The following is a 70818-nucleotide window of genomic DNA, read 5'->3' as shown; positions in this document are numbered from 1 at the left end:
TTGGATGCGATTGGGAACTAGCAGGCAGATTTACGGGTGGTTAGCAGGATTCGTGTGGGTTGCCCTAAAAGTAACTCATTTATAGCATAAAATTTGGGGTACATTTCTAGTCACTCACTTATTACAAAGACAAGCAAACAAAATCAATATTTCAGACAAGACCTTTTCCTAAATTAAGAACTGTTTAGACGTGCCATGTCCAATATGGTAGCCATGAGCCACATGTGGCTATTGAGCACTTGAAAGGTTGCTGGTCCAAACTGAGATGTGCTATGAGTATAAAATATGCACTAGATTTTGATGACTCAATATTTACAAAAGAAAGTAAAATATCTCATTAATATTTTTATATTGAGTACATGCTGACATAATGTTTGGATATATTAGTTAAATCACTCTATACTTATCAAATATTACTTGTTAATAATATTATTATCATTGTTTTTTTTTCCTGAGGAAGATTCACCCTGAGCTAACATCTACTGCCAATCTTCCTCTTTTTGTATGTGAGCCTCTGCCACAGCATGGCCACTGACAGATGAGTGGTGTAGGTCCAAGCCTAGGAACTGAACCTGGGCCGCACGAAGACACCGGAGCTGGCCCAATAATATTATTAACAAATAATATTTGTTCAATTAAAAGGCCATTTTAACCAGTATTCAACAAGGGACCATGTTTCTGAGGAATATCATTCGTAAAGGGTTCTTAGACACCTAAGGTGATACTGAAGTTTCTTCAGCAAAATTGTACCCATTCATTGATTTTCATTTGGGAAAACCTGCTGACCACATTCTGCATGCTGGACGCTGTTGCTGGTGCTCGTCGGTTCCCTGCCACAATGAGGCTTATCTTTTCATGAGCAGAGGCAGCCAGTAAGCAACAAAAATAAGAAACAAGTAAATTTTAGTGCATGCTCTAAGCCAACGAGTGTTTTGAAAAGAATAAAGAGAGAGGGAGGGCTTAAGGGATGGGTAGACAAATGGACTACCAGTGTAAATTTGGTGTTTTCATTAAGAAAGTGATATAGCAGCAAAGACATGAAGGAGGTGAGGGTGATAACTACGCTAGGAGGAGAGAATTCCAGATGGACTGGAGGCTAGTGGGAGTGGAGAGGTTGAGCAAGGGGAGAGGAGCAGAGGATCTCAGTAGGGTAGTGGCGCTGAGCACAGAGGGATTTTTATTTTCATCTCAGTGAGATGGGGACTCATTGGTGAGTTGAGTCATTGGTGAGTTGAGGTGGGGTGTGGATTAAACCACTTTACATTTTTAGGAGATGACTCTGCCTGCTTTGTTGAAAATAGACTGTAGAGAGGCTAGGGTGAAAATAAGGGAACCAGTGAGGGGCTCCCGCACTAATCCGGGAGCAAGGTGGTGGTGGATCACATTGGTAACAGTGTGGGTGGTAGGAGGTAGCAGGATCCTAGATGTATTTTTGAGACAGAACTGACGGGATGTCTTGATGGATTGAATATATGGGTGTAAAAGGAAGAGAAGAGTCAAGGATGACTCCCAGCTGTAGACCTAAGCTCCTGGAAGGATGCCACTATTGAGCATATGCTTTTTGTACCAGGCAGCATATGCAGGAAACACAGAAATCCAAATGCTTCCTGCACTGAAGGAGCCCCCAGCAAAGTGGCAAGAAAGCCAGAGGCATGCGAGAGTACATTACACTCAATGTGATAGCACATGTGTGAAAGGACAGAGAGAATGACCACTCTGACTTGGCTGTCAGGGGCAGGCAAGTGAGGTTTCAATTAGGTTATTTGGGGATGTATAAAAATTCATCAGCCCAAAAAAGAAGTGGAAAGGCATTCTAAGGTCAAGAAATAGCATGCGCAAAGCCCAATGTTGACAAAGAAGGTGGATTACTTGGGGACTTGAAAGCAGAGTGTGGATGGAGGTTTGTCTGTGGGAAGAAGACCAGTTTGAGAAGAAAGAATGAGGACAGGGGCCTGCTCATGAGCATGGACGCACAGCCAAGGAGCCTGGACCTTCCGCAGGCGTGGTGAGTGAGCAGAAGTTTCTGGGCAGGACAGGACCTGGCCAAATTTGTGTTTTTGAAAGGTAAGTCATATAACTCTATGAAGAACAGACTGGAGGAATAATAAATTAAAGATATACAGAGGAGTTAGAAAGGTACTAAAATTGTCCAAAGTTTTGTAGACGGTTTTCTCTAGAGAGAATTAAGACTAAAGGAGAGACTGACTGGAGAGATTTTGGGAGGTTTAATTTATAGGAATTGGTGACCAATTGAACCAACTGAAAGATGGGCTTTTCAACATGGAAGAAAGAGAATAAAAAACGATCCTCTGGTTTCTGGTTTGGGAGCCCCTGGGGTGTTGTTATTAAATGATATGGAAGAAGCAGAGGGAGAGAAACAGGTTTCAAACATGCTGAGTTTCAGATGGATGTTAGTTTGGGTTCCCCTGAAAGCTGACTCTGAAAGACGGACTCATTTGTGAGTGGTGTATTTAGACGGTGACCTTGTGACAAAAGTGTAGGGAAGTGAGGAAGCAAGACAGAGAAGGGAAGGCGCTAATACGGAATCACAGAGTCCCTGGGTTCTCAGCTCTGCTTGGCCCTTGGGGAAAAGCGAAGGGCACCTGCAGAATCATTCCACCCAGGGGAGAGGGTGCTGGGGTATTTATCCCCATCTTCTCAGGGAGGCCTGGCTTCCTGACTTCCTCTGATGCTAGAGGCTTGAGAAAGTCCTCAGGCAGGAAGGAAGCTGCTCCCAGCAGGAAGCTCTGGGTGCCTTGTGCGTGTGAAGAGAAAGGCAAGTGCCAAGGGGAGACGTGTGGGGCACTGACTGACAGCATCACCTAAAAGCTGTCCGTTGAGAAGGATCTGCATGTGGAGATGCCAATATAGGCCAGAGAGAATCCAAATGTGAATTTCCGATGAGAAGTGAAGCAGCAGACGATGATTTGGGGACTTCAACAGATTTGGCTAATATCCGCACAAGTCTTTTCAAAGTGGTTTCTTTTCCAAATAAGCCTTGCAGTGAGGACGCCTCCGTCGGAAAGAATTACTGGCATGTGCCCCGTCTGCCTCTCCCCGCAGCAGTGACCTGGCTGAGGCTGGTGTGAACTTCTGTGCCAGGTCTCTTCCCTCCATGAAAGTCCACTCTCTTGAACTAGAGGCTGTGGGATTTTGTCCCTGCCTCTTCTGAGAGGGATATTTCTCTAAGATTTCATTTCTTAAAGGCAACTTCGCTCTATTAAACAAGTGAGGAAGTCCAGCTTTCTGAAGACTAAACAATAAACTCTATCACGGACCAGTGTCATGAGCATTCCTGAATTTGAGCTGGAGTTTTAGCTTTAGAAGAAAAGCTACAGACTTGCATATAGAAAAAACAAAGAATAAAGAGAGTTGGGGAACTCCTGTGTCCTCACGGCCGGGCCAGTAGGGCAGGAGGTCTGGAAGCGGAGTCTGAGCGGAGGGAAGCATGCTTGTGTGTCTCTGGGCAGCCCCGCCTACCAGCTGCTGCCCGGAGCAGGGAGCGCTCAGAGTCTTTTAAGCATACACATTCGATTCCCAGTCTATCTTCTGTATCCATCAGATCCCGCAGGTCTGAGAACTATTTTCCAGAGATTATGCGTAGAGCCTTGGAACTGTCTTAGACTCTGGGCTAGGTTCAAATTCCACCTCTGTCCGGTTAATAGTGGGCCCTTAAATGGGTCATTTGATCTTTCAGTCTCAACTCCCGCATCTGGGCAGTGGCGCTGAGGCCCAGCTCACACATTTTTCAGGGTCAGATGGGCTAGGGAATGGGAAACTGCCCTGAGCACTGAAAAGCTCTTGATAGTGTTAGAGATTTGGTCTAGAATGACCTTCACTGTTATCACGGGCTCTGGATGATTTTTAACCTTCCTATGGCTCCGGTTGCAAAGTGTACGCCATGGCCTGAAGACCTGCAATAGAAGGCAGATATCTACCCCTGGGGTCTCACGGCTCGTGGCTCAGGGTGACTCAAATGTTAGGGGCCCCACTGGATTCGGTCTTTCAAGAAAAGCACTGGACCGTCAGGGGTCTTAGATCTACTGGGACCTCCCACAGCCGTGCGACCCTCGGTGGTTACTTCACCCTGTGGAAGTGGGGAAGGAGTGAACTGGACAGGTCTAACTGCTCCTGCTCAGTGCTCCTAGGACCTACACTCAAGACTCTGGCTTTGACTCCCCCGACTCCCATTGCTCTGCTTGACTAAGGAACAGGGCGATAGATGCTTCATGAGCTGTGATCTTCCTACTACGTGCTAAGTACCCAAACTCAGAAGCCTTCCAGTTTTCTCAGCCCCTGACTCTGACACCTTCACCTCCAACCTTCCCCTTTAGGTACTCCTGCCTGGGGGGCCCTGAAGGGGTTAGAAGAAATGGGCATCCCAATGGGAGGCTACTTCCCAATCTTGACGGGAGATCCTTTAACCTAAACAGGTTAGCTTCATTTTCAATTTAGGGTGAAATTCCAGACTGGTAAATAAAGAAAACAGGTTAGGAATGCAGCCCTTTGGTTCAGTTCGTGTCCTCCAGGGCTGCAGTGGCAAGCAGTGCGCCGGCCGCTGGGAGGAGTGAACCAAGCGGGACACTATTTAATAAAGCAAAACAGGTTTTAAAAATAAACGTCATTTAGGATATGACTAATAGCCGCACACTCCCTAGATCTGTCTTTGTGTTTTTAATCATTCTGCCTTCAACTTTAAGACACATTTCCTCTGACCCACCTCCCACCTTGGCCCGGGAAAGCATCTGCCATGTGGAGTGATGGTGATTCCGGCAAGCGCGGTGAGTCAGGGACATATGGTGTCCCCAGCCTCTCTGTTTACTCTTGCACCTGGGCAGATTAGTCAGCCAGAGGCAGAGAATCAGCCTGAATGCCATCTGGCCTGTCCCTGGTGCAGCTGAAGGTGACAATCAGCCCTACATACCTTGATAGCTAGGTAAGGGCTTGGATCCTTCCAAGTGGGAACTTCAAGCCACAGCCCTGAACTGAAGGCAAGGCTTATGTTGTGTCCTTTCTCACTGAGCAAGGGGAGAGCCGCCTTCTGGAGGAAGAAGACTGGCCCTGAGTTGTTGGGGTTCTGGTTTATTCGAGGCTCCCATGCGACCTCTTCCCAGCCCCGAGACACTAGCTGGCAGCCGTCACTCCTTCCCCCGCTGGGCTGCAGGTCTCGGTAGGCGGCCTAAGAGGCATAGGCACCCTGCATTTAAAGCTGGTGCTTTGTCAGTGGAAGATTGTAGACTTTGGCCCTGTGTCCGCCCACTTTTAACCTCAGGTTTGAGGTCTTGGGTAACTTTTTCAACCTCTCTAAGTCTTGCTTTCTTTGTCTGTTGAATGACAATGCTCACAGGCTGTTGCCGGGATGAATTTATCTGAGCTAATCTATGTAAAGCACCTGGATTTAGGAGGCGGCCATAAAAGTGAGTGCCTTGCCCTCCCCGGGCTGATCTGGCTTGACTCCCCTCTGCCAGAGATTCCTTGGTGAAGGGAAAGCTATGTCATTTGCCTCTAATCCTTGTGATGAAATAAAATTCTCATCAAAATAACGTTGATGTCCCATTGGCATGTCTGGGCCCCAGAAATCAGAATGTGGGGAAAACGAAGCTGAGGCTGCTGGCTGAATGCAAGGTCAGCCAGTCTCAGTGGGCAGGGAGACAGTTTGGCACTGGGGGAGCCTGGCTTCTCCTCCCTGGAGAGTCAAATTGTCCCCGACTCTGGGATAGTGCCGGACTTCTGTGGGCCTTCAAGACAGATGCTTTTGACAAAATTCTCCTCAGTATCCAGCCTTCCAGGCTCATTTCTTGGAGGCCCCACTAATCCATAAAACTGACTGCGCTCCCAGCCCCCAGCGATGGGAGGAGGCTGACTGGGCGACAGATTCCACACCTGGCCCCATATAGGGGGCTTTTCCATCATTCAGCTGAGGACAAGATATTAAGTTCCAAATTATGAAGCTATCTCCATTGGATTTCCACTGGCCCCGTGGATTTTGTTATATATAGGATTTGTATTTGTTTCAGCGAAGAGTCATGTTATCTTAAAAAAAAGAAAAATTCTCCACTTGGAATAACTGTTCCATGTGCAGCCATTCGCTGCGGGTTCATGGAAGCTCCCGGTGCACTGCTTGCTGCACAATTTCCCCGAGGCGTGATGCGGGGGACTTGTGACAACATCTGGCCAACTGCAGAGCAGTCGGTGAGGGCTGGAAGGGCGGACTTTGTTCGCCCATGGTGTTCCAACACATATTTCCAGGCTTAAGGAACTGACTGTCCAAAAATCAAATTCATTGATTTTTCCAAAGGGCAAGTACAAGCAGATGGCCCTGCTAAAAAAGGTCTCCCTGAGGATTCCCAGCGCTCATTCTTTATTCTTTATGTTGAACAGATGCTCTTCTGGAGTCTGAAGAAAAAAAAAAAAACCTAAGGTTGGCTACTGTGGGATATGCAGAGGGCAGAGGGCATTCTTCTGTAGGAAAAGCTGACCTCTTGTTTGAGTGCTATCTCCCAAACCTCAGGGCTACGTGCGGCCATCTCGTGAGCTCCCAGGCCTGGAAGACCTTCCGGCTCTGACTTCTGGGACGTGTTTCCACAGCAGCAAAGGGTCGCCGTGACCAGGACAGCTCTGTCCATGCAAACTAGGAATGGAATCAGAGTCCAGAACAACACAAGGCTGGAGGCGTGCCCAACCGCATAAGCACAGCTTCTCCCTGTATTCAAAGTGGGAACCATGGGCAGGAAAAAACTAAAGGGCTTCAGAGTCAATAGGAGTGGGGTCCAGCCCTCGCACTTAATGTTTCCCAGGCTCAGTTTCTCTATCCATAAAATGGGTGCCTCTGTTGGCAGTGGGTTCTCAGTGGGTGTTAAATGTGTTGTTAGAGCAAGGATGGAGACAGCAGACTTGCGCTTATGGAGGAATAAAGAAGATGGGGAAGTGTAGCCTGTGAGTTTTGGTGAGGATTCCTCCTGCCCCAAATCCTAGGGGCACTTTGCCATGTCAATGAGGGCACCAGGTCCCACCTGGTTGCATTCTTGAGCGTCGAAGCCTGCATCCCCCAGAGGGGACATTGAAACCTGGAGCACTGAGATGTTCTGGAGAAAGTACTGTCGATGGTGGAAATCCACGTTTGAGCTGTGGCCAGGGACTTGTTCTTTGCTGGTCCTGGCGTGAGACCTGGAGAGGGTGATGTTGGTGGTTACTTCTCCAGAGGGAAACCCTGGCCTCCAGAACCATCCAGACTCTTCCTGATTTCTTCTCTCAAGGGGAACAACACCACACATGTGTATAATTACTCTGGGGTCTAACTGTAGTCTAAATGAGTCCTGCTTTCACAGGAGAAGATAAACGGAGTCTTTCAAGCCGTGTTGGGATTACCTGGAGCTTTTGAATGGGAAGCTGGCAGCTGCTCTTTAATCCTCACGTTGGCATTTGTAGTGGCTGGACTACTGGTGACACATGCCACCGCCCTCATTTATCCTGAAAAGACTCAAAGCCACACACAAGCAGGATCAGGGCACTGAGAAGGTCATAGAAGGCCTATAATCAATTAATAAGTTAACTAATTAAGGGGAGACGTTCCTGCAGGAGTGTAGTTCAGCTGAGAGCTCAGCATTGGCATTACAGTGGTGCCTCTCTTGCTCTGTGGCATTAGGCAGTCCCCCTAACCTCTCTGATCATGCATTTCTTCATCTATAAATGTACAAATAACTCCTGGCAACACCTGCCTTGGCTATCTTTTGAAGATGTTGAGGATCCAGGAAGAAAATAAACCTGAAGGTATATTGGAAAATACTGAAGGCTATAAAATATTACAATAACAAATTGCCATGATTATTACATCCAAGGAACTCTTGCTGGAAGATGAGACACATCTCTCTATCTTATGGTTAAATGCTGATCATCATCTTCAAAGACATGTTTGTGCTCAAAAGTCACCCTGAATCAGCATATGGGTGTCCACTATAAAATTCTTCCAACTTTCCTGCATGTTTGAAAATTTTCACAATAAAATGTTGAGAGATCAAGAAAACCACCTTAACTGAACAGTGCGATCTCATACTTGTCTAAAGGCAGTGAATTTAGAGTATCTATTTTGGAAAAAAAAAAAAAAAATGGCAGCATTATCATCAAAATGCAAAGTAAAACAAAAAAGTCATAAATTCTGACCCAGTAAAACATGTTATAGTCCAGCAATATTCATTACAGTCTTGTTTATAATAGAATACCAATAGAATATAATTCCCCAAAAAAGAAAAATGTTTAAATTTGATGTGGCACATGACTTTGAAGGAATTCTTTTTTTTTTTTTTTTTTTGGTGAGGAAGATTGGCCCTGAGCTAACGTCTGTGCCATCTTCTATTTTGGATGTGGGATGCTGCCACAGCGTGGTTGATGAGTGGTGTGTAGTTCTGTGCCAGGATCCAAGCAGGAACGCCAGGCCACTGAGGTGGAGCTCCAGAGCACGCGAATTTAACCACTGCAGCAGCAGGCTGGTCCCTGAGGGAATTCTTTACACCCTAATGGGTGTAAACAACAAGTAAAATATGATACAGCGACCTTATGTCTATTATAATGCTAAGTAAAACAAGCAACAAAGAGGCAAATTTTTGTATGCCCATTGCAATAACGTTAAATAAAAAAGAAGACAGAAAGACTGGAAGTTGAGGCACCCGAGAGATCGTGGTGAATGAATTAGGAGGTTAAGACCACGGGAAAACTGTCTCTTTCTTTCATGTAAATTTTTCCTTTGATGTGATTATACTGCATTTATTTTTGAAAAGACAGATTTTTATTGTTTTCATTAGTGTAATTCTTTGATATCGAAAAAAATAAATGGAGGGTTTTATACTCAGGGCGCTCTGCCTGGCACTAACCTGGCTTTGAAAGAAGACCTCGCTGGGCTGCCAAATGCATTGTTAGCCGTGGCTGCAGCCGTGGCTTTGAACACAGTGGCTCCAGGTTAAGGAGCGCCCACTGGGCAGCCCTCCCAGGCCCTGGCTCCAGTCCATTCTTGCTCCCAGTCCCGCAAGGAGCCCATGTCGGCCAGCTTCGAAGCTGGGTCCACAGAACCTGTTTTCTCAGAGTGTGAAGTTTATGTCAGAGACCACAGACTTGGGTGGGGGGAGAGAAGTTTCAAAATGACCCCAAAGATCAAAATGGTCCCCCAGAAATGTGTCAGGAAGAGCTGGAGCGCACAGGCTGGAGGCTGGGATGTTGCTGATAAGGAAACTGGCCACAGTGAGGGCGTTTATTTCAGAAATTGAGCTAGCCATCAGGGCCCCAGCCTTTGGTGAACCAGCTCTTTGCTTCCACTTAAACGCCTTCTCACAAAAGAGCCATAATTGCCCTTTGTTCCTCGGCAGCAGGAGTCAGGGTCACATCTCAGAAGCTCACATCTAAAGCTCCTGGTTTCCCAGCCAGGGTCGGGCAGGACTGAGAGGTCATAATTCAAGGGCAGCAGTGTGCTGTGCACCTCGCCAAAGCTGCAGAGCTGGAATTCTGCCTCTGCTCTGCTCCCAGGTGGCCGGTGGCCTCAGACTCCCAGAGTCTCAGCTCCTACTCCAGTCTCCCTGGGGACGGGTCCCAGGTGCCCAGTTTGTTTTGGAGAACCTTAGATCCTTTCCAGGGCACTTAGATCAGTGATTTAGCAAGGACTCTTCTTGAAGACCTTCTAGGCATAAGGAGCTAAGGCGGGAAATATAAACAGGGTACATCCTCGCCCTGAAGGGATGCACAGAGGCACAGTCTGTGCAATAAGAATAACTAAGACTTGTTGGGTCTTACTACGCACCAAGACTAGTCTGTGGGCTTTCCCTAAATTAACTCACTGAACACCCACAGCAGCTCTGTGACACGGCTGTTACTATTATGTGCCTTTCATAGAGAAGGACACCGAGGCCCAGGGCAGCCAGCACAGGCAGCCTGGCTCCAGAGCCTGGGGTCCTAGCCGCTGGTTCCCCGGAGTGTCTCTCCTGCAGTGACTGGTGTCACCTCTGGCCCCTTGGGGCAGGGAGGGAGGGAAGTTTCCGGTGTTTTGAAGTTTGCTTTTCCACTGTGGGCTCTGCCAGGGCGGCCAGAGGAAGGGCCCCGAGGAGGCAAGGCTTCATGCGTGCATTGACTCCAAAGTCTCAGATTAAATGTATATCATATTTTGTAGTATATTTTATATTAAATAGATAAAAAATATTTCTTTTTCATTATAAATACAGCATAAACAAACTACAAAATTTTTCTTAAAATTTTGAGAAAGGAGAAAATCTCTGCCTGTGGTCGCAGTGCCCTGACCCGATTTTAGTGATGTTGGGGGCCTTTTCTTTGCCTTCTCCCCAATATGTAACATTTGCAATAGTACAACATAGTGATTTGCCTCTATTGTGTTTGGGCCACTTAAATTTATAGCAGGTACAATGTTGCAACGTTATTTTTATATTCATCACCTTAAATGTATTCCTTCCAGTGGATATTCAATAAATTGCCCGTTATCCTATTTTTGAGAATATTCTTTATCATAAATAACATTGTGATGTATATCTCCATGGCTAAAGTATGTTTCAGATATTATATTATTTCCCAAGCCTGAATTCTCAGAGATGGATTTACAAAATCAAACAGTGGGAACATTTTTTGATACATACAGTATATTGTCCCCCAAATTATCCTAGAAGACCGAATGTTCTACTTGTCAACATTTGATCACTTGTCAGCAGAACTTTGAAGATGAGTTAAGTATATGGGGACGAGAATATTAGGAGAGCCCCAGCTGAAGGAAGGGGGATCTTGAACAGAGCAGGGAGCAGGGAGCTCCTGGGAGCCCCGCGAGGCAGGCAGCACGGCCTGGGAGAGGAAGCAGGGGAGGCAGAGGTGGATGAAAGGACTTCCTCACTCTCGATGTCGAAGGACTTGGACTCGGTTCCGGAAATAGCGGGGAACCTCTCCAAAGGTGCTAACCAGAGCTGTGGGCTCAGACGTGCAGGTGGGAGAGATCCCCACGGCAGGAAGCCGCTGGGAGGCTGGAGTGGGTGGTGGTGGCCAGAAGGCAGTGCTCGCAGGAGGCAGACAGATGAGCAGGGAAGTGAGAGGATGAGGAGCCATGGTGCTGGGGACAGGGACGGAGATGGCCTGGATGTGGGATTGGTAAACCTGGGCTGTAACCGGGAGGGAGGGATTCAGACATCTCCCAGGTTCCTGGACTCGATGTCGCCCAGCTTCAAAAGGGCCCAGAAAAGGAAGAGAAGGCTTGAGGAAGGGTGTGGGAGGAGGCGATAGGCTAGCCTGAACTTGAGGCACTGACACGGAGGGCAATCAGAGAGCTGCGAGGAAGGATCTGAGCCCAGGAGGGACCCCGGGAGGGGCTGCACTTGAACGTCGCCACTGTTCAAGGCTAAGTTGAAGGTCTGTGAGTGAGGTAGGCAGCCAGGGAGAGGCGCCGACGTGGGCGGAAGAGAGAAGACCGACAGAAATGGGGACATTCGGGGACAACAGGTGACAAGGATTCTGAAAAGGGGGATGAGAACGAGGAGCGGTCTGGAAAATGGGAAGAGACTATGACCAGCCAAGTCCTGGGAGATTTTTTTTTTAATTTTAAAATAATTTTTAAAACATATCTCTTGCAACTGTAGGAGTGAAGAAAAAGGAAGGAAGGGTGGCGGAGGGAGGGGACGAGAGAGGGAAGGGTAAACCACATCCAGTATTGCAGAGATCAGCTACCATCCCGAGGAGAACGGTATTTGACGATGAATTCACGACTCCCTCTCAGCCTTCTCATCTGTAAAATGGAGAGTGTTACTCTGTCATTACAAAGTTTTTCTGAGGTTTGGTTGAAAAAAAAATTCAGCTGTGAAATTGCCTGTGGCCAGCATCCCCCAAAGTGTCTTGTGTGGACTACTCCTCGGGATGTGAGTGGTGAGATGGACAGGCGTTTTTGAGGTCTGAGGGAAATAGGATACATGATGTGGAAGACATGAGGCAGGCTTCCTGGCTGCAACCCCTCTGAGGCTTTAATGGACTCACCTGCTTAGTGAATTTGCATGCGAGAGAGGGGCACAGTGTTTCCCAAACGTAGTGGGCGCGGAACACTTTTCACAGAGCACCTTAAAGGATCCGTGCCGACAAAACTCACCTGGGGAAAGTCGGTACATTGCACCCATCTTACCAAGCTGGGAAGATTGAGTGTGACAACTGTGCAGAGTCCCTGGCAGGACGTAAGACAACAAAAGCAGGAGAATCATTCTAGAAAACTGAAGCTAAGATACATAAAGAAAATCTTAGGAGACAATTTGGGCTCCTACGTTCTGCAGCCTCTTCTGAGGAGTCCCTGTGACATGGGTTCAGTTGCCAGGTCTACAACTTTCTTGCTGTGTGATCCGGCAGGAGTCACCCTCTCTGAGACATGATGAAATCATTTACGCTAAGTGTGTGCTATTAGTTACCTCCTGCTGTGTAATGAATTACCCCAAAATTTAGTGGCTTCATCAACACACATTTATGATCTCACAACTTCCATGGCTAAGAAACCAGGCTTAGCTGCATTCTCTGCTTCAGGGTCTGTCACAAGACCGCCATCGAGATATTGGCCAGAACCAGGGTCTCCTCCGCAAGCTCAGCTGGAAAAGGAGCTGCCTCCAAGCTGACGGCCGTCGTTGCTGGTAGGATTTTGTTTCTTGAGGGCCTCAGTTCCTCTCTGGCTGTTGGCCAGAGTCACCCTCAGTTCCTGACGGTGTGGGTCTCCCCAGTGGCAGCTTGCTCCATCAAAGCAGCAAGACAGAGAGACTGCTAGCAAGATGGAGTCCCGTCTTTGTAACTTAATCACAGAAGAGCCAGCCCCTCACTGCCTATATTCTACTTGTCAGAAGCAAGTTAATCAAAGGGAGGAGATTACACAAGGCCAGAAATACCAGGAGGTGGGGTCACTGGACGTCATCTTAGAGCTGGCATGCCAAAGAGACAAGCATTTTCATTTTGCAAGTTCTCCTATAATGGTTGATTATTCTTACTTTAAAAAACATCCTGCTAAAATTGATTAGTCAGTAATATTAGCTGATTATTACCTCGGAGAGCCAAAACATCTAGAAAATATCCCAGTGGGGGCAGAAGAAGAAAAACACAGAGCACAAGATTCATCAGGGGCTCACTGCGGTACCCCACGCCTTTAAGTGATCTCAGACCACGGAGGGTCCAGGAAGCTGCTGCCCCGTAGTGCTTACTCTCAGGAACCAAAGTTCTTGGAATTACGCCACCAGTCACCTCTTTTTGAAAGACATAACGATCATTCACTGTTGGACCATTTTACACATAGTCACTCATTTAATCCTCAGAACAACCTGTGAATTAGGTTCTATTATTCTCATTTACAGATGAGGAAACTGAGGCACAAACAGGACAAGGCCAATCATCCTAGGGCTAGTGAGTGGTAAGCTGGGGATCCCAACTGTCCGCGTGACCCCACACTTCCATCTTAACCTCTCCAGTGCGTGGCCTTTTTTTTTTTTTTCCCAAAGCCCCCCCGTACATGGTTGTATATTCTTCACTGTGAGTCCTTCCAGTTGTGGCATGTGGGACGCTGCCTCAGCGTGGTTTGACGAGCAGTGCCATGTCTGCGCCCAGGATTCGAACCAACGAAACACTGGGTCGCCTGCAGCGGAGCACACGAACTTAACCACTGGGCCACGGGGCCAGCCCCACCAGTGCGCGGCCTTTTAAGAGTGGGGGGCATTGTCTCTGGTCCCTCACTGTGAATTAATTAAGGACAGACCAGGCTCCAGACCAACACTGGAGATTTGAGGTTGAGGAAGCGTGGGAGGTGGGAGGGCAACAGCCGGCTTCCCTCCCACGTGGTTTTGCCGAAGTTCCCTGCATCCATCCTGCAGATCTGTGGGCGGCCGGCAGTTGGCCAAGACTGGCTGGGCTCCTGCTGACAGCCGGAGGGGATTGGAGCCCTAGGTATCCCTCCGTGCACTCCGATGAATTTCCTGGCCTTTCTGACCCCAAAGTAAAAGAAGAAGATCCTTAAACTAAAAGATCTCCATGGCCTTTGCTGTGATCAAGGGTCCACAAATGAATGGACCTGGGTGACCTCAGGCAGAGTCGGGGAACGAGCAGGGCCCCAAGCTGGAGAGATCACAATGGGCCTTTCACAGCTGGAGATTTGTGTGAGTGTAGCCCAGAGTTTGGAGATCTCACAACAGGCACGCATGTTTCTGAACTTGGGCAAGCCAGGCCCCTACCACACGAGATTTTGGGGACATTATGAGATAAAGTACACTCACCTGGGGTATCTGGATCCACCATGGGGGCCCACCGGGGTCCCCTTGCCTTCTCCACCCTCATAGAGAGAGGCTGTTTACCTCCCAGGAAAAAAGAAAAAGACTTTATCTCACAAATGAATCCTGGTGGTCACGGGAACAACCCATGGATTTACTAAGAATGTCACCGTCCTAACAGGTGAGTTTAGGCAGAGACAGAATTGAACTCATCATGTGACTGAGGAAGGAGCTTGGAAGAGGCGCTGAGAAAGTGGGACTCCGGCCCCAACCACCCACTTCCCAGAAAACGAGGGCTAGGCAGGAGAACCCCCAGCAATTCTGCCACCGTTCCTCACCCGGGGGCCTACTCACTCACCACGGAGCCAGATTAGCTCAGCCAGGAGCAAAGGTGGTGGGGGCAGGGAGTGAGGAGCAAAGCGCTCTCCAGGGACCGTGCTCGTCCCCAGGCCTGATGCTCCACCAGCCGACAGAGAGGCGCCTACAGAACCAGAACCCAGCTCCCACGAGGAGCCTGCTGAACAAGGCTCCGCGCTGGGCTCGGGAGCATTCTCCCCGGCACCTTCAGGAAGAGTAACACAACATCCACTCACACTCGCGTGTGCCACACACATCACCTTTACCACCTTCCACACTTTGAGATTGTTCCCCTCAACGATGCCAAACATCGCACTGACTTCTGAGAGTGGCATGTGGGACGCTGCCTCAGCGTGATTTGACGAGCAGTGCCATGTCTGCGCCCTCATGAGAGTGACTCCAGTCCCATCCAGGGCTGCAGTGGGGTTATTCGCTCAGCATCTGGAAGCAAGGAGCACAATCCAATGGAGGAAATTACCTCTCCCCTCCAAATGAGCTTCCCGGCTCAAAAACGGCTGCCCTGATTCTAAATCAACATCTTCTCTTCGGTATTGATATCTCTGAGGAGGAAAGAACAATTTTAAGAAGTCTTATGACCCTGGGAGTCTGGGCTTAATTCCAAGTTCCTCATTGCTCAGCTGTGTGATCCCAGACTAGATGCTCAACCTCTCTGGGCTTCAGTGTCATTCTGTATAAGTCAAGATCATCTCACAAGTCTGGCTGGCGTGCTTTGAGCACTGAATCATATCAAGTACGCAATGTGCCTCACTGTTGACCCTCATTTCTGGAGCATTTCTGCAATGATTCTCAAAGGCACGCTTGTCTTGCCCTGACCAGTCACATAAGGAAGTGCTCAGGCTTCCCAAGTCCCCCTTTTTCACTTCCTCCCCAGTATCCCCAGGTGACCAACACTTCGGTTCACTCGAGATTCTTGGGGGTAACTGCTAACATGGCCCAGCCCTGTGGTTGCCAAGCTACTGGCCTGCTTACCCCACAACTGAGCTTGAGAACTTGATTGGCTCCATGTCAGCTGTCCTGTCCTGTGCCTCTGTTCCATGCTGTGACCTTCCAGTGAAGGTAGACTTTTCTAGTAAACCGTTTGTGTGCCGGGTGTCTACTTCCCCTGTCCATGCCTCCCGCAGGTTGTTGTCCTTGGACTGGACTCGTGGCCTTGGATCCTGACTCTGCTCTCCCTTATCTTGCTGGTATCCACTTGGCTTCCATTTCCAGCCTCTGATGCTCAGAGCTGACCCCCGTGGGAGATTTCATAATTGTGGCTCAGAGGATTCAGAGACTCAGAAGAAGGAAGGGTCTCAGAGTACAGATATTGTCTCCAAGCCCTTAGTACCGGAATCCTCTCTAAAGCCAGCTGGCCAGCATACCTTTATTGAGCTCCCATTATATCCAAAACTGTAGTAAAATTAATAAAACTTCAAGAAAGTCATCCTCCAGTGAAGGATACAAACACGGAAACACATACACACATGCGAAGCAACTGTTCCCGCTGGCGGCTGTTTATCCAGGCTACGATCGAACATCCCCTCCTTGCTCTGTGATACGGTTTAGTCCATCATCAGGGGTTGGTAATTGCAAAACATTCTTTCTAATGTTAAACCCAGTCTCTTCCTTTCTATCTCCACCAACTGGATTTAGAGTTTAAGGCCAAGTCAATCTGAGATCAGACTTCGTTCTTACCAGCTGTGTGACCTTGAGCGCGTCTTTCAACCTTTCTGAGCCCCAGTCGGCTCAGCCATAAAGTGAGGACAGTGACGCCTGCCTGGAGGTGTTGCCTGCGTGAGATGGCATGTTTTGCTCTGTCCAACTGCTTTTAACAGTTCTCAATACAGATGTCTTCTCTGCTGTCTTTCCTAAACTAAGTGTTCCTCTGACGGCTCCCTCAGTTCTCGCCCCCCTCCAGCCTCTGCCCCCAGCCTCCCACCCCCAGCCAAGATGCCGCTGGCCTCCTGGTTGTGTAACACAGTGGAACCTTCTCAGCTTCTCTCTGGATCTTCGGAAACAGTCCAGCACCCTTGCTTTCTTCACAGGGTCTCTTCACTTGGCCTCTCCATCACCATGTTTTGGGGATTTTCTCCTTTCTGGAAGATCCTTCCCAGTATTTGGCGTGGCCCATCTTCCTCAGCCTTTTTTCTGTCACCTGTGACCGCTCCTTGGCCCCTCCCCTCAGCCCTCTGCTCTTCTTCTTGCCAAAATGGCGGCAGTAAAGACTGTCAAGTACTTAGCTATGCCAAGCCCTGCTCCCAGCGCTGAGCATGTACGTATCCATTTAATTCCCAAATCAGACCACAGATACTTTGACTCTCCTTTCACAGAGGAGGAAACTGAGGCTCAGAGTGGTTAAGCAATGTAGCCAAGGTCAATCAGTCAGAGAAGGCATGTGAACATAAGCTGTTTGGCTGGTGCTCAACCAGTCTGTCCCCACGGAAGCTTCCATCCACCAGTCTGTTCACATCTGCCATGCTGGCTTCTCCAGGCAAGACCCTTCCTTTAGGCTCTAGATCTAAGTATGAACTGCCCACAGGGCTTCTCAACCTGATGGCCCACTGGAAGCTCAAGAGGAATGTGAATTCATTTCCTTTCCCTGCAAACCGGTTCCATCCTGTCTTCTCCTGTCTCACTCAAGCCCCCCACCTGGAAGCCGTCAGCCCCTCGCCTCTGGTTCGCCTGTCACAACGACCAAGCCAGCGCTGCCTCTTGACTGCCGCCCGCCCTGCCCTCTGCCCTTTGTCCCCTCTGCCCTCGCCTCAGTTCCTGCAGGCTTCATCTCTTGCCTGGATTTCTGCAACTCTCCTAACTAATTCCCCTGACTCTATCAGACCGCCTGCGATTTGTTGTCCTGTCCGGCGCCCAAGCGCTTTTTCTTAACTTCTGTATTCCTTGCTTAAGACCCTTCCCTGGCTAATCATTACCTCAGAGATAACGTCCACATCCCCTAGCGAGCAACCCCAGCCCATTTACCATCTGTCCCCACGGCCTCTCAGGTCTCCTCCTCCGACATCCCCTGCTTCACCCTCTGCTCCAGACTAACTGGATCGCTTGCCTTATGAGGGTAATTGTAAAAACGGTGTAGACCGTTGAGTGCTCACTGGGGGCTACACAAACGTATCTTTTCATCCTAACATCTGTTGGGGGTGGAGAAATTATTAATGCTTCACAGGTGAGGCAACTGCGGTTCAAAGAGCTTAAGTCACTTGCCCAGAAACTGGCTTGTTCAAGACCGGGTCCGTCGAGGAGATCCAACACCGTGCTCTTTGCCACTGCGCTCTGGGAAACTGGCTGACTGCGCAGGCTGGAGCCTCGCTCCCGCTGGTGACTCCTTCAGGGCTCAGCGCCGCGGTCAGCTCTCTGCAAAGCCATGGTTGGCCTCTGGCCCCCAGACTGACTCAGGTGGCTTGTTACTCTTTTATCATATTTATCAATATTTTTTATCAATATTTATCATATTTCTGTCAGTTGAAGACTCCATCATCTATAGGATGCATCCCTGGCTTACTATTATCTCTGGAGGAAAACAAAAATCCCGCCATGGTAAATGGACGCATCCTCCATCCCATCTCACACTGTCTACACTGTACACACACGCACACACACACACACACACAAGACAACTCGCACACAGATAACTAAGCTCAGCCTCCACCAGCCTGTCCACACTGATTCAATTTCCAGCTCTCCTGGTTCACCTCCTGTGGGTTATCTCACGGGGATATTCCCAATGCCTGATATGTGCTAGAAGCTCAATGAATGAAACTGGAGAGGATAAATAATAAACAGCAAGAAGAATAACTAGCATTTTTTGAGCATATAACAAGACATCAGGCACAGAGCCAGGCATTTGGCTTGGATTATCTTATTTCAATTGCTCACAAGAAAAACTATGAGATAGGAAGTTTTCTTATCCATATTTTGTGGATGTGGAAACAAAAAATCAGAGAGGTTAAGCAAGTAACTGAAAGTCCCACAGCTAGGGTGATAAAGGATTGAGATTTTAAACCAGTTTGGCTGATATCGAAGTTTGATTTCTTAACCCTAAGCTGCCTTTCCAAAGAATGAAGGCTTTTTATTGCTCCCCAGAAATGATGTTTAGTTTTTCACCTTTCTCGCCTTCTTGCCCCTACTTCTCGGCCAAACCCACCAAGATCATTGTTATCCTTCTTTCTTTTGTCAGTATCTCTTTGTAAAATCACACAAAAACTTAACCATTCAAGCATAGCTTGTCCAGTATGGAAAACTGTAGGATTAGTCCCTCCTTTGACCTGGATACCACAATTTCAACCTATTTTAACAGCTGAGACACACTGTCCATATTTAGTGAACATATAATCCACCTTAAAATCTAGATCTTTCTCACAAAAACTAAGCCAGTCTTGTATTTCTTGTACTTCTTTCAGTTGAAGACTCTATCATTTGTAAGACGCATCCTTGATTTAATATTACCTTTGCAGGAAAACAACTAAAAAAGCTCACCATGGTAAATATACACAACTTTAATCTATATCTCATACCATGTATAAAAGCAAATTCAAAATCGATCATAAACCTAAATGTAAAATTATAAAACTTCTAGAAGAAAACAGCAGAAAATCTTTAAGACTTTGGATTAGACAAATATTCCTTAAATATGATACAAAAAATGTAACACATGAAAGAAAAAAGTTGATAAATTGGACTTCACCAAAATGAAAAATTGTTCTTAAAAAGACACTGTTAAGAAATTAAAAAGCAAGCCACACACTAGGGGACAGTATTTGCAAAACACATATCAGATAAAGAACTTATCTAAAATATGTAAAAGACTTCCAAATTAAATAAAAAGAAAACAAATAATCCAATAAAAAATTTGAACAGGGCAGGCCCAGTGGTGCAGTGGTTAAGTTCGCATGTTCAGCTTTGGCAGCCCTGGGTTTGCTGGTTCGGATCCTGGGAGCAGACATGGCACCGCTTGGCAAGCCCTGCTGTGGCTTCCCACATATAAAGTAGAGGAAGACGGGCACGGATGTTAGCTCAGGGCCAGTCTTCCTCAGCAAAAAGAGGAGGATTCGCAGCAGATGTTAGCTCAGTGCTAATCTTCCTCAAAAAAAAAAAAGTTTGAACAGACACTTTGTCAAAGAAGATATATGAACAAATCATCATAAAAAACGTGTTCAGCATCGTTCGTCACTAGAGAAAGGTAAGTTTAAACCAGCATGAGATACCAATATGCCCATATTTGAACAGCTAAAAATGCTGACAGTCCCACGATGCAGTGCTCTCATGCATTGCTGCTGGGAGCACAAGCTGGTAGGACAACTTTGGAAAACAGTTGGGCAGTTTCCTGCAAAGTTAAACATACACTTACCATGTGAGCCAGAAATCTTCCTCCTAACCATTTACCCAGGAGAAATGAACACATATGTTCACACAAAAACTTGGACGTGAATGTTTATAATGGCTTTATTCATAATAGCCCCAAACTGAAAACAACACAAATGTCTTTTAAATGATGAATGAGTAAACATTGTGTGGACATCTCTGCAGTGGAATATTACTCAGCAGTAGAAAGGAACAGACCATGAATACATGGACAACATGGATTCATTTCAAATGCATTGGTTGAGCAAAAGAAGCCAGACACAGAGAGGCTACATAAATTTACTCCCATCTTTATGACATTCTGGAAAAGGCAAAACTACAAGGATAGAAAACAGATCAGTGATTGCCAGCGGCTAAGCAGGAGCGTTTGTCTACAAAGGGCACAAGGGAACTCTTTTGGGGGGTGAAACTGTTCTGTACCTTGATTTTGGTGTTAGTTACATGACCGTATGCATTTGTCAAAACTCCTGGAACTGTACAACAAGAAGGACATAGTTTAGCGTATGTAAATTATACATTGATGAAAATAGATTCCTGTGTAGTGCAACCAATGGTGGAGGAGGAACAAGGCAACAATTAGTTGAACCTTTGTCTGCATATGGGTAGATTTTCTATTTACAACAACCGTACCTATTAAACAGCTAGTTGCCTTTGACACAGAGTGTAGGATGCATCCAAAGGCCAGAAACAGTAAAAGGTAGAGGAAAGCCTCTTGGAACCAAGGAAATACACAAGGTTATGTGTGATGCTCAGCGTAGACTTTCATCCTGGAAAGGCCCAGTGTATCAAGATCTTTTCTGACTCTGAGACTACGTAGTAGCCTCTCCTCTCCACTCGGCATCCGTGACAGTGGAGAGAGCGCCCCGTCTGCTTCTTCCCCCATCAGGATACGAAAACCTCAGACAGGACGGCACCCATGGCGAGAGAGCAGAGACATCCACCTATTCAGACGTTTTCCAGCCAAAGTTCTCCTTCAGGAATTTTCCAATTGATGGAGAATAAACACAGAGTCTGGGCTTCCGTTTCCCAAACCTTAGCACCACCAGTTGGGCCTCCTTTGGTGCCTAAACCCCAGCTTGGCATGGCGTTTGCCTGTGCACGGGTCCAGACCTGGTCTTCCCTCCCAGGCTGAAGTGGAGAACCAGCAGCATCCCAAGGATCCAGGTCAGAAGCACAGTCTGCCCTCTGGACAGAGCTGCCCGGCTGTATCCCAGACGAAAACATTCACACCCAGTATTTCCTTCTTAGAGACTGAAAGGCCACAGACTTGAACTTAGAAAATAGCTTTCAGAGAATTATACCTTCAGAGGCCTCTTCTTCTTAAGAGTTTTACAGACGTCATTGCCCTTCATGATTAACAACGACATCAGCCTCGAGAGGAAACGGAGGCTGTGCGCCTGAGGCGAGGCCCTGGGCAGGATCCGGCCTCATCTGTGGATGTCGGCCGGGGAGGCGCAGCCTGGATCCACTCACGAGGAAACAGAACAAGTGACAACGAGAAACGTTATTCTTCAAAACTCTCAATATCATAAAAAACAAATAAAGGCTGTAGAAATGTTTTAGATTAAGGGAAATCAGAGAGACGTGACAACACGTGCTGAGGGGGGAAAATGCTAAATAGTACGTTATTAAGTCAAAATATTGATAAAATCAGGACACTGATGGTAGATTAGAAAAAAATATTATCAATGTTAAATTTACTGAGACTGAGAACTGTGCTACAGTTACATAAAAATCTCTATTCCTAGAAAACAGACACTGAAATATTTAAGAGGAAATAGGAAATATTTAGGAGTAAAGAGCCATGATGTGTGCAACTTACTCTCAAATGGTTCAGAAAAGAAATATTATTTCTTAAAATTATTGTCATTGTCAATTATTACTAAATTGTAGTTATTGAAATCATTATTATTGTCAAAACTATTTCCAAATAAAAAGCTTTTAAAAATGTACTCCTTAAAGCACGTCATTTTAAATGTACGTTAACACTGTGCGCATTGTTCAGTTACAGAAAATGAGGAGGAGAAAGAGTGAAAACCGTGCTTTCTGGGCCCCGCAAAACCCTCCATTGCCTGGATCCCTATGAAAATGTCAGTTCTAAATATCACTTGGCAGGTGTTTTTCCCAGGCTTTTTATTGGGACAGACGGCAGGCGCACTTTCTCCTTCAGACAGTGTCTTCCGGGTGTGCTAAGCCCCTGCAGACACGTGCCTGCCGATCATTTCCAGCACGCGATCTCCATTTCCCCTAGAGCGTCCAAAGAAGCACTGAAGACTTACTGCGTCCCTGTCAACATTGCCCATTTTCCACCTTCGGGTTTGGCCAAGGCCTTTGGTATAAAGTCAGTGATCCCGTTGGTCAATGACCTGGGCAGTCCCATGACTTCCTTCTCCTCTTTCACACAGTCATTTCCCTGCTCACTGCTACTTGGAGCGGTGGGGAGGTGCACAGATCAAAAGGAGGCAGGAGAAATCACCCCTAGTCCCTTGCTTTCATCGTAGATTTGCAGTCCTGGTGGACGTGCTGTTAACACAGGAAGAAAAATACCTGGGCTCAGACGAAGTTTGGGGATATGGATAAAATTCTTGTAGCAATTACCAAACCTCAGAGGATTAACACACTAAAGTTTAATTATCACACTCACGAAGGTCAGTATGGATTGGATGGTTATCCTCCAGGTGATGACTCAGGGATCCAGCCTCCTCGACTTTTGTGTCATTGTCATCTTCAACACATATTATACACAGTTGCCACTGCACGGGAAGAAAGAGTGGGTGGCGTGTGGAGACTGATGCATAGATCCAGAAGTGGCTTATGTTACTTTAGTCCACATTATACAATCAACAATCAATCACAGACATCGATCCTCTTCCGCCGAGAGGTGGGGCCTGCATACGTTCCCTCCATTGAACCTGGCTGGACCTTTATAACTACCTCTACCAGCAGAACATGGTGGAAGTGCCAGTGCACGACTTCCAAGGTCAGGTTATAAAAGGCAGCATGGCTTTGGCTTGGCTGCCTCTCTCTGTGTCTCTGAATGCTCATCCTTGGACTCTAGGCCCCATGCCGTGAGGAAGCCCAGGCGACATGGAGAGGCCACATGTGTAATGTTCCAGCTGACAGCCTCAAATGGTTCCCCAGCCAACAACCAGGACCAACTGCTGGACTTGTAAGTACATGAGCTTTCAGCCTTCTAGAGGAGGTCCTAGACGCGAGGGAGCAGAAACAAGCTCTCTTCCTCTACCCAGTTGAATTCCTGACCTGCAAAAACAATGAGAAATAATAAATTATTATTATTGTTTTAAGCCACTAAGTTTTGGGGTAACTCATTACACAGTTATAGATAACTAATTCAGTGAGCATCTTGCTAGCCTCTGCCACAATTCTCTAGCCTCTCTGTGTGGAGTTACTCATTAGGATTCTCAGACTACCAGCTGGGAGGAAAATCATCACAGCCACTGTCACCACCACCATCATCATCAGTCATTGAGTCCATCAGGGTCTCGGCAAGAAATGCAGACGCCATACGGAAAAGGGGAAATTGTGGAGAGTTTTGTAAAGGTGATTAGGGCAGGGTTAAGTGGCACACACTGGGAATGGAACAAGAGAGGGTCATCAATTCTGGTCCTGAAGGGGCAAGGGGGACACTGGTTCCTGGAATCTGGTAGGAGCTCTAAGTATAGAGGAGGGGTCAGTTGAAAGGGATTATGACTTTTAGAATGCAACCACTTCAAACTGAGGCCCAATAAAGAGAGAGCTGTGGGAATAAAGACCCAAACTCTCTCCTCTCGCTCTCTGATTTTCCACTGATATTTTCTATTGGCTGAACCCAACAGGAAGCCACAGGGCAAGGAACCTGGCTGATACAATCCATAGGGGTCAGCCTCCCAGGGGACAGAGCAGGATGAGAAAGGTGGAGAGTAGAGCTGGAGGGAGAAATGCGAATGAGTATCCTGCGCATTCACCATCATCACCACCACCGCCACCATCATCATCACCATCTTCGTCATCATCATTTTTACAGTACTTTATAGAGTATAGCGCATACTACTTCTGGATTTACAAAATAATCCCTCATTCTTTCTCTTGTATCATCCTCAGAAGGTCACCTTGCAGGATCCCCTACATCTAGCAGAGGGCTTGGTGCATAACTGGTGCTTAGCTCAATCCCACGCATATCTTAGAATGTCCACTCTGTTCCAGGACCTGGGCTAGAATCATGCCTATGGAGGAGAAAATTCTAGGACAAATTTGTTAAGTATCATTCGAAAGACACAAAGTGTTAGGAAGTATTCATCAGAAAAGCCTCATGGAGGTGGTGGCGCCCAAGGGTGGGCTTCGGTGATGGGCAGGTCTCCACAGGTGTGCTTGGAAGGGAGAGAGCTTCCATGTCCTGGGAACCACATGAAGGAAAGGTTTAAAGGTGAGGAAAGAGAGAACATAATCTGGGAACAGGAAACATTTCCATTTTGCTGGAGCATAGAACTTATAGAGATAAGATGTAAGTCATGAAGTTGAAAAAGTAGAGCGGTCATATTGTGATAAGTGTTGAAAGCCAAGATGCATTTCAACTCAGCACATTAGGTACATGGGAGTCACGGATGGCTTTTGAGCAGAGGAAGAAAGTATTGTAACTTCTCTTTCCAGCAGCGAGCGGGATAAATGGGGTGAGTGCACACACAAGGTGGGGAGACTACTTATGAGACTACTGCCCTAGTTTCAGAAACCAGAATCTTGCTAGGAGAATGGGGGCAGAAACAGAAGAAACGGGTGTGGTGAGAGGTTGACACTGTGAGAACCAAGAGCATTAACAATGGCTCTTCCTACAGCCAGTCACTGCTGGCCGTGGGGGGTGCCATTTCTTCAACATCACAATTATTTATTGAGTGACTACCCTGTGCCAGGTTCTGCTCTTGACCTTGTGCACACAACAGGAAGCAAGACAGACAAAGCAGTCTCACTAACCCTCCTTTTCAGTAAGAGAAGGTAGTGCCACCGGCACAAGCAGAAAATTCAGGACTGAGAGATGGCACACAGCTTCTCCTCTGCCTGGAATTGCTTTCCACTCTTCTCCTTTGCCTAGAAAACTCCTACTTATCCTTCAAAACCACTTCTTACACCCCAAGAATTTAAAGACTTATCCCTGATTTTTCCATTGTACTTTGCTCATTCCTCTGGAATCTCCCTTCAGAAACAACTAGGATTGCAAGGGTTTAAGAAAAGCTTTTATAATCACAATAGCTTGTGAAAGGTCTCTTGGAAGTTTTGTTAAAACTATTAGGTCAAACCTTTAGCAACGCTGCATTGCTAAATCAAAATCTGCAAAACGGCAGGAATTTATTAAGGTTGAAATTCATTATTGGTCCTGACAGTTTGGAAACAAGGAGAATGCTGTGCACAGGCCACCACGCACTTCCTCATCCTTCCGGCCCATCCATCCCCCCATCCTTCCCCATCCATCGCCCCATCCCTCCCTCCCAACACTTCCCCTGGGGCGTGTTACGCTGGGTGATGCCTCTCCTTCAGTCCTCACTCACTAGCTGAAAGCAGTGGTGGGTCCAGCGCAGACAGCTTTGAGGTCAGCACGCCTTTGAGCTCAAGGTGACTTCAGCTGGACTTGAGGCTTTTCCACTTAAGGCCTTGGACAAAGATCTCAACCCTGCAGAGCCTTGACTTTCTTAGCTGTTAAGGAGGAAGAGGGTTCCCACGAGGATTAAATGGTGCAAAAATTAGAAATCTCGGGCTCCCACACACACCACTACCCCGCACCCCCAGCAGGTGTTTAATAGGCTTTATTTTTTGATTTGGACCCAATAAGATTCACACACGAGGGCTCCTGCTGCGCTTGGCTTTACAGTTCTTCATCCTGTGGCCGTGCGCAGGGGTGGCATTTCTTGCAGACCGTCTCTGGGGGAGACTTGAGACGGTGAACCCCAGGAGGTCCTCAGGACGACTTGAGAAGGCTCCTGCCTCATTTCCCCAGCTCCACACTCGCCCCTCTAATCCATCTTCCACACAGAAGTATCTGGGATGCACAGTTGAACTCATTATTCCCAGCTTAACTCCTTTCACTGACCCCCACGGTGCCTGCTTTAACCCCGCACACTGACATCAAGGCCCCATCTCCCTGGGGTCTTTTCTCAAGACTGACCCTCCCTTCCTGAAATGCTTAAAAGATGGGCTCTGCTGGGTGACTTAGGCAAGCCGTGCAGACACTGATGCTTCGTCTTCCTCCTCTGTAAAATGGGAGTGACGACGCCTCAGAGGTTTCCATGACTTAGTTTAAGTGAAAAAACAGCAGCATAATGCCTGAAACAGAGGAAACGCTCCATAAATGGCAACTATTTGACTGTTGTTGGTGCTATTGAACTGTGTGGGACCCCTGCACTGGTGGTGCCAATTCCTGCACCTGGTCATGGATCATGCCACCCATCTCTCGCCGTCACTTGCCTGGCTGTCTCACTCTTTAAAAATCACAGGCACTCTTCCAAGACCCCCTAACCTGAACTAAATGCCTCCTTTAGGTTCTCTCAGGCATCCTGTCATTCCTCTGATCTAGTACATTTCATATTATAATCAAAAATACCTGTTTGTATATCTGCTCCTCTCCTCCAGACTAGAAACACCAGAAGGTGAGGGAATGTGTCTTACACATCTTGGGATCTCCATCATCCAACGAATTGACTTGTATTGAGGGATGTGGACAGACAGTTCAGATAAACAGACTGGCAGGTAGTCAGATAGATAGACAAATGGACAGATCATCAGACAGACACACAAATAGTCAGGCAGAAAGACAATCAGACAGATTCTCTTTATCTATATATCTATAGATACAGATATCTATACATATCTATAGATATATAGAATAAATAAAACGTATACATTTCCATTTTTTTCCAAATAAATCATACTACCTCCTAGGCCACAACATTTTAATAAAGATAAAATTAAGTTAAAACAGATCATTGAACTGACACGTATGCATGAATGTGTGTATGCTAAGGGCCCCATCTCTTTAACTAAGTTTGTGATACCAACAACCTCGCAAGGGAGATGTTGATATTCTGATTTTGTACTTTATGAAACAGTTCAGAGAGTTAAGGAAATGCTCAAGGCCACACAGCCTGGTACAGAACTCGAAATTAGTTTTTTAAAATTTTCTCTGTATATGGGTTGAACTGCGTCCCACTCAAAAAAGATCTGTTGAAGTCTCAAGTATCAGAACCTCAGAACGTGACCTTATTTGACAATAGGGTCTTTACAAAGATAAGTTAAAATGAGATCATTAGGGCCCCTAACCCAGTATAACTGATGTCCAACGGAAAGCGGAAAATTGGACAGAGAGCACAATGTGAAGAGACAGAGACACAAAGAGAAAGCCACATGAAGAGTGATGCATCTACAAGCCAAAGGTTGCCAGCAAACCACCAGAAGCCAGGAGAGCGGCGGGGGCCAGATTCTCTCTCGCAGCCTCAGAAGGAACCAACCCTGCCCACACCTGGATTTTAGACTTCTAGCCTTCAGAACCGTGACACAGTAAAGTGATGCTACCTTAAGCCATCCAGATCATGATACTTTGTCACAGCAGCCCTAGGAAATTAACATGATGAGTTTCCAAAGATGCTGTTCTCATCTGTTGATTACACATGGACCAACAAATGTGGAAAAATGAGGACCCGAGTCACTTTCTGTGGGCTTGTCTGCCTCTCCCTGAGTCAGGAACTCTGTAGGGAGAAACATCGTCCAGGTCATAGCACAGTTGCTGACACAGTGTCCAAATATGTTTGATAAATGAAAAAATGTTGGAGTAGTAAAATTTTTCTTTCAGTTTTAACGTTTGGAACATATAAAAAGTAAGTTTAGAGGGGCTGGCCCCGTGGCCGAGTGGTTAAGTTCGCGCACTCTGCAGCAGGCGGCCCAGTGTTTCGTTAGTTCGAATCCTGGGCGCGGACATGGCACTGCTCATCAGACCACGCTGAGGTGGCGTCCCACATGCCACAACTAGAAGAACCCACAACGAAGAATACACAACTATGTACCGGGGGGCTTTGGGGAGAAAAAGGAAAAAATAAAATCTTAAAAAAAAAAAAAAAAGTAAGTTTAGAAATTACCTTTCAGAGCGGATTTGACAAGAGGAAAGATAGCTTAAGTGAGTGTGTTGGAGAAGTGGGGGGTGGAGGGCTCAGACTTGGGTGATTATGTGCAATGAGCCACTTGTCTTCCCAGCACCCACCCACCCAGTCCTCCCTGTGGGTCCCCACACCCACCCCAAGTTGCCTAGGCCAGTGAGCAACGTCATCTAGAAAGTTCCAGTACATGCAAACCAAAAGTGTGCCCCAGTTATTGATACTTTTTAAGCCAGGAAATGCAAGTACCCAATCTGACAAGTACGCTTACTGCGAAAAAATGGCTGAGTGTTTGAAAGTGGGCGTCTCCCAGGAAATCTGCTGACGTGTGTGAGCATGCAGGCATCTCTACACCCGTGACTGAGGGGGAGCCGGGTGCGGTTTAGGACAGGGTGGGGAGAAGAAGATCACAAATGATCCATTTACTCAACAATCTTTACTGAACACTTTCTGTTCTCAACACTGTGCTGGGGACTGACAACCATGAGGTAAGTGAGACAGCCCCAACCCTAAAATGCTTATATTCTCATCCAAGAGAGAGGAAAACCCTACAGATGAAATTAACAAGTTAATTGTTATGGGCTCCAATGGCCAAGCATATTCAGATTTATCCAGCCAGAGTGCACATCTGCATTGGTTTTATCTCCATTTTAAAATGCACAAGAGAGGTTGAACAGTGGTTTAAAGCCACGCACCTTACAGGGCTAGCCAGCTCAGAGTCGTCTTTCCACTATGTGCCAAGCTAACAACATCAGACAATGGAGTCCCCATCCGTGACTTCCAGTGAGCTGGGTCCTGAAACATAGGTAGGCCTTGCCTCACCCGCGTGAGGAGGGAAGTAGGAAGATTCAGAACTTTGGGGGAAGATGTTGGCAGTGAGGAGGTTAGTGCACAGTTTGCGTGGCAAGAAATGAGACTGAAATAGTAGTTTGAGATCAGATGGGGGATGGTGGAGAAATAAGTCTAGAATTTTGTCTTGCAGGAAACAGAAGGAGTGAGCACAGGGACAGAGCAGCTCCAGGATACTTTCCGGATGCCAATCCACAGAGCAAAATATGCTGGGAAACACTGCAAGATGGTGAGACAGAGGGGCCTGAGTGAGAGTGTTGGAGGTGAGGAGGCAAAACGGAGACGTTATGAAAGAAGAGCTGACAGTAAATATGGTGCCTCAGGAAATATAGAAGGGGAGGGGGAGGGAAAGGCTTCCTTTCTTCGAAACACTGGATATGAGGTAATGATGGAACCTCGAGGTAGCGATATCTGGCAAGCAGCTGAAGAAGTAAGACTAAAGAGCTCAGGAGGAAGACGAGGCTAGATGCTGAGCAGAGAGTCCACACAAAGATGATGGCTGCAGTTAGCAGATGAAGCCTCTCAGATAGAATAGTGAAGAGAAAGGCAGAGCAAAGAGCTGAACTCTGGATGCACAGAGCGGCTTCTCGCGGATGAACAGAAGGAGCGTGAGCAGTTAGTTAAGGATGTGGTTACAAAATCAGAAGCAAGTCAGTAGTTGCATCATCATGAAAGAGGAGGGAAAAGAGAATTCAAGAAGGAAAGGCTGATGAATGCTATCTACCACTGCCACGGTCACAGAGAGATGGCCATCGGGTTTGTGATTGCGAGTCCAACCTCTGCGAGTGCTCTGTCAGCAAACAAAAGAGCAGGGAGTTGGGAAGGGCCTAAGTCACAAGGCAGTTGCAGCATCACCTAGAGAGGACTTCTTCAACTGGGTTGGCAGTGGCCACTAGGAGGGAACCTGTGGAGAGAAGAGGAGCAGAGCCTGTGGCTCGAGTGGATGAGAAGGTGCCACTCCAGACTCCAGTCTCTCTCTAACATTATAGTCCTGAGAGATTTGTAATGACTGGAAGCCCCAATTCTTTTACTTTTTATTTTGGAAATTTTCAAACATATCAGAAAGAATAGTATCCACATCCCTCCACTCCTGCAATTACCACCCATGATCAATCCCGAGTCACTTTTTCCTCCACCCATTTTATTGCTCAACTGGCTCATTAGGATGGTAGTTCTAGACATTAAATCACTCCTTCCTTCACTGATTCCTTGAACGCTACTTCAAAAGATAAAGACTTTAAAAAGTATAGCCACATCCCACTGCCACGTCTGAAAAGTTAACAGTAACTCCTGAATAGCCTACGAGTGTCTAAACTTCTTCGATTATCTCGCACTATTGGTGGGGGAGAGGGAGTTGCTTTATTGAAACCAAGATCTAAACAAGGTCCACACATGGCATTCAGCTAACATACACTTTCAGTCTCTTTTAACCTCCAAGTTTTCCCTCTTTCTTTTTCTTCTTGGGGATTATTTGTTGAAGAAACAAGGTAATGAGTCCCGTTCCCCACCCTCTGGATTTTACTGATGGTGCCCACATGGTGCCTTTTGATAGGTTCCTCTATCCTGTCGACTACGAGTTAGTTCCAGAGACTTGATGTAATTCGTGTTTTATTTTTGTCGAGAAACGTTGTGTTTCCTATTGCATCACATGAGTAGGTATAAATGTCTTTTGGCCTCTCTTTTTGTGACGTTCAGATTGACGTGTGGGTTCAGAGGGGGTCTACTTCATGCACCCACTGTAAATTCCTAGTACCTTTCACCGCGTTGGCAAGAAAATACAAGTTCTTTCTAACAGAAAAATCTAACTTATTTTGATCAGCAGAAAAATTAAAGACTCTATACACAGTAGAACAATACATATAAAACATTAATATTTCTTAAATATAAAAGCTATGTGTCCACATCCGTGATAAACTACAGTTGCTTTTCTAAAACGAAAACAATGTTCAAAATGTGGTCCGTCACTGACACTGAAACGGCAGGTATGGAGTGCCTCCTAAAAAGCACATTGACAACTGAGGGCAAGGGGACTTGTGCGAACTGCCACCTCTGCGGACACTGCCACAGACTTCTAGAAACCAGCCATTGGTAACAAGACAGGTAGTGCTGGAAGCTGATTTTCCTCATCATAAAGGTTTTCCTTGTCATAAAGGCCATACGCTAGGGTGCTGGCAGAGAGAATGGAAAGTAGTGATAAATGTGACATTTCGAAAGAAGAATTAACAGGATTTGGTAAATAATTAAAGAAAGAGAGAGTTGAGGTATTGCCAACACCTTGACCAACTGACTCGTAAGAAACAAAAGAATGTGGATTGGAAATTTCACAAGAACATGAAAAATGTCCTGCTGGTTTAGGCCATTGGACATCCCAGCTGGTATTGCTTTAACTTCACAGATAACTCGTGTGTTCAGATAACCCCAGAAACATCCCTAAGCCAACAGAATCCACCCTTTCATCTCTAGATATTTCTTAGAAAACTGCTAATAAATAATAAGGAGACCCATTGCTAGAGAATGTTCTAAAACACTGAGTCATGTGCCAAACAGCATTTTAAGGGAATAAAATATTAACCTACTTATCTGAAAAGTACCCAAATGCTTCAGTTCCTGCGTAATGAATTGGTTAAGTAAATACACTGGGGAGGGAGGGAGATGTCAACCCCCCTGCACATATAAAGAATTCTGTAGAATAAGTAAAAATTGGGGGTTCTTCCATGCAGTCGATGTTATTCATGATTCAGCATATGGCAGAGCCTGGGGGGCTGGAAGCTTGAGGACAGACAAAAGAGGCAGGGGGTGCACCCAGCAGCCCACATCTGGACCCTGGAAGGGAAGGAGAGGGAAGGGGAGGAGGCGGTGAAGCCCAGAAATGAAGGTCTAAGAACCACTCAGTCCTGGGACGGGCCCCAAAAATGCTTATGAGAAGCAGCATACTAGAATAAAGCACGCAAATCTCAGCAACTTAGTTTAGGATTTCAATGGAGAATCCCCTCCAGCCCATCACTAAACCTATTTATCAGCGGACATTCCCAGACCAAAAAAACCTAAAACCTATCTGCCAACCCGTCTTCATACAAAATTACCTTTGATGCAGGACAAGGGTCTCGCCACTCCCAGCTACCTCCCTAAGAAGAGATCCAACCACAGACACCGGCATTTGACAAGGGACAGCCCACACAGGAATGCAGAATTAGGTGTCAGCTAGGATGATTGTGCGGGACTGCTGGTGCCTGGAAAGAGCCTTCCCCAGACAACCTAGCCTTCTCAGCGGCCTGCCTGCTATCGAGGGGCCATGGGCTCGGTCCAGGATGTCCTTGGGGTGTGATGCGGAAAGAGTCAATATTTCCTGTGAACAGGGAATGCTTTAAAGTGATGAGAAGAATTTAGTCATCTCTTCTCTGTTTAAGAGGAAATCAGCTGAGGTCTCTGGGGCCAGAGTTACAGGGCAGAAGATCTTGGTTCTTGTAGGAAAGCAGGCTTTGCCCAGGAGAGGCGGCGTTTGCAATGCAGAGACGGGAAGGAAGAAATGTGTGCTGAGCCGAGAGCAGCGGGCGAACAGACGGGGATCCTGGCACCTTCCCCTGGCGATGCGTGAGTCTCACTTGAGACAAACTCCTGAGATAATCATAAAAAACCGCAGCAACCTTGTTGATGTTGGGATTTGCACTGAGATTCCAAATCGAGAGGTAGGGCAGGAGAAACAGGTTTGGATTTCTTTCACAGAGCAGGCGAAAGAATGCGAGGACTTCTCGACCAATTTTGAGAGCTAACTGCTGACTGCTTATTGGCTTTGCTCACACCCTATTCTGCCCCATGTTTCTATAACAAGAAAGGAGCCCAAAGCACTTCACTGGCATCATTCATTTCCAGGAAAGCTTTGCAAAGTGAATTACGTTGTTTTTTGCTTTGTTTATTTTTTTTTACAATGGTCTGTGAAATTGTTCAGTTTTACCCTCTGATAGAGAGAGAGAGACTGAGGCCAAAAAAGATGAGTTGGCACCTCGAAGCCTTTCATCCGCGTTAGAGGGCAGCAAGGATGAAAATGCAACCGCCTCGAGTCAATTCTGCATCAGTGTATCGATCAGCACAAGAAATAAGAAGATGCCTTGGAGAACACATAACAAGCAATCTTAGAGGCATGAGGTCTTCAGAATTATGATTTGAACAATACAATGAAGGAGACAGCTAAATGGTTCTCCTGTGTTGCTCCTCAAACATGGACTGACTGGACAGTACCCGCGGGCACATGGAGATGGGTGGAGGTCACCTCCCTCAGCTGGAAACAGGAAGGGGTGTGTGTGTCGGGGGGGGGGGGGGGGTCTCAGCAAGCAGGAGTGAGGCACAGGGAAAGACGTGGCAGGGAGGAGGAAACATTGACTCAGGGAAGTACCATTGGGCTGGCCACTACCATGGGCAGCAAGGGCTCCCGCCTGCCAGGACCACATGGAAAGCTGAGTGGAATGCCTATCAGAAGAGTCCTCAGATGAGAAGCATGTCCCCCTGACCCCCAGGCTTGGGAATTGCCGTGAGCAGTGATCTGCCACATTCAGGCTTGCACACCCAGGCCAGGTGGGGTGGCACCTCCCACAGGCAGAAATCAACATTCTGTGTCAATGTCAAGTGCATCATGGCCCTTGGGGACTCTCCATGGTCACAGCAGGGATCAGAAGTGAGGTGAAGAAGCCATGAGACAGGGCTCAAGAGGAGTCCAACACATCCCCAAACCCAGGAGGCCCCCTAAGTCTTCACCCAACAAATTGTTTCCCCTTCTTACATCATTCTGGAAGGCACTGACATGCAAAGTTTGCCCTGCACTCTTCCCGCCTCCCATCCCACCTTCCTGCCCTGCTCTTTGTTGCTCTTCGCCTAGCAGAAAGCGGGGAGGGCCTGCAGGCGTGTCCAGCTTGTGGACCTCAGCCAGGCAGGCTCTCAGGCACCTCCGAATTGGTCTCCAAAGATGTCCGTCTCCTCTCACCCCTGACAGTGAAGCCCAGTGTTAGGATGCCAGAGTCTGTCTTTTTTGGACACAGCAATACGGACTCAGTATTTTCAGAATCGCTGTCCTTGCGGCTGTGATTCACACAGACGCATTTCCAGTTCATTTTCTCTGACTCCAGAGGGATGGGCATTACCAAATTTCCCTTCTCCTCTCAGACATATTTGGAGGAAGGGAGTTTGAGCCGTCGATTTCCCTCAGGTAATTCCCCTGAAGTGGAATCTCCCTAAAACAGCACTGACGGTCCACTGACCGACCCCACAGGAAAGGATGCGGGAGAGAGGACAGCAGCTCTTTCCCAAGAGGACGTGTCCTCGTGGGGCCGAGGCAAAGGGCAGAGGACACCGGCTCCAGGATAGGAGCAGGCTGGCTCTGCTCTCACAGCCCATGCCGCCTCAGGACCATGACTCAACTGTTTCTTCGTGCATGAGGCTTGTTACCATGCTGGGGGGGCCAGGGTCAAGATAAATGTTCCCCAAAGTATGTCAGCGTTCACATTTCACTCCTAGGTTCCATAAGTTGGGTGACGGTGACAGTCACTGCAGGGAGGGTTTTCAAAGAGCTTCCCACTTAATCCTTTTTTTTTTCAAATCGTTTTTGGCCCTTTCTTGGGAAAGGAATTAAAAACGCATCTCTTTGTAAAACTCTCCTTCCCCAAAAGATACATCACTAATGTGATCTGGGACAGTCAGATCCCAATTCAGAGAATTTAGGGTTCCCTCACCTTCCTACTCCTTTGCCAGCAGTAAAGTCGGGAGCCCCTCGGAGATGCCAGCCTTCACTGTTTTTCCTTCTGAGAGCAGCGACAGATTAAGTTGCTATTTTGTTTTGTTTCGTTTCCCATACACAAGGCCTCTGGGGCCCTGGAACCTGGGCTGCTGGCATTTTAATTAACATTAATGCCTGGGCTGACCCCTCATCCCGCCCCCAATGATTTTTAGTAGGGAAAGAAACTAGCAAACCCCAGAGAAGCCGCATATGACTGTGTGAGTACCTCCTGGAAAAGCTAACTCTCAGGACGTTAGCCCAGCTCCCTAAGCAGGACTGTCGCCACCCCACCACCCCCAGCCAATTTGGAAATTTTCAAATAGAAATCAGTTGGGGAGGGGGGGATGACACAGTATTTCTCTTTTTAATAAACAAAATAAATACTTCTGGGGCCTCTGAATGAGCTCAGAGTCTCCATTTTCTCATTACCAGGGTTATTTCTATTCTGAGATCAGTATGACCAGGATATGTTAAACCGTAATTTCACAACAACAAAAAAGCTACACAGCAAATGCCTTCGAATTCCCAGAATTTGGCAGTGAAATCAACCTGATATTTAAATCAACATGGATATCCTTCTGTCCATCAAAGCAGAGTCATAGTTTCCCTAGAGATATTGTGTTTCTTTTTTCTCTTCTAGTAAATTTCTATTTTTTTCCCCAACCTTCATGACTTTAAGCATTTTATCCGGTTTAAACGATGGGGATTTAAATTGCTATTTTAGTAGAAGAGGCTTGATGAAAACCCGTGTCCTCATCAAATTACTGGACGGTGGTTCCTGGCCTCTGTTTACATTAGCGTCAAACTTAATTTGAATTCTGCATAACTATATCTGCTTCACTAAATGCATTCACCGGGAACACACCACAAATTACTTTGCATTACGGGCAGAGTCTCTTTGTCTATTGCAAAGTGTTTTGAAATTAGCACCATAAGTAACTAGCTGTAAGTGTCACTCGATCTCCTTAATGCCTCATTAATCAAACCCGGTGGCAGCTGGTGTGATGTCCAAGCCCTCTCATATAAGATTGTATCACTTGCTCCTTGCTTCTGACCACAGTCTTTTGAACCTGATTCATTTTTTGTGCATGTGCCCTCACTGCAGGATTCCTCCTCCCTCTGAGGCCTCCCAGCTCACGCGGCTGTGCATTGCCTAGTGTTACATGGGCATTCTTGGCAGAAATTGACAATAAAAGGACATTTCCTGTCTTGGGGAAAAATCTATGATCTTGAGATGAGGAAATTCAGTTCTGAGTTATCCACAATGATTCAACATGATTTTCAGATCACTCTTAAAATGCCAAGCTGGAAAAATTTCCCTGGATAAGTTTTTCTTTATGTCAAGAGTAAGAGAGAGAAAAGAAACACATTTATCCAAGCAAACTACAGTTTTCCCACTTGGCCCTCAATTTTCATAAAGATGGGATCCATTTAGTCTAAGCACTTCATCAGGGGAATAAAAGTGTGTCCTTTATTATGTGATAATATTTCTGTACTAAATGCAAAATGTTAAAATCTGTGCTTGCAAAAGAAATGCAGAACAACTGTACTTGATAGTTTTATTGCAATCTTTATAGAAAAAAGGGTTATCATCCAACCATACATGTTTACATAAAGTCATAGCAAAAATGACATATTTTTGGTGGGGTGATTTTTCATGGTGCCATAAAATATTTGCCAACGTCTAAATAGCACTGTTCCCCCATGTTCCATGCCCTCTCCCTGTCACACATAGGCCAGAACACACACACACCTACACACATGCATCCACACTCACACACCCAAACCCTTTAAACCAAATTTAATACTCACTGGCATTAAAACTACTTAGCAGCTCTACCGGACAATGGCCACAGGGACAGTCACAGGATGTCTTGAGCCCGGCGCAGGCATGACGGCTGGACGGTTCCGGGCAGGGAGCCCCTGTCCCGGCCGTGCGGCGGGCGCGTGGCCAGCCCAAGCGCGCAGAGTCAGCAGAGTCGCTGCCTAGCGAGCGCGGAGACCGACAGGTGCTCTTATCTCCCGCGGCGGCGGCACGTGAGGTCGGCTCCTTGCAGAGCAGGGTCTCAATGGGAGGCCTTTAGCTTCGTGGCCTTTCCTTCTGACCACCCAGCAGGAAAATATACAGAAGGGTTTTTTTCTGCGAGTTTGTCATTGTTAAAAAACCCACAACAGCATTGAAACTGTGTATTTCGCTCAGGTGGGCTTCTGGCCTGTGAATGTTTAATGCAATCATAGTAAACCATTAATTTTCTTTGGTGTTAAACTTTTTGCCTTTTCACCTTATAAAACCATTCAGGCTAAATAACCTTATTACAATGGAATTAAGCATTGTAGCCTGGTTCCCAAAACCGACATTGGTGGCAAAACCCGCTGAATTGGAACACACACCAGGCAGTACAAACTTGTGCTAGATTTTGACTTTAAAATCAACTTAATGTAAACTGTACTTTGTGCTGATTTTTACCTTATTATCACATCTACTTTCTCTTATGGCGTTTAAAATAGGCCCTGACTGCAAAAGAACAAATGTGAAAGAACATTTTGATTACAATTTAGGTGACATTTACTCTGATTGGGGGTGTAATTTACGGCAATTATGCAAGTACCTTTTATGTCCCACTTCCAGTTCATCCTGTTTTGCTCTGATTTCAGCAACCTCTCTTGATTAGGATTCTGAACAAAATAAGTATAGAAAGGAGGAGTCCAGGATGACTTTCAAAAGTGACAAATCATCATTGAACACAGTTTTTAAATTGCTAATTGAAAACATTTCCCTCTTTTCAGCCGCCAGAGAGGCCTGATTATTTAAGCGACAAATTCTGCCTTAACCACCCCCCTTGCCCGAACCACATAACACTCCTCCTTCCCCTCCTTCCCCCAAAAGGCAACATTTTGGCCTGGCAACCAGTACGACTCGCTGAGCCCTTCCATTTAAATGCCCCACAAAGATTGTGTCTGATCACTGCCTGGGTTTAAGAAAGAAAGAAAGAAAATCAGGAATCAGACACAGGCGATGTCCCAGTCCTCTCTCCCCTGCCCCCTCCATTCTTCCATTCTCTCCCCCACCATCCGCACATGAAATAAAAGAGAGCTGAGCCAAACTGGTTACAGAAAAGGCACCCCGAGATCTGGGGAATAAGTTTGCCCTTACTTAGCTCACGCTGCAGCTGTGCTCTTATCTGGCCAAAAGAGACAGGGGACAACAAAAGACCCCAAAGAACGGACGGTGGATGCATGGGAAAACCACTGCCTCGGCATTGTGGTGCCCTTCTGCTGAGCAAATAGTTCAAACTGTTCATTCCCATCTTCTATTCTCTCCCTGGTACATTGTTTGTGCCCTTGCATTTCATTCTGCAAGGAAGGTTGCCTTCTGGGCCTATAAGCAAACAGTCCAGAAAAGAGCTAGCCATCCTCTTCCCTTCCCCGGAGAACTAGCATTTTTATTTCGGCTCCAAGCTGTCAAAGACCTGGAGAGTTTATGTCAGTGTCCTGAATTAATTGCTTTAAGCTGGAGCAAGCGCACAGGCTACCAAATGTCCAGAAGATGTTTATTAATAACGTTTCCTCCAGGATTCTGGCTCGGAGCTGTCCCTTGATGGTGGCCTTTATCCGGCTGCTACCCCGTCACCCCTGGCCTCTTGGTGTTCAGGGGGGGTCACTTCTTTCATTCATCGTGAAAAAATTTAGAATTGCCCGGGGTGAAAAAAATATCCACCTCTGTAAGAGGCGGTGTGTGATGGACATCTTTGTTCTGGCCCAGGGAAGTCCCAGAGTTAGAGAAACCACGTGGTGACACTGAAGCGCGCTGGGGGAGAGAAAGCCGCAGGGACCCTCCTCTGTGGAAGCGCATTTAGCCGATACAATTAGCAAAGGGACAGAGGGAATCTGCCCAGTCCGCTCCCCCTCCCACCGCCTCTCCCAAAAGAAAATTCAGTAAGGCTGACAGCATGTTGTATTTGGAAGTTTTCCTGGTACCAAAAAAAAAAAAAAAAAAAAAAGCCTCTTTAATAGAATGAAATAATAAACCAATTTATATACCAATATAAGACCAGGATCGTGAGTGCCATTGTGTAATTTTCCACTTGACTTTTCATTATCTACCTGAACAAAATCAATCTATATGTATGGGATCAACATACAATTCCGGAGATAAAAGCTGAAAATAAATGTGCTTTGCATATCCTGGAGATAAAAGACACAGTCCTCGTACTGCCTTTTCTTCTCTGGCAGATGCATTTATAAAAGTGTGTCAAGGAAAAAAACAAGACATAGTGGTGGCTCTTGAGCGTTGACTCCTTTGCTGGAAATATTGATCCCACAAACGAGCAGTGGTTAATAAGCGCCCTGCAGACCAGAGAGGTCTTTTGCCCTGGTTTATCTAGAGTGCAGGCTGGGTCAAGGCTTCTCCCAGCCAAACCTCCCCACCCTGCAAGAAAAGCCTCCCCCTGTTAACATGGATTTAAGGCTGAGGACTTCAAGGGCCTTCTGAAGCCTCTCCACGGACACAAAGCACACTGAAAAATCACATTTTGTTAGAAACCCCGTGCAGCAAATGGCCAGCTTGTGAAGGACACTCAGTCTCAAAAAGGGAGGGAGAGGTGCCCTGCGCCCCTTGGGGTTGACATTTCTTACTTTAAACGAGTTGAGTTCCATCCCTTTTAGCCTCTTCCTCACCCCAAGAATGAGGAATGGTACTCAGAACAGTACTGCTCTCTGCATGCTGGCCATGCTGGTCCTGGGGACTCCCTTCCTTTTGGAATGTCAGTCAGCACTGCATATGTGTGCCAATGTGGGCAGATGGCAGAGGCATTGGTGGGTGTGCCTTGGGCTGTTCGTGTCCTGTTATGTTCAGGGCTCCTTGGGGGAAAAGTGAGCCTGCTCTGCCCATTCGGGGGCTCACAGCCGTTTAAACGTCGGCCACTACTCTCCTTTCCATGAGGCAGGGGCTCATCTCCCATGTTTTATCAGCCAGCAAAGAAAGCCCTACAAAGGGTGGGTACTGGATCATCTTTTGCCCCAAACAATCACTCTGAATTAGTGGACTTTTCCTCATCATTGAAAAGTAATGATGTCTTAGGCCAGTTGCTTACTCTTAGTTGAGAGATTCATAAGAATTCACCATTCACCATTATTCATTCATGGTAAGCTTTGGTAACTTCAGGGGAGGTTAAATGTCCACTTGGGCAATGTAACTGTTACAACCTCAATTTGTCCAGCAGGACAAGTCAACACTTTTATATTTAAATGTCTTTGTGTTGACAAATTCTAATAGTTGGTGGCCTGGTGGTTTGGTACAAGTCTGCGCATCTCAACTTTTATGCGCCCTCTTTCCTTATCCTGAGAACTCCATGTTCTCGCCCAGCACACATCTGGACGTGGCCCGTCGCCTCTCTGCTAACGGGCTGCTTTTGTGTCTCATTCCTCAGTTGATATTCATAGGAAACTCTGAGGAAAGCATCCAGGAGCAATCTGGCAGCAGGGGTATGCCCTTTTGGGACACTCGTGATGGTCAAGGGTCAGCGTGGAGAGAAGCTCATGCACTTTCAGTCAGATGGGGCCTTAGGAAAACAAATGTCCTGCTTCCATCTCATCTTTTTGTTCCAGCAGCTGTGAATAAGCAAATTTAGAGAAAACATAAGAATGGAGTCAAGAAGAGTTAGGCAGTCATTAGAATTTTGTTGGAAAATTGAACTATATCCTGATGGCATGTTTTGAAAATTCCCTGTATTCCTCATGACAAAATTGACACCTCCTATGCTTAGAGCATCAGCCTCAGTGAACTCAAGGTATGTTTTATCCATGGTTTAATTACTCCATGATTTAAACACTTAATTAGCATCCTAGAGAACCAGTACGATAACACATCAGCTTCATCCATCACACAGAAAATCCTTTAGGAGTTCTGTACCCCCTGCACTCCATGAGGGAAGAGAACACGCCAGAAAAGGGTGTTTCTACTTCCACAGACACATTTGCTCATGCTGGGAAATGTCATTGTTGAGAGACATTAGAACTATCTTCTTAGTCAGGGACACCATTCCATGCATAAGCAGAATGCTGACACAGAGTCAGACTGCAACCCATGTTCATAAAATAAATATTCACTAAACAGAAGAAATTGAGGTTTTTTAAAAAGTATTTTTAGTAATTATGTCAAAGTTGAGGTATCTTTATGTCATTTCCCACGGAAGAAAAATGGACAGTCAGAAGTCCAGTAAATATATTTAGGTGCATGCATTCAGATAAACAGAATAAGATGGAAAGTTATCGTCAACTTTTGTTAGTGCTGGCATTTTTAAAAACATACATCAGCAGTTCAAAATCTTTAAAGAAGGAGACAAAGGGTGTGAATGAATTCAGGAATGAGAGTGAAAATATGCACCTATTGGTCTTCTTGGCTGGGGATAAAGTAATGGACTAAGAAGCTGTTGGCTTACTGCAGTGTCAACTACCTCCGAGAACCTGGAAAACTGAAGGAATTATATATGAGTAAGTACAGTTTGCCTGATAATGTTTATCCACCTGGGTATGCTAAGCTTACTTTCCTCTCGAAAATTGCTTCATTCTTCCCTAAAGGCGCACAGCATCTTTAAAAATAACCAAAGTGCAGAGTGTTCTTGATCTCCATCAATACCAAAAGACACAACTGCAAAGCCCGGGTGCGTCCTTTCACACCAGGCCTGATGGAGAAATAAGGGACTCATTTTACAGAGGGAGAACTGACATGTCATCCCTGCCCCATGGGATAGTTTGCCCTTTCATAAAGGCCAAATGGGAATACTTTTCACAGTTGTTTATTTATTTATTTTTTGGAGGGTGGAGAGAGCTGGGATGGGAACTGGATGAAACAGGGCTCTAATCAGAATCTCTTGCACACCCTTCTAGAACCATCCACTCAAGCGCAGTGAAGATAAAATTCCTCATTCTGGCTCTCTGAATTGTCAACACAAATCCTTTCAGAAGAGGGTGAGAGCTAGAAATGGGTCAAGAGAGGGCTTTGCTTTGCCTTTAAAGACGCCACAAACTTTCCACAGCACTCAAAATGTCCTTTGAGTGGTCCTAGATCAAGAGAGTTATTTTTTAAGATGAAAAGAAAAATAACCATAACTTATTACCCATGGTGACAGTTTGAAAGGTGAATGAAATTTTCATTTTGAACACATACTGTCACCATGGAAAAATGCCCGGCTGATAATACCATAGAATGCTAGAGAGAGTATAGCCATGCTGTGAGAGGCACATACAGTTTCTTCTGTGTTCTGTAGTCTACATCAAGTGGTTGAAAACATTTTAAATGTGGAGAACTAAGTGAAAAGTCTCTAAAACTAAATTAACATTTCATCCATAAAATGCTGCTTTTATCACAGGAAACACGCAAGAAGATGGATCCCCACTCATTCCACACGCGTTCCAACTTTTCGTGACATGAAAATGTTTTCAAATATGTTTCTTAAGTATGTCCTTATTGTTTAACACTAAGAACTTTGTGTTTTTATCCAATTTTTTCTGTCATGCTATTCTACACAAAGAGCATCAAATACCAAGGAGGGACACAGGTTTCTTTGAAAGAAACATGAAAACAGTTGCTCTGTTACCAAATTAGGTCATGACGGGTTTATGACAACCTCCTTTAAAATAGCACGTACTATGCTTCCATGGATGGAGGGTTGGGCATTCTGTTCTGCAAGTGACTCCAGCTGCAACAGCGGCAATTGTGTCAAACATGTGGGTATAAATTGGGACTCTTTAGAATACAGTTAGGGTTCAAATGTACTTTATCTTCTTTTCTAGAAATGCTACCAGACAGAGATGAGACTCACAGCCTAACAGAGGATGTTCATTCTCAGTGAAGCCAGGGTGTTTGCTGAGAGTGTCATTTGAAAGGAACTGTCTGTTCTCTGCAGAAATGACGATTTCATGTCTCAAGCATCACTTAAAAGTTCAAAAGAAGTATGTGGAGCCCAGCACAGGAAAGTGCTTTTCTTTCCCAATCCTCTCACACTTTTAAAACGGTTACTATTGGCTGTGGACTTAAGAAAATCAGGAAAAGCCTCAGAGCATCTTTGTACACTGACAGGTGAATTTACGAAGCCAAAGAACTTTGCTAGAAGCCCATTTTTCTTTCTTTTCTCCTTCCAGGGGCCAGGGAAAGAGTGAAAGGACAGTAGCAAGTACCCTGGGAGTCTTTTCACTTTGAGGAAAGATAAGCATCCATTTTCAAGTAATTTGAAGAGTGAGAATTCTGGTACTGAAGAATTTCAATGGTGGCTTTTCTGGAAACTCAAGACATTCGAACAGCAAAGACTGAGATGCCATTTCTCTACAGTTGTGTTTCTTTTTCCTGTTGAGTAAAAAAGTAAAGAAAAGCCAAAAAAAAAGAAGGCGGCGAGCAGATTATTAGATATTTTGCTTGACATTACACAAAGTAATTTCACGTTAATGAAGAAATACTGAATTTCAATAGTTTGTGTTCCTTTCCTAACTAAAAAGTTATGTCATGCCCCCAAAACAGGCCTGAGTTGATGTGAGATTTTATACAGATTTTAGGTCAAGTAAGAGAAGTTTGTAGAAATATACATCATGGCTTGGGGTGGAATGAATTAATACGTCGATTCCAGTGTGTGTGCAGCTCATTTCTGTTTCCGTCTTTCTCTTGATTTGTGCCTCTGCAGCTCCTGTATCCACACAGAGATGGCTACATTCTCATAGTGGGCGCCAGAGAAGGTCACACGCTTTACATCAATGGCAATTAGTTCCCTTCTTAAAATGGAAAAAGTCATTAAGTTCTTGAATAATTCAAGAGTAGAGGTCACAATACAGTGTCCCTTTTGGGGGTCTTTATGGTGCAAATGGCAAAACAAGGCGATCCTATCAGTGAGACTAGATCTAAGGTTTACAATGTAGCTCTATTTAGTGTGACAGGAAAATTAAATTACACGAGACACTCATTCATTGTCACCCGTTAACAGGCTTGGGAAAATTGTGGATCCCCGGGGGCAAATCACTGACAACGCGCGAGGCAAATAAAAATATTTCATTTTAATTGACTGCTATTTCCTTTGCTTGTTTTTGAAATAAATATAAACATGCCCCTCACAACTCTCCTTGGAAATAAGGTTCCGAATCTCCAAAACACGACCACAGCTAATGGGCAAGTTAAAAACTCTGGGGAACATGGGTCTGTTTTCCCAGCCACAGTTGAGCTGGTCTTGATCCAGGGGTTCCTGGAAAGGAAATACAGGGGCAGGTTTCAAATAAAAATCGGCTTCCGCTACTCCTCTCCCTGCCCCGATCCGGGTTGGCTGGACGCAAGATACTGCGTTTCTGGAAACAGGGGCTGTCCCTCAAATCTACGAGCACTGAGGAGGAGGCCAGGAGGGTGGACCAAGTGACACAGAGGCCACCCATTGTCTTCCCTCCCTGGAGGAGAAAAAGCCAGACCGCCCTGGGAGATCCGGGCCTGACACCCAGCTCTTGGGATGCGATAGGGTGGATGGGTTTTAGAACGGGAGGAAGGGCAGGCTGCGGGGCGATATGAAAATCCTCAGAGGTCACCGAATGAGATGCAAGTTGTTCCAAGGCCACGCCAGCACATCCTAGCTATTGCTGGCTTCCCCAGCGCCCACCACAGTCCCAGTTAAGGCTGGTGGGCGTGGCCGCCTCGGTCGGGCTCCCACCCCAGCTGGGTCCTGCTCCCACTCCTGACGGCAGGCCAGGTCCGCTCAGAGCGCCGCCAGGCCGGTCCACCCGTATATCCTGCTGTCGCCGCCGCCAGGCAGTGCGGGCTCTCTCCCAACGTGACGCCTTGGCATCTGCGGGAGCACCCGGGCGCCCTTGTTTGCTCCGAGGCGGGAGGGAGACGAGGGAGGGGAGAGAGTGGAATAAAGTTTGCAGCGCCCAGGTGACGGGGGTGGGATTGGCCCCGTCCGGTGGGTTGGCCGCCTAGGGTCGCTTCCCTGCGCTTTAGAACTTGGGAAAAGGCGAGAATGACCTTTCCTCTACCTATTGCTTTTGAAGTTTTTTTTCTTTCTCTCTAAAGAATATTTATCTGGCATTTCCCTTTTTGGGCCTCCTCCACTAAGACCCTGGAAAGTTAGCGTAGTGAGCATGGGAGGGGGCGAGGTGGAGCCCCCCACGGCGCGCCGCCGCCTCTCCGAGTTTCGCGCGTCTCCGCCGCCTGTGCTGGCCGACATGGGAAAGCCCGACGACGCGCCGGGAGGCTCGGCTGCCCCAGCCGGCCGACACGCACCCCGGCGGGGCTGAGCGGCCCGGGCTGCGCCCACCCCGGGCTGGGGGCCGAGCAGGCGGCCGGGGCTCGAGCGCGCCGCCTGGGTGGCTGCGGCTTCCGCAGAGGGTCTCCGCGGGGAGCACAAGCGAGTGCAGCAGCCAGCGGCTTGGGGCTCATTTCGGGATGAAGCAAGCGGCTGCCGCTCGGTTTCTGAAACAGGTCCGACTTTAGTAAGACTTAGGTAAAGGGAGACATTTAATTTTTAAGAAAAAGTTATATTCCAAAGTGATTGATGCCTAGGGCGCGTGTTTGATGCCTGAGCCTGGATACAACTCTAGCAGAATTAAGAAACAAATTTCCACCTAGCTGGGGTGGGGGAGCGGGTAATAGAGGGGGGCAATTTAGAGGTTTTCCATTTTCTAAATGCTTCAATTTAAGCAAACACTTGGGGGCTTCAGGCCGCTGTAATTCCAAAGACAAATTTCTCTGGTTTTAATTTGATTTGCATTTTTTCAACTTTGATAATATTCAATTTCATGGCTGAATACACATGTAAACATTGTTAGGTCGTGTTTTTCACCCCTTGCACCAAACAATGTCGCTTGTCTCACAGTGCCGTGGGAGGTTCCATCCTGTGTCCCAATAATACCTGCAGGTTTCTCCTGAATTATTTTTCAAAACTTATCTCGACTTTGCCTGGGCTCCAGAGGTGGTGAACTATTAAAAAATATCTAAACTACTCCCAGGTGTGGGGAAACCTGCACAAACATTGCACACAGGAAAGGGGGAAAGAAAATAAATTCTTATTCTACATAGAATCTATTCTATTTTTACCAAGAAACATGTTCTATATTTTATTAAAAGTTTTAAATGGTCCAAAAAATGATCAGTATGTTCATTTCCCTCAAAAACATGTTTTAATATGTTTCATATCTAGAAAGACAAACATTGAGAAATACAAAGAAATCGTCTTTGTAAGTAGAGGTTTAATTAACACCATTGAGCTATTTTATAAAACACATTAATTTAGAGGAAAATATGAAGTGAAATTGGATAATTAGGTTTCATCATATCAAAGCTGCTATTTAACAAAATAGCACTGTCAATAACAATGGAGTGAGGATGCTGTGAGCTGCCTGTGAACAGCTGCACCAAAGACCGAGCCACGAGGATGGCGATATGTTCTTCTTTCCTTTCCTCAGGACACAGCATGGACTGCACACTGTGCAAAGATATAGTTGAACTCCATCAAATATACAGATAGGTTGGCACATAATAAATACATCAAGTCCCCAATGCATTTATACTCCATTATAAATTGTACTGGAAGAGGCAACGAGCAAAGAAATGATACGCTTTGTTGGTTTGTCCAAGTGTACCTCATATAATAAAAGTTATGTAGTGTCAGGAATTATCCCTCATTAAAAAAGAATATTCATTTCCTTAACGTCCATTACTGTGGAATACTCGATACTGTGAACGAGATTTCCATTTGAAATCCTAAGAATTTATAAATTACAATGTTTGTTTTATTTTATAGGATTTTTTTTTACCCTGGAGAGCTCATGGACAGAAGTAGCTATTTAAGAAATTAAAAGATAGTAGAGATTTGGCATCTTGGGAAGAATGGATCCAAAAATTAGATTTGTGAGACTTTTAAAAAACGTTCTTGCTTGAGGCTGGCTGATATTGGAGAACTGTATTTTAAGTTGAGGTGATCTAATTTGAAAAATATTTTTTATCATGTGAAAAGTGTTTAAGCAAACAAGAGAATTCCATTTGAAATAATACAGGCTTTGAAAAAGAAACTTCTTAATTTTTTGAAAATATACTCATTACAGGCTGATTGCGTCGAAAGTGTTCAGGAAAACTCTTCTTTATAATTTGACTTTTTAAATTGAATTTTAAATAATCATTGTTTAGGATTTGTACTAATCTTTTATATTGTGGATGACTGGCACTTATGTCTTTCTATTTATTTCACACAAACAGATGGCAGAACCTGCACGTTCGAGACGATCACTTCAGGGCGAACCTATTTCGAGAGAGAAAGCTAAAGGAGGGGACCTGATTAAAACAGGCGGTCTCTTCACAGACCAGCAAATTATGGACCCTGGGAACAGTCTTCTCCTTTTTACTATACGTAAATGGGGATCTTGCTAAGAATCTTAAAAGTGTCATCATCGGAGTAAGTTTGCCAATTTAATTCGCTTTTACCTCCGAAGAGACCTGTCTCGGGGCGCGAGCGGCCGCGTCCAGAGCCGGCGAGCGCCGCCCCAGCCCCGGCCCGGCCCGCGGGCTCAGCCGCCAGGCGTCCCGGTGGCCAGGGCGCTGGCAGGGGCTGGGGCGGACGGCCCGGAAAAGCCCTTGGCCTGTGTTCTAGCCAGGTGGGGACTTTCAGAGGTGGCCCAAAGGGACAACCATTTCTCAGGAGCTTTCCCTACAGATTTAGGAACTTGGGAGGCTATGTCCTTTGCGGGAGACGTGAGTCCTCCCCGGAAGGCGTAGCGCCCCCAAAAGACGCGGCTGCTGGGGGGCGCAGGCGTGGGGGGAGGTTAGCCGAGGGCGTTAGAAACAGACCACGGTCTCACTGACCCTTCGTGATTAATAGGAGCCTGAGGGAGGGAAGGAAGGATGTGTGTGTGTGTGTGTGTGTGTGTGTGTGTGTGTGTGTGAGAGAGAGAGAGAGAGAGAGAGAGAGAGAGAGAGAGAGAGAAAGAGAGAAAGAGAGAGCGCTGAATGCAAGGGAGAAATCCCTCAGTTACTTTTAGTTGTTTACTGAGCAGAAGCAAAATCTAAACAGCACTTTCCACAATCAATGAAAGGATCGCCTCGGTTCTGCAGTTGAGCTCCCTAAATGAGTCTGGCATTCTGATAACTGCAGGTTAGCACCTGAGATCAGCTCCTTCCCACTGCTCGATGCCGGAAGGAGATAGGGAGGCAGCTTGTTCCTGAGCTCTGGGAAGGGAGAGGCCAGAGGGGGATTTCATTGTCTGCCTGGATGAATCGAAATGTCCTTTTAAAGCAAAGAAATCAAGAGAGATTGGCCTTTAATTGGCAAACTCTGCTGGTGGGAGGAAAGTGGTAATTAAAATGCAGAGTGAACAAAATATAGATTGCATACCTGCCCCCAACTTGCCCCCATAAACGGTCCTAAGATTGCATTCTCCCCTTCTCTTGCAGTCTTTAGACGGCCCAGCACCTAATCTGAGTGTGGGTAGCTGTGGCATTCTGGAGGCATTCTCCCCACCTTAGTCTAATGCCTCCATTGTCCAGTTTGGAGTGGGGAGTATGGTTTAATCCAGAACTCCATCCCATTCCTAGAGCGTGCCCTAGACATCATCGTGGGTGGAGCTGGCCTTTAGTTGTCCAGAGCCTCCCCCAAAATCCCAAAATGGGAGATGCTAATAAGTCTGCAGGAAATCCTACACCACTAAAAACAGACAGTCCAGGGAAAGTGTCTTCCAGTATGTTGAAAAGGGGACCTCCACACCAAGTCTGAATCCCTGTTATCAGGAGGGCCAGCGCTCAGTCCCAGGGCCAAATGGCCCCAGGGCCTGGTGCAAGCAAGTGTCAGCAATCATTTGTTTGCACGTCCATGTGCTCGTGTGTAGCTTAGCAGTGAGCACTCAGCTGGGATGGCACTCTTCTCCCAGACTACAGGCCTGCTGAGTGCTGGGCCACATCTTCCCTCTGTGATGGAGGCAGGCCAGTCCTCCTGGGCCAGCATCCTCTTCAGGGGCAAAGCTCCAGCAGGTGTTTATCCAGATCTGCATTTGTATATAGGTGGAGGGAGGCGAGCTGTGGGGGCTGGCACCTTGCTGTTCCTGCAGCTGGGGTGGGGGCAAGGAGCCCAGCTGTGGGCGGTAGGTGAATTCCAGCTGTGCTGTCACCTGTGCTTCAGGCCACCAGGTGCAGGTCAGGGGGAGGTCAGAGGCAAGACTCTCTCAGGGAAACTCCTGGCCCCTGCTCCAGAATCCCCATTAAGCAACAAGGCTGACAGGCTGCATCACAAGAAATAATTCGGCTATGTGGACTGTTTTAAGCCCGTGTCAAGGCATTGTTTCTACCCCCGACATTTTTCTCTTCTCGGGCGTTTTCTCTCTCTAATCACAATGCAAGAGCCATCTAGCTGCTCATTCTCTCCCGGTCACCTCCTTCCAGCATTAGCCAGCTGGCCCCTGAAGCTTCAGTGGGGAGGAGTCAGCCCCAGGCCTGACTGAACCTCTGGCCAGCTCTGGAAATTCTAACTGTGTTGTTCCAAAAGAGAAAATAAGAATCCAGCCCGATCCCAGATATGACCCATCCTAACCCCTTCTAGGACAGCGGGTGGGGTCTCTGCCATCCTTCCAAGAAGGACCCTCCCCCCCCTATTCTTCTTGAGATTTTCCCATTTCTCTCCAGCCTTCTGCTAACATCGCAGGCTTCCCCCTCCACCAACAGCAGCTCACTCGGAAAACTCGAGGATTCTGGCAAAGGCAGTTCCTACTGCATTGGAATTGGAGAGGTCTGTGCCCAGGGCCATATGAAGCCGAGAGAAGCTGAAAGCATGGTTGAAAGACTTAAGTTCAATGCTGAGTTCTGAAATTGGAGCAGGTTCCCTAGTTTCTCTCGGGCCCAGGCCCATCACCCATAAATTCTGACATTTATGGGGGGTGTTGGGAAGCTTCAACGAGGAGGTCATGTCCATGAAGACCCCCTCACAGGGCCTGGCACATAGGGAACCCCACTCAGTGGTAGTTGAATTGAATACAGTTGTGATAAAGAAAAGAGAGGGAGGGACCTATCTGGGGGGTGGGAGATGAGGAACACTAAGATGGTAGAAAGAAGGGCAAATTTTTCCAAGAAACAGACTCACTTTTCTGGGTGGAGGGTAAGTTTTCTCAGTCGCCACATAGTTGAAGTTACAACTTCTGTCTGTGTGTGAACAGCTCAGTTTAACATAGCTCAGAATCACAGACTAAATGGAATATATATGGAGGAATTGGCCTCCTTTATTTTAAATTTCTTAGGTTGGGATTTAGAAAGTAAGGCAAGCAGAGTGGGTCATACATTTTATAGCAGAGCGCACACATGTGGACATCCTGATTTCTTTGCTAAAGATGTCTGAGGCCTCCATACAGAGTTCCCTATAACTCAAGTCCTGCCCTGGCTGACGCTTCACCCTGTTCCCTCCCAGAAAATGTCATATAATTATTATCTACTTTCTCCAGTTCTCCAGCCACCCACTTCATGCCTTAGCTCCTCCCAAGGCCCCTTCTCCAATCACTTCCCAAGATCATGTTTTTCTACTTTCAAGTAATGCACTTTTAACATTTGTGTTTTCAAATTAGGCACTGTATGCTTTTCTTTATGCGAGCAAAATTTTCCCAATAAAATCCATTGCATAATTATGTCTGCTTTGTGAAAAGACAAGGAATAATGATTTGAGATCATATTTCTAATGAAATAGCAAGTCAAAATTGACATGCATGCAATCAAAATTCCCTGGGGTCATTACCAACCAACCCTAGTCCAAAAACACTCCTGCTTATCCTTGAAACCTACGTTTTATTCTTTTCAAATAAATGAAACAATGGACAAGCTGATTTACCTATGCAGAAAATCTAGTCGTCTACCATTTAAACAAGCAGAAGTGGAACAGCTTAAGCAAGTCGAACTAGAAACAGCAAACAGTTGTCCTTCCAAAGTTTTAATGTGCATAACACTCCAGTATTTCTCCCTCACACACGTATGTTTGTGATTCTGAAATTTTCCCTCTCAGTTAATTTGATGTGTATAAGTTAAATAAATATGGCATTGCTGGCATGGTCTCCTGGCAGCACAGGGAGTATTACTGCCTGCAATTAGCTTCAGGAGAGAGTTAAACTCCAGGCCCTTGCCCTAATGAGAACCTGAGACCTCTAGTTTGCCGTGAATGAATGTAACTTAATTTGTGTTGCTTCTTTCAGCACTCCCAGCTATCGGTTGTGGTATCTGGCAGTAAAATACTCCCTTCTTTTGAGAGAGGTGTAAAGGGTAAGTCAATGTCTTTTATAGGAACCTGGGAAGGGGGGGTGACAGTGACATCTGACCAGTCCATGTCTCATTGGCAGTGAGCTTGGAGCTCTGAGGAACAGCCGCTAATGTGAAAAAGAAGCATACTGTTGTGAAGATGTGCTTGTAACACACCCCTGCCCTCTCTACCTGTCCACGAGAGGAACTTTGGGGGCAGCTTCTTCTGCAGAGGATGTACAAAGAATCTGGAACAGTCTGCAAGGGTGCCGGAGCTGAGGGGGAAGGGAGAATAGGAATCACCTCCAGTCTGGCAATAGGGACCACGCTGGAATGACAGCTTGTAAAAGAAGCCTCCATCAGTCTCCCAGGAGACAGCCGGCCTCAACTTGGGTGTTCCCCGCTTGTTAGCCTCAATCATAATTGGTCTCTCCTCCCATCCCACGTTGTTGGTTTTCTGTGTGTGGCTTTTGGTGTGAGCGTGTTAGGTCATCAACAAACACAATAGCGGGAGGGGGCAAGGGGGGACACACATGATTGTTTTAAAGAAGAAAGGAGAAAAAGGATAAGAGAGTGGGCAGGAAGGCTCTGAACAGAATGGGGAAGATGCCCCAGGATTTAGGCTTCCGAGGCAACCCCTGGTGTGCTGGGGGTGGGTAGAGTGCTCCCTGGGAGTTTTGTCAAAGGGAGAAGCCCACCAGGAGCTGGGGCCCCTGCTGTGTGCCACTGGGGACACGCATCTATTCCGTGCAATGTCTGTTTGCTGGTCTCTGGAGCTGCCTGTAGCCTCCTGCCCACGTCCCGTGCATCTCAGCAAAAAGAATCCCAATCAGTGTGGCGTGCCCCAGAGAGGGTGTGAGTCTGGGCTGAAGGCCTAAAGAGCAGCCCGGAACCCCAGGCGGGGCAGTGTGTGTGTAGGGGGGACACACCAGCACCTTCCGGTCAGCCTTTCTCCATTCATTTTTAAAATCGTTTCTCCCGCTGGCCCCATAATTTTTTTCTCCATCCCCATGTTTTCTTTTCTCCTCTTCTCAGAGGAAAACCAGTCCTGGGGGTAGAGGCTATAAGAACTTTGTGACCTCAGCCTGCTGTAAAGCTGAGAAGAGAGATGTCTTTGCGGTCAAGGAGGGTGGTAGATACAGCACGTTGTTTTTGCTCAAAAGGGGGCATTTAAAGCTCTGAGACTCTCAGATATTTATTTACTGTAAAAAGAACATTTGATGGGGAAGGAAGGAAGAAGCAGAAGTGTAATTAAATCAATTAAATCGAGTTGCAAACTTTTGGGGAGTTTTTTCTTGTCTTTTTAAAATTTCACTCACCAACCCTTGGCTGGCCTTGGTTGCCATGGTGCTGCTGCCAGGGTTGGTGTCCAGGTGTCCCTGACCCAGGACACACATTGAGGGTCTCAAATCTTGCTGTTTTGCTACAGCAGAGACAGCGAATTGGGGCTGGTGGTGCTAAGGTGTGTGTCCAGGACTTGGTGCCGACAAGTCTGTGGGCATTAGCTGGCTCTTGCTGTTCTGCAACACCGGGGTTGTGGTGACTGGGGGACCCAGAGAAGGTTCCCTTTGCTTGCGGCCTCTTGCAGGGTGCAGATTCACCACCAGAAAAGGCCCTGCCAGTTTCCCTGGACAGTTCTGGTCTACACATTCCAGATCTTGTCTTAGAGAGGCGCCCCTCCTAAGCCCAGAAGAACTCCAGACCCCCATGCTCAGAAGGATGAGAAAACCAGTTACCCGAGGTACCTTCAGGTGCCTTCTTGAGCAAACACGTGCCCCTATGCCCTGTTAAACCTTATCTCTTCCTTCTCTTCGCCCCACCCCCACAGTAAAAGGACCCCCAAGCACTGAGGACCAGCTTCTTTTTATAAAGCCAGAGAAGGCGGGCGATAAAGATCAGGCGTTTAAATTGGCCATTTGGAAGATAACATCTTTTCAGCGTGGGTCTTTCAAAACTCGCGCTGATTTAGGGCCGCGGCTACTCCCACCCGGCTTTCAAAGGCCGGGCACCTTTTAATTGTGCTGGGGAGTGGGCTAGGGTAGGTGACGGCGCCATCAAAGGCCCGAGGGAAGGCTGTGGGGTGACACTGGTCTAATGACAAGTAATTGACGCATTCGAGGCCGCGCATTACCAGCGGAACGGGGAGGTATTAATTATTTAAAAACGATTAGCCTCGCCTTGTGTCCTGCAGGTGTTCCATCTTGTTCAGGGAAGATAACCAGCCACGCGAGCCGGAGCCCGGGCTCGGAGGGCGTCGGGCGCGCTCCTCAGCCGGCCTTGGGCGCGGTGGACAAAGGCGCGCGGCCCGGGGCGCCAGCGAAGGAGGGGAGAGGGCGCCCAGGGTCTTTACACCTGGAGGTGCCCATATAACTGACCCTGCCAATCACCGGGACCGATTTCTGCCCTTTGGGTTCGAGATCTGGTGACTGTGGCACAGAGGGGAATAGCTTTCCAGTTGTGGTGGCAGGCAATTTCGAGCCGGGTACTTAGCCGCATCTCCCTGCCTGGCAAAATACCCAGAATGACCCGGCGGACGCTGGCCTCTCATAAGGCCAGTTATCCAGCCTGTAGAGGGAAATCCCCAGTGGGGATGCAGATTTCGGGGGGTGGGGCACCTGGGAAACCTCAGAGGAAAGATACCTTTTTCGCACCCTTCCCTCAGAAGCCGGGGCTCCTGCAGTTTCAACTAGCAGCGTGGAACTACTAGTTTTCCGAGCCGGCGCCTTCCTGCAGGCAGCGGAAGGATGCGGTCGGCTCTGTTCAGTCCTCCAAACTCACGTCCTCCGACACCGCGGCGCGCCCTGCTCCGGGCCAACGCGGCGAGACCGGGGTGATAAACGGCCCCTGGCCGCTTTCTGTCTCTTCCTACCGGACCCAGCCTGTAACCCCAGAACCTCCCGAACCTGCCTGCAGCCAGGCGCGCCTGTACAGAATGGCTAAAAGCCGCCTGTTGCGGTGAGAATGAAAAGTTCCCTCGCTTCTCCACGAGGCGCTGCCCCTCTCCTGCCCCCGAGGGGCGCCCGCCGCAGCGCTGCCCGGGCCTGCGGGCGTCCTGGGGACCGCTGAGACTGGCCTCTGAACCCACGCTCCGGGCTCTGCCTCTGAAGCCGCCCGGTATCAGCACGCCGTTTCCCGCTGACCCGCACTCCAGACTCTGAGGCCAAGGGCGTTCCCCCACCCTCCACCTCCCCACTGTCTTTGGGAAACCCGCGGCCCTGGGATCCAATCCCCAGCTCGGAGGGCTGCAGGGGCCTGTCTTGGCTTCCAGTAGCTTAGGGGCCCCACCGAACTCTCCAACTGTGCTCAGAGCCCAGATTCAGTCTGAGTTTGTGCCTCCTCGACCCCTCGTCTTCCCACGCTGTGCCTTCTCAGAAATCGCCCGCACAAAAGGCCACTTCCCAAAGCCCAGGGTCTTCACCAACTTCCCTCCCTCCTCTGCCCGCGTCTAGGCGCCGAAGCCCTCGGAGCGGAGCCGGACTGGCCGGGGGAGGGGAGGCGCGCGGACAGGAGCAGCCCGAGGGACCGGGCGCGGCCCTTGAGCGGACGCACTCCCTACCTGCGGGCGGCCGGCGGCGGAGCGTCCAGCGCGCGGAGGGAGGCGGCCGACTGCTCCGAGCCGAGGCATCCCCGCATTTATTTGAGCTCGAACCAGCGACTGTTGACTTTAGCACACAAAGCAAAGACTTCACTGCCCGCTAGTTTAAAAATGAATATTTTACCAAGATATCGATCAGCGTTATAAAATTCAGTTAAGTACAATGGGATCCTGGCAAAAAAAAAAAAAAAGAAGAAGAATAAAGGAGGGGGGAGGCAATATAATATCTGTGCAAATTTGCTGAAGTGTGACGTGGCATGGAAAGTTTACCCTCCTGGAATTCGGATCTAGAATGTTTTTTTCGGTTGTTTACTGACTTTGTTTATTCACAGATCACGGTTGCTTAAACCGGCGCGCGGACAGCGCGGGGAAAAGGAAGAGAGAGAGAGAGAGAAAGGAAAAAAGAAACGCTGCACCCTACAATCCTTAGAGTCGGGCAGGCGGGCGGAGGGCGAGCCGGAGCTAGTAAGCTGGGAGCCGGGGCAGGGGGAGGGGCTGAGGACGGAGGGTGAGGGGTGTGTGAAAGACACAAGAAGCGCCGAAAAGCCCCCGAAAGCGCCCCGCTCCCCGACATCCTTTTTATGTATTCGGACAGAACTATATCTTATCGGCCGGGATCAGTGGAGGGGGGCGCGCTAAGTAGTTTAAAACGACCCTCGCACAATGGGCGTGCGATAGGAAACATAGCAGGTTAGGGCAGCGCTTTCTGCCTCCATTGTCCCCCACTCGGCCCCCGGCCCTGCCTCTCGGCTCCTTCGCCACGGGAGCCTTTTATGTGATAATGAAACACATTTCAGGCTGGGCTCACGACGTGTGTGTCCTTGCCAGGGGGAGAGACGGGCCCTGATTGCTGACTGCGGCCTCCGGATTCCCCCAACCCCCACCCCGCCCCAATTTCTCTTCCTTGTGTTCTTCGGGACAATGTGGCATTTTGAAAAAGGGATTTGGAGGCAGGAGGCGGAGGCGAGGGCAAACCCCCCTCAAGCGCGTGGGAAGACCAGGGTTGAGGGGACAGAGACCACGCAAGGTGGCAGAGGGCGCACAGAGAGGCGGTCTCCAGGGTTGGGGCGAAGCTGGGACACTCCAGGTCGAGAAGCCCAAGATCTAGTCCCGGAAACAGAAGCCTGGATTTAGGAACCTGAGGCAAAAAGTCCTGGCCTCGGAGGCTGCCGAGGTTCTTATCCACCGAAAGCTAGCTGCACGCGAAGGGCCCCAAGTGTGTGGGGCCCAGGAGGACAGTGGCTCCTGCCCTCACTCGGCCAGCTTACAGGCCGGCAGATGCCCCCGGCAAAGCAAAAGCCGAGCACCCTTTGCGCACCCGGGCCGGCTTCGCTTCCAGGGTTTCCTGTGCGGCTGGCCACCGATTTAGAGCGGTTAGGCCGTCTGTGGGGAGAGACAGCACGATCTGTAAAAATTTATTCTGGGTCTCTCTTTACACTTTTGGATTTTCCTTTAAAGCCCACAAAATACCCCCTCATCCCCTCGGTCTGCAGCCCTGGCTTGCCAACCTGGGCTAACAGGAGGCAGTGCAAGGACGTCGGTGTTGGGGGAAGGGAGAAGGGAGCAAGTCTGCAGAACTTGAGACCTCACCACCAGCCACCACCACCTGGCCAGCGTGCAAGACACCCCCTTACCTCCTCCTCATCCCCAAATAAGCCTTATTTTTACAAGGAGATTTGGATCATCAACCTGATCGATCCCAATTACAGGAGAAAGCGTTCTAACTGTTCCTCCAGACTGAGTGTCAGAAGGGGTGGTCCCAGGAGCCTCACTTACTCCTGGGCTACAGCTAGATCTACCAAGGTTGTGCGGAACCCCGAAGTGAAGGAGGAGGGTGTGGCAGGGTCCCGAAGTGTAGACAGAGGCCTGCGGCTATAGGATCCAGGCAGAGCTCCAGTTCCACAGGAGTGGAAGGGGTTCCAGAGAAGCTGTGAGGAAGGCAAAGCCTGCACCTGGAATTTGCAAATTCCCTCTGGGCTCAGTGACATGAAGGGAGGCCTGTGATTGGAAATACAGCAAAACTCGCAAGACTTAGGCTTCTCTGAGAAGCCAGCCCTAGGACCTAACAGATGTCAACATCCCACCTTCACACGGCCCAGGTAGAAAATTAAGATATGTGGTTTTTTTCCCCTGGATTTAAAGATACATCGGCATCAAACCTATGGAGTGGTCCACTTAGGACTTGTGTGTTTCACTGCACGTAAGATAAACTCAGAATTCAAAAAGTAACCATAAACAATAATGAGATCTGTTTAATGGTGTGATTGCTGAAGAGTTTAGGAGAAGTGTACTAATGTCTGAAATTTACTTTGAAATCCATTTAGAAAAATAAGGTGAATCGACCAGTTGAGGTGTACATAGATTCACAGATATGCGACAGAACAAATACAGTGAAATGATAACTGTAGGATCTGGGCAATGGGTACAGGTGTGTTTTCTGTAAAATGTGTTCAACTTCAGTATATCTAAACATTTTAATAATAAAATGTTGGTAAAACAGCAACCACCACCCCTCGCCAAAATAAAATAAAACTTGCAACCACCCAGGATCTCCCTCCCTCCATTTTTGAATAATTTCCAGAGCTGTTCATTTTTTAACTCAGACAAAGGGAAAAAATTTTGAAGATTCAAGGGATAAAACCGGCAATAACACTTTAATATAGATTTGTGGAACTCTGGTCCTTGCAGCCAGAACACACATTTATAAGCCATAAATAAAGCACACAGAAACCATAAGTTAATCAGACCCCAGGCCTGCACGTCACCGTGTCGAGAATGGGAATGCACTGTGTTTCTTTTTCTTGGTCATTTACAACAGACCCTTACATCATTTGTTTTTCTCTTTTTATACAATAGTACAACTTTCTGGTTCTCCGTTAAAACTACATTGCTTTACACTGAGTCACAAAAGTTTGTGGGGTTATTGTGTTTGTTTGTTTTAATAAAGTAAGACTTCTCTGCAACAGCAGTAATGGAGAACAAGAAGAACGAAAATCAGAATTCGCAGATGCTTAAAGAAGCAGGTGTCTACACAGTAGTGGAAACCGAAGGCTTTTTTCTTTTTTTGATTTTATCTTTTTTCCCTTTCCCTCCTTATATAGAATGATAGATATCAGTGTGGCCCATCTGTTAGGGAGGGAAAAGCTGCAGAGAGTGAGGGAGACAGCTGTCCTGGGGAGAGGGGTGTAATGGATTTCTTCTCCCTTGCATGTCTCCAACACCCCTTCCTTGAAGTCTCCAGCCTACTGCTTCTCTCTCTTGTCCTTGTCCCAGGCTAGCAGGGCGCCTGTCTTCTTAAGAAGAGTTCATAATGGGCCGGGAGTACACCCCCTGGTAGTAGGAGGTGTCTGCGGCCAGGGGCGAGGCGTCCAGGCCTGCTTTGTTCGTGACCGGGCCCATGGCCAGGCTTCCCGGCATGGGGGAACCGTAGCCCGGGTAGTGCATCACCTGTTCGTAGGCCTTGAGGTCCATTTTGTGGGGCTGGTGGTGGTGGTGGCTATGGTGGTGCTGCTGCTCCGAGGACATGAGGTTGTTGATGGAGAAGGGGTGGTTGAAGGCGTAGTGGTGCTCCGGCTTAAGGTGGGCCTCAGGCGGCAGGCCAGGGTGATGGGGAGGGCCCAGCAGGTGGGCCGCGGCCTGCTGCTGCTGCCCCGGCGACGGCGCCGGCTCCGGGGGGCTCAGCGTCGCGGCCGGGGTCGCCTTCAGCTCCCCGAGGCCTCCTCGCTTGTGCTCCTGGCACGGAGAGGAGCTCGAGTGGGGCGACTCGGCGCCCCCCGGAGTCTCGGAAGCCGGCCCGGCGGCCTCCCCGAGCTGACCCTGCGAGGCCTGGGCCCCAGAGGCCGCCTTCTTGCCACCGCCCGTGGCGCCCGCGGCTTCCTTCAGGGCCAGCTGCTTCTCGCACTTGAAGCGCTTCTGGCGGCGCAAGTAGCAGCCGTTCTCAAACATGTTGCCCGAGTCGGGGTGCAGGGTCCAGAAGGAGCCCTTGCCGGGCTTGTCGGGCGAACGGGGCACCTTGAGAAAGCAGTCGTTGAAGGAGAGCGAATGGCGGATGGAGTTCTGCCAGCGCTGCTGGTTCTGCCGGTAGAAGGGGAAGAGGTCCATGATCCACTGGTAGATCTCGCTCAGCGTCAGCATCTTGTTGGGGCTCTGCTGGATGGCCATGGTGATGAGCGAGATGTACGAGTAGGGCGGCTTGGCGTGCGTGTAGCTGCGCCGGTACGTCTTGGGGTCGCGCGCGCGGCTCAGACCCGCCTGGCCGTACATGGGGCTCATGGAGTTCATGTTGGCGTACGGGGCCAGGCCGCCCATGGCCCCGGCCGCCTGCCCCCCGAGCGGGCTCAGGCTCGGACTCAGGTGCGGCCCCATGCCCGCCACGCCAGCCGCCCCGGCCGAGCCGCCCATGCTGGCCATGGCGCCCGCCCCGGGGGACATGCCGGCCAGGGACGGGCTCATGCCCGCGCCCACGTACGACGACATGTTCATGGAGCCGGCGCTCATGTTGCCCGAGCCGCTGCCCATGGCGGCCGCCGACATACTCATGTACGTGTTCATGCCGTTCATCCCCAGGCCGGCGTTCATGTTGCTCACCGAGGAGTAGCCCTGCGGACAGAGCCCCGGGAGGGAGGCGCACAGCGTTAGCACCGCGGCTTGAGCCGGTCCTGACCTCCCACCCACCGGGCTAGCCCAGGCCCCCGCCTCCGGGGGGGCCTCTGGAGAATCCTTCCCTTGCCCGGCCCCGGCCGGGACAGAGTCCCTTTTCCCCAGAGCGCGCTGTGATCGCCCTTGGGGAGGTGGCGAGCGGGCTGCTGCTCTGTGCATGCGGCAGGTTCCTAGCCTGTCTGCGCCTCGCTCAGATTCTAAAACAGGGTGCCCTGGAGCACCCCCAAGCCAGACACCTCAAATGCATCTCCCCTTCCCAGAGTCTCTCCAACTCTCTGGCCAGCATACTGAGTCGGCGCCACGGCCCGGCCGAGACGCCACATCCGACCCTAGCGAGCAACCTGTGGGACACCGCGTAGGGCGCCCCAGGCGGCCTCAAGCGGAGAGGGTCCTTCTCGGTTCAGCCTTCCTCCCGGGACCCCACCCTTGGTCTCAGGGGAACCGAAACCCAGTGCCTGCGCAGAGTCTGGGGCCAGCCGGAGGCATTGAATGGAAGGATAAGGAGGGGACCGCGAATTGAACTACACGCGGCTGGGCTTTGCAGCCATAAACTTTCTTCCTCTTTGTCCCTAGTCTCTGACTCTTTGCCTCTACCTCTGCCCCCAACTCCTAACCACCTTCTCCTCTCCAGCTCCCCACCCCCTCGCCGGCCGACCTCCCACCCCTCCCCAGCCGCGCGCTGCCAAACATAACTCTGTTAGGATAGTGCGTGGCTCGGCCACGAAGAGGATTTGGAGGCGCCGCAAGTCAATATTTGATCACAAAGTTAATATTATCTCAAGGCTAACAGTGTGTCGTATAAAAAAGAGACCCATTTGAATCGAAGGAGGGTGGAAAAGGCGGCTGCCCAGAGCGGCTAGGGGTGGGGGGGCGGGTGCCGGCGAGGGAAGCAGTCGAGGTTGGGGAAAAGAGCGGACGCCGCCACCCCGCTTCCCCCTGGAAAAGGCGAGTGCCTACCTCGGGCTCGGCATAGTAGCTGCTCCAGTCGGACGGCTCGTGCCCTTCCATCTTCACCGCTCCCAGCATACTGGAAGCCGAGTGCATGGCAGTTTAAAATTTAACAGCCACAACAAACGACCAGCAATCACCCCCCACCCCCACCCTCTTTAAAAAAAAAAAAAAAGTCAGCCAAGGCACCGTCCCCTCCCTCCCTCTCTCCCGCTCCCTCTCTCGGCTCCACTCCCTCTCTCTCCCTCGGCCGGTCAGAGGCGGTAGTTGGAAGTGGGCGGGAGGGGTGAATCTCGGGAGGAGGGGGCCGGGGACGGGAGGAGGCCGAGCCCCGAGCCCCGCTGCAGGGAGCGCCCGTCGCCGCCGCCGGCGCGCTCGCGGGCTGCCCGGTGGAGGCCGAGGCTGGCAGTGCCGAGCTGCCCGGAGGCGGCGGGAAGCGCGCGGCGCGGGGGCGGGTGGGGGGGTGGAGAGAAGGAGGAGGAGGTGGAGGAGGAGGTGTGGACCGCGGAGCGGACAAGTGCCGCAGTGACGTGGGCGGCTGGTGATATAGCGCGGCGCGCCGGCGCGGGCCTCCAATCCCCAGACCCGGGCAGCCCATTTGAATAATCAGCTCACACCTAGGTGAGAGGGAGCCTCGCCGGCGCCCGCACCTGCCCGCCGCCGCGCCCGCGCGCAGCGCCGCACCACCGAGCGGGCAGTGGGCGCGCGCTCCCGGGTGGAGCCCCCTTTCCTCCCGCGCCCGCGGGGAGTCCCCGGGGGAGGAGGGACCTGGGAGGAAGGCAGTCCCGGGAGCGCCTCAGGGTTTTGACCCCCCGCCCTGTGCCATAGCGCCGGGCGCCTGGTGCGCCTATCCGAGGGGGCGTTCGGCCTCCGGCCCCCTTTCTCCTCTGCAGAGTCTTATAAAAGACGTGTTTATCCCGAGTTTCTTCTTTCTCAGCGCTCATTCCCTGTCAAAACAACAGGACGGTGACAGCCAATTTGCAAAGCGCTGCCGCATTTAGAAAAACTGTGTACACACCTTTAACTCGCCCGCCGCGGCTCCTGGGAGGCTCCTCCCTGTCACAGTTACGGCCCGGAGCGGCTCCGGAAGGCGCGGGGCGCCTGGTCTGGCCGCCTCGGCTTTGTGCCTCCTCGGAGCCCGGCCTCCGGCGACCGCCGAGGGGCCGGCCGGCTGGCAGGAGGAGCAGCGTCCCGGCGCCCGGCGCAGGGCGCACGCGGCCCCGCCGGCTGCAGCCGACGGTTGGGAGCCTGCTATTTGTCTCTGCCATTCAGACCTGCCTGTTTCAAGGTTACTTTTCAGTCACAACCGAGGTGCCCACAGCATTTCGTAACTAAAACAAACAGGGCAGGAGATGGGGGGGTGAGGCGGGAGGAGAGAGAGGAATAAAAGAATCAATAATGGGGCACATGGAATCCACTTCAGGAGGGTCTCTGCCCCCTCCGCTTTCGTGAGGGGCTGTTTTGTAAGAATTAGAAACCCTAGCAACTATACACTCCCTTTTTATTTTCACTCTAGCTTCTGGGTGCAAATTATTGTCTGTCCGGGGCCAACCACCAAGACTCCAGTGAGCCCTGATTTTGGGGGAGAGTGGTATTTCAGGTGTTTGGATGTGGACGCCCTTTCTTGGTTCTAAAAACCCAGCTGGGCCGTGAGGATCCAGCCCTGAGCCCTCCACCTCAGAGACAGAGAAAAAATAGAAAATAGTGGGTATCTGGCCCACCTGCTCAGAGTTGTGGGTAATGGTGGCGGAAGAGAGAGGCGAGGCGACAGGCGCGGAGCTGAGTATGGAGAAAGGAAGGACTGGGTGGGGGTCAGGCTGCAAGGCCAGCGGGGAGGGGCAGCAAATGCAGGGGAACTGCCCACCCCTTCTTCTAGGCGGGGTCTCTGGGGCCTGCACCGCTGTGAACCAAAGATGCAGCCGCTCGCAGCGCCCTTCGCGCCGAAAGGCGGGTGGTCTCACCGATTCCTAGTGAGGGCGTTAATGAACCCGCAGAGCGAGTGCCAGGGCAGGATCCCCCAAAGCCAAGGTCTGCGTCGCCTCGAACGCCTTGCGCATCGCTGAGAGCTCCCAGGAGGGTCAGGCAGGCCCAGTGGATCCAGGAGGTGTGTCGTGAGGTGTATGCACACGTAGCGTAGGTGTGCGCAGGGGAGCCAAAGGGACCAGATCCCCAGCATCTCTCACCAGGTCCCAGAGCAGGGCTGGGAATAGTTTCACCGCTCTCCCCGAGGACTTGGGAGAGACGGGTGCAGATTGGCGCTGAAAAGAGGAGTTGCTTGTTTTTCAAACACACACACACACACACACACGAGACGTCCAAACAGATAAACCTGAGAAACAACGACAGACAGCTTTCTGGTGTGTAAGGAATTGAAACTCTAAAGAATATTCTGGTTAACCCAGTCTGTGAGTGTGCGTATGTGTCCACTTCCCTTTCTCTTTTTGCTTCTCTTCGAAAATATGGTTCTAGAAATTATTCCACGAGCAAAAGGAGCCAGCCGGGACGGGAAAAGAGGTCCGCAGAGGAGGGGGCGCTCTCTTCCTAAAGAACCCTGCAAGTCCCCCAACCATTGGTGGCGGGGATCCCGGGACACCCGCGGAGCGCTCGACTCTGGCTTCCGCAGGGATAGGGCGCCCCCTGTCGGCCGCGCGGCTCTCGGCACTGACCCGAGCCCTCCTTTACCCCCGCGCTCCTAACCCCGCAACCCCGGACGCCCGGGCACCTTCTCCCGGCCTCTCCGAGGCTCCCGGAAAACGCCTCCAGGGGGCTGGCATTTCTTTGGAGTCCCCCCAAGTTCTGTGCAAACCCAAGCCGGCCTCCTGCTTCCTTGGGAGGCGCCGAGGGCTAGGGAAGGATCAGGCTGCGTGTGATGCCGCCTGGAGTCTCCGAGAGCCGTCGGTCCGGACCCTCCCGGCGCGCCGCAGGCAGCTCGGGGGAAGGCGAGGGCGGCCCGGGGTCGCTTCGGGCAGCGCGGAGCGGGGCGCCGCCGGCGGCGAAGGAAGCAGGAACGTCCGCACAGCCTGGGGTCCGCTTTCCTTCCCCAGCGCGGAGGTCTTTGGGGGCTCTCCCTCCCCCTGCACACTCCTGGTCCTTCCCGGCAGCTTCGGTTTCTAAAGGTTTATTCAGAGCGTCTGGCACGAAAGCCTCGGGCTGGAATGCTGTAAATTGCTCCGAGAGCTTCTCTCCAGGAAAAAGTTCGCGGGTAACTCGAGCTGAAAACAGATGTTTCCCCTGGTCCCCCTTAGTTTGAACTCCGCCTAAGACTGAGACCTACAGAGCTTTTCTTTGCCTGTGTCCTCCCTCTTTTCCTTTGGTGCTGCCCGCTCTTCATATCAAGCCTCGTGCTTAACCGACGACTGTGCTTGGATTTGTTCTGGATGCTGCCCTAGCAGGTCTGACTCGGCCTCGAGTCTGGGCCTCCTCTGCCCTTCCTGGGAAGAGGCTGGCACGACCCTGGGTCCTCCAGCAAAACGTCTTTCTCCCCGGAGCTCTCTCTCTCATAGGAAGCTCGCCCGTGCAGAAAGAGCCCTCAACAGACAGAACTCAACTTCCCTAAATGATAACCAGCAAAATACCAAGGCGGGGGTTGCATTGGTCTGATCAATACTCCAGTTCTTGAAGGCCTTGGAGAATGAATACGGGACAGACCTTGCTTTGGCCCTTGCTTTAGGGCATTAGGCAGGTCTGCAGGTGACATTCAGACAGGGGAGATGGAAAGGTGACTTAGCAAAGTCTTGTGAAAATATACATTTTACTTTCAAATGAGCTTTTGGGTTGGCAGAAATCAGAGATACACACCTCCCCTATTCACAGGGTGTAATTCTCAGGGTGAATCCCAAGTCTTAATAAAGAAAAGGCATATAGTTGTGTCAAAGGCTATAATCAACATTTCACTTTCTGTGGGTGGGTTGTTATTTCTGAAATTTAGTTTTAAAAAATCAGAACATCAAAATTAGTCTACTTGGCGTTGAGCACACCTTCAGACTCTCTTACTGGCTTTCGTAGTTCTTTGATGGACAAAACACTAGTTGTTTATGGAGAGGGCGATTGAAACAGTAATTACAAAGAACATCTCAACAAAGGAGATTTGTGTGAAAGAAAAGACTCAACATGTCACAGTCTTCTGCAAAAACACAGGAAAGTGCTGATAAAAGTTGGGGGAGGGGCCAGGCTGGTGGCATAGTGGTTAAGTTCCTGGGCTCTGCTTTGGGGTCCTGAGGTTTGTGGCTCCCATCCCAGGCACGGACATACACACTACTCATTAGCCAAGCTGTGGCAGAGTCCCGCATACAAAATAGAGGAAGACTGGCTCAGACGTTAGCTCAGAGACCGTCTTCCTCACACACGCACAAAGTGGGGGGAAGCAAGATACAACATTATAAGTTTAATATACAATGCACCTGCATATAATCTCTCTCTCCTGGGCAGGATGAATAGGAAAAGATGAGAAATAAGTAATAATAAATAATGATAAAATGAAATAAATACAGTGCTAATAGCCCTGATCGTGTTTGATTATATCTTCAATTGACATTTTTTCTGCACTATAGTTGTATCATTTTATGTCATTATTACATTCTTTTCTATTATTTTGTGGTGAACTATGTAATGAGAAAATTAGATCTGATGTCATGGAAACTTTGGCACAATAACATGTACAGATATTTACTCAGTTCTCACTCTCGAAAGCAGAGTAGTGAAGTCACCATCAAAATGGATGAAGGGTTTGAGTTGTGAAAAACAAGCCGATATTATTTTTTCTTACTTGTGTCAGAGGGTGGACTGAGCTCTTCCTTGAGCTGCGGGAGGAAGAGAAGTAATATTTATGCCAACCACAGAGGGTGACTTCCCAGCAGGGCACAGGGGAGGAGGAAGATGCTGTCCCTGGGGCACTGTTCAGATGACTTTGCACACAGATTCCTTCTGTGTACATGTAGGATTTGCTTGCTGTTTGGAAGGTTGAGTGTGGCTATGGAAGGCTCATCTTTTACGGGATTGTCCGTGGCTGGGTGGAGCAGTTGTGGACTCTACTCCCATCTGTGTGGGTCTGTGGAGAAGAGCAATGCTCTGCCCATTCAGGTCCATTGACAAATATTTCTGGTATACACCTGGCATTCTGTCTGCCATTCTTGAGTTTTTAGCACATTTCTGGTATGTGGGACTATTATAGCAGGTAATTAAAATAATTGGAAGAGATAAAAATAAAGAGATGACAACTTTGAGTCGCAATAATAATAGGCCACCGAGAGTGAGAATAAACCCCTCTTTGAGGGACGCCCAAATTAGATGCCTCTGCATTTGTGGCCCAATGTATTTCATACATTGGGATGTTATTCTTGGAGGAAATCTCGGTTATTCCTGCCAAATAGGCAAGCAGTAAAGTTCATGAAGGACAGAAGTCTTGGAAAGTCCGTCACAGACCTGGAGAATCAGACCCCGGCATTCCTTCTTAGGAACACGGGGAGATAATTAAGAAGCGGCCCCATTAGATGTAGGAGCTAGTGATTACTTACTTGGGTGAACAAATGTACTTTCTATAAGTGTGAAAGGACAAAGCATGTGTCAGATGTGGAGGTCAGAAAGGTTAGCAAGGCCTGGATTTGGTGTCGTGTGCTTATGAAGCAGCTGTTTGCGTCTTATTTCCATCTTGAAGTCATCCAGGGGTTCTGTATAAACAGACAAGAGCTATACATAACCTGCTCTAATATTAAGCAGTGACGGTAAAGAGGAGTTTATATATTTTTGGTCCATTCAGCAACTCTTTAATAAGTACTGACTATATTCTGGATGGCAAGGAGACAGCCCTGAACAAGGTGGGCCAAGTCGTGTGCTTACAGAGATTCAGTGTTTCCATCTTCTGCTTCCTCCCCTTCCTCCTTCTTCTGCCACAGGTTCCAGAAGAACTTGTTTTCTCTCTGTTTTGAAGTCTCCTTTCAACCCTGACCCAGGAATTTCCAAGCTCTAAAATCCCATTCCAAAGGCGAATTTACATGTCACCGTTCAGAAACAATCTACTGGAAGGGATGGGCTAAAACCCAAGGGGAAGTGTTCTGCCTGCACTGACCCAGAATTGATAAGAAAACCAAGAGCTCGGTCCTCTGAAGTACTCATCATGATGTCAGCAGAATGGATCTAGCCAGCATGCAGCCAGACCAGAGCACTGTGGTGACCCAGTCCTGTCTTACCGCCATTTGTAGTCTCTCTCTCTCTCTCTCTCTCTCTCTCTCTCTCTCTCTCTCTCTCTCTCTCTCTCTCTCTCTCTCTCTCTCCTCAGTTTTCCATCAAATGCGTACTAGGGGGTTCTGGCTTTCGAAAGAAGGAAGAAGGCAGCAGGGAAGTGCTCCTGCTGGTGGCGTACTGGCTTGAGAACCTTGTCCCGTGTGTGTGTGTGTGTGTGTGTGTGTGTGTGTGTGTGTGTGTGTGTACAGCAGTTGGCGCACAGGGAACACTCACTCAGCCCTCAAGTGTTTGTAATATACTTGTCTGTATTCACTCTTTGTCGATTTTACCTTCAACAGTAATTCCGGAGGAAGGCTTGCGGAGCTTCTTGAAAAGTGGGATCTTCATTTGACAGGCAGGGGTAGCACTTTGCAGCAACAGTGACCCACTGGGACGGGGTAATTAACCAGGTCCTGGGACTGTCCCTTAAATGTTTATGTGCATAGGAATCCCCCGGGGATCTTGTTAAAATGCAGATTCTGATTCAGCACGTCTGGGGAGGGGCATTCTAACAAGCTGCCTGGGGATGCTGATGCTGCTGCTCCACTGACCACAGGTGGAATAGCGGGCTCCCTAAAGGCTGTTTCTCTCATTCATCTTGCCATTGCCCCAAGCTGCATGATGGGATGTGACTTGATAAGATGAGAAGTCCATCTTCACCCTCTGTTGGTTCTCCCCTCCCACTAGCCCCCAGCCGCACTGACCCTCCCCACAGCCAGGTTTCGCCTTCCCAGTTCATGGGATTCAGAACCTGTCCGCAGCCCACAGCCCAAGTAGCGTGGTATGTGAGCTCCAAGAAGACCCCGCCCCCCACCGCACATTGTTAGCTCCCTCACACTTCCCACACCTCCCCACCCAGCTGGATTTTGCAGACAGGGACCTCCCTGCTTGACTAGGGAGGAGAGGGAACCTGTGGCAATTATCAGTTTGCAGTGTGGAAACTGTCATTTTCCAATCATGGAAAAATGGCCAAGGAAAGTTTCAGCTGCAATCACGCTGCATCAGCAAATGCCCACTGAGGCGCTGTAACTTTTCTCCCTCAGGAAGAAGTCCCGGGGAGCCCAGACTGATCCTGCGAACCTCCGGTGCTGCGCCCGCCCTGAAAGTGAAAAGGGGCAGGAATTACCGTCTCCTAAGCACCCTTCAGCCTCCTTTCTGGTCCCATTACCCATTTGTAGGAAGAAAAATGGAAAGATGAAAAAGAAGCGAAAGTGGCGAGGAGACTCCTGCTTATTGAGTTTCCAGTGGGGATTGTACGTCTTCCTCCTCAAGGAGACCTGGGCCTCATGATGGCTGCTGGGAAGGGGAATTTTCCTCCACAGAGTTGGGCCCGCTACTGAACTGCCTGTCAGGGCTCGAGAAAAAGAACATGATCGGGGCAATGGAAAGAGACCCCCGACAGCGCCCAAATTAACACCCTGTTAAGAAACACCCTGCTCCCCTTGCTTTGCCACCCAAACATTTTCCAATATATATAATAGGAAATGTTTAGGAATTAAAATTTGAGTCTAAAAGGTGAGAAGAACTTAAAAATTCAGGATGTTTCCTTAATGCTTATTCTATTTGCAATATGCTCTCTTAATTAGCGCTAGGACCGTCTTCCCTGGGCCTTTCCTTCTGAAGAGGCTCCTTCCTTCCAGGTAAGAACTGCTGAAAGGCAGGGAACGCGTTTTTCCTTTGGGCAGATTCTTCTCATTTCTACCATCTTTACAAAAACACATGGAGAATGAATGTAAACACAATAAGAATTTTAGGCCAAGTACTTAATCTCTGTTTGATTTTAAGGCAGTGTGGTTTGGGGATACTAATTTAGGGAGGAAACTGTATTGAGCTGCTTTGAGATTCCTGGATAGAACTGAATAGAAAATACAAACTTATTTTGCAATTGCTCCTTTCCTACCTGGCTGCTCCATCATCCGTAGGCTGCCTCTGTCAGACTAAAGGATTGAAACATGTGAGGCTGACTTTGGATGTATTGTTTTATATCATATGAAAAACTGTAAATGCTGCAGAATATTCTCCAGAGTAGTCTACATAAATATGTCTGCATCTTTCAAAATCCAGAGAATTTAGGTCTTCCCTTTCAGGGTGAAACCTGGAAAATTCATTCCTCTAATTCTTCAAAATAAAGTGCTAAGTAGATGCTAATGATGTGGGACATCTGGTCTTGGTGGGAGTTCTTTGTCTCGGGCCTGAGCCCCGCTCCCAAGTCCCCAGAGTTAGAAGAAACTGGAAAGAGAAGGCTTATCTCCACTTCCCTGTTTCTTTCATTCTTTTCTCCCTTTTAACATGTTGAATTTCGAAATACCGAATTTTTTTATGTCCATTCCTCGCCCTCCAAAGGACTTGGATCTTGGAGACTAAAGAGATGTTTAGTATCAGACTCCTGTTTGTATCAGACTCGGTGGTCCATGCAGGCCTTTCTCCTACGGGAGCTCGATTTGCTGCAAGGGAGCGGGAGGGAGAGACGTTGAGGGCCTGCCTCAGATCACCCAGCCCTTCCATCCCAACCCAGGTCCTCTGGCCCAAATCTTGGCCTGTTTCCATGTTATGATGTGCTCTTCCTTCCCAATAGACATTCCTTTAGTGAGATGGAAAAGTTATCGCACGCTTGGGAGAAAAGCAAGTGCTCATGGGTAGAGTTTTCAGTTATTGGTATAGCGTGTGTGGGCAGTTTATCTAGAATGTGCCCAAGATGATAACTCTAGAAGAATACAGTTAAAGAAACAATAACCCAACTTCAGTGTGGAAAATTATGCATCTTTATAAAGAATAATATAAATCTCTGTGAAATGATATAGAAAGTGTATCTGTTTTACGATGAAGGGTTAAATAGTTGGAGGATATGGGTAATTTAACTTAATTTTTGTAAAAATAAACCCTGACTCTGTGCATAGAAAGTACTTGAAGGTCACACACAAAACTGTTCACAATGATGCCCACAGGGCCTGGGACCTGGGGGGGTGGGAACAGACTTTCATTTTTCACTTGATATATTCCTCAGTTTTTACAATTGTCTCTTCTGGTTTTATCATTAAATAATATTAAATAAACAAGCATTGAAAACTGTGGTCTTTGCCAATGGATAGCTGGCAGGCTGAACACAAATATTTCTGGTCCTTATTAATTAAAACATACACTTTCTTGTATCTTGTTTTAGAGAAAATGAGCAGGGCCACTGGAGGAGCTCAGATCACATTTGCAAGAAGAGAATCAAATTGGGGATACCCACAGGCCAGGAGAAGTTAGGTAGGAAAAAGAAACCACTAGGATTTAATAAATCTGACCTAATTTAAAAATTTGAAAAGTGGCTGTCACAGGGCAGACTTGAAGAGCTGGCCAGTACTTAAATTGCTCTGGATCTTAATTGCTTATGGTCCTCAGGAAGGGAAAGGATTGAAATGCAGGCTCTCTGTGGTTTAGCTTAATTAATATTTATGACTGCAGAAGAAAATTAAATAAGGCAAACAGTGTAATTTTAAACAGCCTGTGGCCACGGTTAGCAGAACTCACAGCAAATGCAGAAGCAAGAAGTGAGAGTGCTGTGGGAATGGCATGATTTCAGTCTTCTCCATTTCCCCAATCCATTTTTTATGCTGCGTGAGATCTCCACTACTGACATCTTGGAATGATACAGCGACTCGCTGTTTCGCTTATCTTTTTTGCATGTTTTCTTTGTCTTTGTGACTGATTGTGTGAGGGAAGATTTTTTTGGTTTTGGCAGGGGGTGTTGTGCCCAAAGATGTTAGCCCTGAAACCATCCATAATTGCTCCACTGGGCATTTCTTGGGTGTGTATCTATCATTTTCTGATTCTTTGCATGGTTTGACGATTTGAGTGCTTCCATCCTGCGAGCTAAGAGTTGATGAGATAGCATCAGTGCCTGTAATGGGGAATCCAGAAATTGGTTCAACTTCTGCATGCTAGTAAATGTTTATTGAATGGATGGATGGATGGATGGATGGATGGATAGCTGGATGGAAGAATAGAGGACAGATACTTTACGACTTTGAATTAAAAACTCATAGTTTACCTGTGAGGACTAGTTCTGGAGGGATAAAATCAGATTACAACAAATCCTAAGTGAGTGCTTTTTAAATGTTGATTGATGGCTCATTAATGTGTTGTGACAGCTATTTACTTCATTGAAACTATCATTAAATAAAGGAAAGGAATAGAATAGAATCTCTCAGTGCATCTCACACAGTAAAGGCATGTGTAGTTTTGAAAACCTCTCTTTCCATTATAAATGTGTGTGTATCTGCATGAGGATGGAAAATGCGTTCCTTACTGTAGGTTCTCATCCCAAAAGACTGGCACACTGGGGGCTGAGGGCTCGTTAGCTCTCTGTGCAAAGAAGCTTCAGGTTTGTCATCTGTAAAACGGGAATAATAGCAGAGCCATCTCCATGGACAGGGTGAGGATGAACCGAGCTGAGGCCTGTGAGAGTG

At 48.2% G+C, this 70818-nt stretch overlaps 1 protein-coding gene and 2 long non-coding RNA genes across 4 annotated transcripts; 1 reads left to right on the top strand and 2 right to left on the bottom strand.

The window, feature by feature from the left end:
• Positions 1–20035: 20035 nt before the first annotated feature.
• LOC138920245 (uncharacterized) lies at positions 20036–54591 on the bottom strand. The gene is made up of 6 exons (XR_011431085.1): positions 54503–54591; positions 37331–37397; positions 36534–36934; positions 25517–25661; positions 22624–23240; positions 20036–22502 (listed from the first exon to the last, which is right to left on the bottom strand). It is a non-coding gene; the product is annotated as an uncharacterized lncRNA (long non-coding RNA).
• Positions 47005–52228, top strand: LOC138920246 (uncharacterized). The gene is made up of 3 exons (XR_011431086.1): positions 47005–47140; positions 50904–50970; positions 51048–52228. It is a non-coding gene; the product is annotated as an uncharacterized lncRNA (long non-coding RNA).
• Positions 54592–57176: 2585 nt separating the features above from the next.
• FOXA2 (forkhead box A2) lies at positions 57177–61428 on the bottom strand. Of its 2 annotated transcripts, XM_023626004.2 has the most exons (3): positions 61167–61428; positions 60158–60227; positions 57177–59140 (listed from the first exon to the last, which is right to left on the bottom strand). In XM_023626004.2, exons 2-3 carry the CDS (start codon positions 60224–60226, stop codon positions 57836–57838), a joined length of 1374 nt encoding a protein of 457 aa, XP_023481772.1. In that variant the 5' UTR covers position 60227; positions 61167–61428; the 3' UTR covers positions 57177–57835. The 2 variants fall into 2 exon arrangements, with proteins under 2 accessions (XP_023481772.1, XP_023481771.1); XM_023626003.2 differs by lacking the exon at positions 61167–61428 and having other exon boundaries at positions 60158–60558.
• Positions 61429–70818: the final 9390 nt, after the last annotated feature.

This window comes from Equus caballus, chromosome 22 (genome assembly GCF_041296265.1).
Source record: "Equus caballus isolate H_3958 breed thoroughbred chromosome 22, TB-T2T, whole genome shotgun sequence".
Taxonomy (NCBI): domain Eukaryota; kingdom Metazoa; phylum Chordata; class Mammalia; order Perissodactyla; family Equidae; genus Equus; species Equus caballus.
The sequence above is the reverse complement of the archived record's forward strand: the minus strand, read 5'-3'. Positions and strand labels throughout refer to the sequence as shown.

Bases quoted from the DNA above. Each gene is read 5' to 3' on its own strand.
- FOXA2 (XM_023626003.2), bottom strand. From the start codon at position 60,244: ATGCACTCGGCTTCCAGTATGCTGGGAGCGGTGAAGATGGAAGGGCAC. The intron at 59,141-60,157 runs GTAGGCACTCGC...CTCTGTCCGCAG, and splicing joins GCTACTATGCCGAGCCCGAG to GGCTACTCCTCGGTGAGCAA.